General features: G+C 38.3%; 2 protein-coding genes across 2 annotated transcripts in view; one reads left to right on the top strand and one right to left on the bottom strand.

The window, feature by feature from the left end:
* LOC121511247 (CUB and zona pellucida-like domain-containing protein 1) overlaps positions 1 to 1,441 on the top strand; it is a 9,813-nt gene extending 8,372 nt beyond the window's left edge. Inside the window, exons 9-10 of the mRNA XM_041789852.1 lie at positions 1,033 to 1,213; positions 1,305 to 1,441. Coding sequence (XP_041645786.1) covers positions 1,033 to 1,213; positions 1,305 to 1,441 — 318 coding nt within the window. The remainder of the gene's footprint in view (positions 1 to 1,032; positions 1,214 to 1,304) is intronic.
* A 37,675-nt stretch (positions 1,442 to 39,116) lies between these two features.
* LOC121511237 (CUB and zona pellucida-like domain-containing protein 1) lies at positions 39,117 to 52,222 on the bottom strand. Its single transcript, XM_041789842.1, has 6 exons — positions 52,078 to 52,222; positions 49,252 to 49,442; positions 48,779 to 49,179; positions 43,958 to 44,057; positions 39,693 to 39,888; positions 39,117 to 39,590 (listed from the first exon to the last, which is right to left on the bottom strand). The coding sequence occupies exons 1-6, from the start codon at positions 52,220 to 52,222 to the stop codon at positions 39,454 to 39,456; spliced, it is 1,170 nt and encodes a 389-aa protein (XP_041645776.1). The 3' UTR covers positions 39,117 to 39,453.
* Positions 52,223 to 72,089: the final 19,867 nt, after the last annotated feature.

Genomic DNA, 72,089 nt, shown 5'->3' with positions numbered 1-72,089 from the left:
GGGCCAAAATACCTGCTGAGAGGTGCAGAAGTCTCACTGAAAGTTACAGAAATCGTTTGATTGCAGTGATTGCCTCAAAAGGTTGTGCAACAAAATATTAAGTTAAGGGTACCATCATTTTTGTCCAGGCCTGTTTCATGAGTTTGTTTTTTAAAATAATTCTGTTGAACCACAATTCAAAAGCAATGTCTGATTTTCATTGGTTAATTTTCATTGAATTTTTATTTATCACTTTTGTCAGATTCAAGTTATTTCTGTGACCATTGTGGGTTCTTTCATTAACAGAGGGGTACCAAAAATTTTGTCCACGTGTGTAAATCTTTGATAAGAAGAGGTTCCGATGACTTCAGACAGGAAATTCTGAAATGTATTAGGATGGAAAAAATACAACCTATGACTGTTCTATACAAGTATTTTAAAAACAGAATTAAACAAGTCTGAGCCCTTTACCAAAACTACTGTAGAAGGAGAAGCCTGAGGTTTAATGTTAATAAACATTTAAAATTTACTACTGCAAGTAAAAGTATTAAATGGAAATCTCTAATATTATAATCCAGTTCATTTACATGAAACAAAACTCTCCATTTTTAAGAATGAAGTGTAAATTTCTGAAGTATGAAAATCTAATTTTTGACAATATAAAGTTTTGATATAGAAGAAAACTCAGTTAAATGATCTGATGTTAAAGTAAAACGTGAGAAAAACAAACTTCTTCATAAAGAAATGAATATTCTGGGAGAACAGCACCAGATTATCATCATCAAGTTATACTTCTTATTAGGATTCAGCAGAAATGAAATACTGTTGAGTCCAGAATAATCTCATTCTCATCAGCATCCATTCCCAGTGATGATTTCAAACATTTGATAAAAAAGGAAGAAACCTAGAGGGCATTGCTGTAAAAACATTTTTCTCAGTCCTCAGAAGCAGAAACCCGATTATTGAAGTTTCTTTTCTGGATCCGTCTGTCTGGGATTTTACTAAAAACGATTTATGTGCCCACACAGTAACAACATGTTCTGTTGTCTTCAGGTGTACATCACCTGTCAGGTCATGATGTGTCAGGCTGGAAACCCCAACAGCAGGTGCTCACAGGGGTGCAGGCGAAACGTACACAGACATAAGAGAGAGGCTGCCACCCAGACTTCAATGCACCTCATTTCCCAGGGTCCACTGCGCTTGAGCAGGTCAGCTGTGAGAACAGAGAGCCCAGGTAAGAAAAACAGGCAGCGCTTTTTTAATCAGTCTTACATGAGACTTCTTCAGACAGGATCAAATTCAAATCCCTGCTCTCTCTTCTGCAGTGATGAACCTGAATCTGAACATGGCGTTCATCGCCGGATGTCTTCTTGCAGCCGTTGGCATGATCAGCGGAGTGACCTTGTACAAAGCCAGAGTATCAAGGGTCAAATACCAGCCTCTGTCTATGTCTGAAAGTTAAGACAGTAGCATGTGTAGCATAACAGCTCTGTTTGAGTTACACTGAGGTGTTTACAGGTAGTGGGGTTAGTTTTACTCTGAGATATTTGATTTTTGTGTATCTTAATGTGTGTACTTTGAAATGAAGGAATTACTCATTGAGAAATTTTCTTGTGTGTATAACACAAGGGTGAGGATCTGTACCTGTGCATATAGGAAAGAAGGTTTGATCTGAATGAACACTGAGAGGATGACCATCTAGCTCTGTAGCTGCTGGAGGCTTCTTCTGTTGTTTCCTCGGTTCAGATGGATAGTTTTTCTTGGGGTCCTATCTGGCTTAATCTGCCCAGATTATGTTTAAAATTTCATTTTAAAGAAAATCTTGACTTTTGTTGAATTCTTACATTGAAAACCATTGTAACATTATGATGCTATTATGCATTATGATGATATGAACAGAAGAACACCATGAAATGATACAATATGATCAATACAATCAAGATAGAAGGACAGCATGATGCAATATGATTCAGTTATTACATTGCAACACTAAAACTGCCCTTCATTTGCAATATGATGAAAATATCAAAAGATGTTGCAAAAAATACTTTTATCTTCCTGTGAATTCATTAGAAACAGGGATAAATGGAGAGTAACTGAACCTTTAGACCACTGAAAAGCTATTTATATGGGATTTAGTAGTACTGTTGAACAGTTAGGGTCCAACTCTTAGTTAAAAATATCTCTTATTGTGAATAGAATAAAAATGTGAATAGAAGCTGCCCCCTGCAGGTTGAAACCAGCTTCTGCAGCTGAAACATTTTTGAAAAATGTGTACTGGCTGACCTGGTGCTCCGTGTCTTATGTGGTGCCATCTAAGGCTGGGCAATTAATCTAAATTTAGATTTAATCGTAATATTTACTTCTACAAAATTTCATATCACAAAAGGTTTGCACTTAAATTGATATTAAAAGGGTAAAATTAGTAAAAATGAATCAGTGTTTGATATTTATGATCAGATATGATCAAATGAAATGAAATTTCTATTTTTAATCTCTATTAATTTTATTGCTATTTACATATGACATCCATATTTGGCCACTTACTCCCCAAGTTTCACAATTTGTTAACATCATAAGGCTAAATTTATTAAAATTAAATAATTTCATTTTTGTTTTTTACATTATAAACAGCAGGGTTTGCTCTTTCACTGGCATTTATGGAGTTAAATACTAAAAGAAAATCAGTATTTGATAGTTATGATCAAGTCTGGTCTTAATTTTGAAGAATAATGCAAAAGAAGCTGTAAAAAAAAAATAGTAATGTATACTCTCTTTATTGTTTCTTTTGTATGCTGCCATTTTTGGCCACTTACATCCAGCAGTTTCTTTTACACCATCTGAGGTTTAAACATCAGGATCCATCGTTTTGATGATTAAAGCAGCTTGTTGTTAACACATTTAGGTCTTTTATTCATGGGCAGAACATGTAAAAATAGCAGTGCTTCTTTTTTAACGTTATTGAATAGTTCAGAGATGGAAACTGAGATGTTTTTATGTGCCGCACCTTATGCTGAGGACAGACTCTTCATATGTCAGCTGAAGTAACTGTATCTCTAATAACATGTCAAACTTTCTGTTTCTACCAAATCAGCTCTCACACAGCCTGTTAGAATGGAAACATGATCACATACTACTGTTGATTTGATCAATAAAACATCTTTCTCTCACATGTTTGACTGTTTTGTCCTTCTATTTCACCTCCTGACAAACACTAGGACTCAACCTTTATTCAAATGCCATGGGAAGTTTACTGCTAACACTGAACAAGCACAATAATCACAGGTTGTTGGTATTGTTAGAGGATGCTGTGTCGGACATCCCTGCCACCAGCTGTAATCCTGGACACACATTTGATTATTTCTGCATGAAAACCACGGTGACAGCAGAAGATCCTGGTTGACTCTTCACGTTTCTGTCTTCTTCTGTTGTTGAGCTGTTGTTCTTGGCTGTGTCCACTCACCAGTGGCATACCATGAATTCGCTTGAAGGCATATTACTGGTGTAATGTAGCGAGTTATGATAGGGGTCAGAGGTCATTGTAGCCAAACATTTAGTTAGCAATGCTGACAGAGGTTTATTGTGTTGGTGAGAATATGATGAACAAACATTAACAGTTTCAGACTTTTAGAAATAGGAAGTCACTTCAGAAGAGGATCCAGGACCAACTCCAGGGCCCCCAGGTAGAACTGCTGGATCTACCACAAGCCCTGAGCCTCAAGGTTCTCTTTAAACATTGAGCAATGAGGAGACCTCAATCCTCAGAGAGGCTGCTTGGACCAACAGGGGCTGTTTTAATGGGAGCCATCAGATCTTCAAGAGTCAATCAGTGGAGAACTATTAGGGCCCTCTATATATCAGGGCCTGTATATATCCATAGTAAGAAGTTGCTTTTGCAGTTAGAGATGGTACAAAGATGCTACAGCAAGGGGGAGCCAGGACAACAGGTCAATGTTGGGGTGAGTTCATCATCACCCCCACCTATCCAGATTGTAGATGAGGACAGCTGACCTGAGAGAGAAGAGTTCCTCCAGGTGGACACGCTCAACTACCTCCTGCTTGCAATGACTAAGGAATGAAGAGTCTCTCCTTGAGGATGTGAACACTATCCTACCAAGACCATACCTTACACCAATGCAGTGCTTGTATCTGCATATATGCTTAGCTACAAGATGAACAGCAGTTCTTTTACATGGAGAAGACTAGAGGCAAAAATCCTGGCAACATGGAGAGAGGTTGGACATCAACCAGAACTACAAAAGGTATGAAGGTGAAGAAACAACTACCTAAGAAGTACAGCCATTTGTTCGCGGCTGAGGCGCTGGAGACTGCAAAGCAAAGGCTCACAGCCCTGGCTACCTGCCGAAAGAGGTACAGCAGAGAAGTAGAGGTCAAGAGAATTAACAGGACGTTCTCTGACAAGCCGGCTAAGGTCTACTCTCAATGGCATGGTAATAAGATGACAGAAGACCCATCCAGAGCTGAGACTGAGCAATACTGGAAGAACACCGAGGAGAAGGAGGCATCACATACCATCAACGTCCAATAACTGGTGGACCTATAACCTATAAGACATGATTCACACCCACTGGCTAAAGAAGCTAACTGCACTCCATGAACACCAAGCAGCACAAACTACTGGCCTATAACCTGCCTCAGCACCACATGGAAGCTCCTATAAGGCATCATAGCAGCCAAAATGAGTGGGCACATGGATCAGAGGCAGTGTTTCCCCTACCATCCTACTGGGAGGGCGCCCCGCCATGCTAACGGCACCCTCCGCCCCTCTTGAATTTCGAGTCCATTTTATTTGTTTTTTTATTTAGCACCAGATCACAACAGCAGCCATTTAAGGCCAACTTTCCTATAGAGCAGGTTTTACTTGGTCCTTTAATTAAACAAACTAAATAGCCCAAAGTTATTTATCCTGTGTAAATTAATGTATTTAATTTCTACGTCATGGTTTTCTGCTCGTTCTCTCTGACTACATGAGCAGAGCTGAGCAAACCGCTCACTGGGCAGAGAGCCCCGCCCCCTCATCTCTGTGACAGAGCTGCGGTCACGTGTGTGAGGGTATGTATGGCAAGCCATTTTAACATATAACAGTCCGGCTGACGTCGTAATTTAGTTTTCACTAGTGGAAATTACATTTCAACATGTCAAAATGTAATTTTGACATGTAGAAATGTTAATTTAAGATATCTGTGAAACCATTTTTACGCGTTATGTCAAAATGTAATTTCGACATGTAGAAACTATATATTTGTACATGTCAAAATGCAATTTCAACATGTAGAAACTCTTTGCAGATATCTGTAATTTAATTTTTACTAGTAAGAATCATTATTACAGATATCTACAATTGAATTTTCCACAAGTTGAAAAGGAATTGTTACTAGTGGAAATGTAATTTCAGATATGTGGGCGGGACAATGACGTCATTTTGGGTATGTGGGCGTGGCGGGCCATCAGCATACAGCCATTGGTTGACTTGTGAATAGTTCATGAATATTCAACAAATCCTAAAGAGGTATGAAAATGCACCGCCATTGGCATCGCCACTAAAAATTCTATCAAGAGCAGGAACTGCGGTCTCAGTGTTTCCGTTTCGCTTCATTTTTCAGTTTCTCCAAACTGTGTATGTCAGATTCAGCGCGCTGCGTATGTGAGCGATGGTAGCGGAGAAAGCGTCAAAGGCTGTAAATAGCAAGAAGTACTTCCGGTTCAGCGTTTACTGTGCCGGACCATTTCCGCCAAAATGGACCGTCTGCACGAAAAACGATTTCCAACTTCTTTGCTCAATTTGCCAAAGATAACATCCTCAGATGTGGTTCATTTTGTTGAAATGTACTCATCCACAAGCCAACCCAAGCTGGAACGTGGATTTAAGTTCTTTTTTGAGAACTTAATCCATAACTTTGAAGGTAAGTAGTTGATGTAGTTTACTAACAGCTATATTATGCTAGCTGAGCGATACATAAACATTAGGCCTACACATGTTAAACAAAATCCAAACGACACGAAAGTAATCATAACTCCTGTTGGTGTTTTGGGATGTACCCACGTTTATATTAACTACTTTACATTGAATAAGTGTGTTTATTAGCCATGCAGACTTTGATGGTGTGCTGTTAGCAATAATGACTTGTACTCTTCTGTCAGTTTCCAACATTGTGAACAGGGAGGTCATCGTAAGGTGTAGGTGTTTCAGGTCTATGCGGAAACGAGAAGAACCACACTCCTTACAGGTTATCTTATGAAACAAAGTCAGAATGTTCAAATAAGTTTAACCCCTTCCACTGACAGTCTGTTTTAGATTTACATGTTTTTGATACAGAGATTTGACAGCTAATTCCTCATCTGGATTTATGAGTGTACTATCCAGTCACTACTGACTATGAAATCTTGAGTTACTAGCTAAAAGTGTAAGGGGTTAAATGTTCTACTGCTGTTGCAGATGTTCTCGCTCACAATGAATGTGAGTTTTTGGTACACTTGTCCCATATCTACGATATTTGATAACTACAGCAAGTATTTTAGGGCTGCAACTATCTGCTGTTTCCATGGTTGATTAATTAGTCATTGATTTCTCTACTAATTGATTAGTAGTTATTTGTTTTAAAATATCAATTATGATGGAAAATGTTAAGCACTGGATCTAAAAGTCTTAGAGGACATCACTGAATTTCTTATTTTACTCCTAACTCAACGATATTTCATTTAATTCACATTTAAGACACTGATATAAATATCCTTTTAATTTTTCCAGCTAAAAAACTACTCAACTGATTAATCAACCATCATAGTTGCAAGGTTTTTCAATAATGTTCTTGTTTTGCTCTTTTTTTAAATACAGACATATTGTCTGATGTATTTTGTCTTTGCTTTAGATTGTTTTTCAGGATAGCATAGAGCCTGTTCAATTGAATGGGACATCATGCACCTGTGCAGCAGGGAAAGTTCAGTGCAACCATCTCGTTGTCCTGCTGTTTCAGACTGCAGATTACAGCATGATGAAGGTAAAGGCAGTACCACCATCAATGGCCTGTACAAGCACTCTACAAACATGGCATCAACCACGGACACAGGTAACTGTGCAACATTGTACAAAATCCTACTATAGTAACTGGTGATATATTACAAAGAGAATTTATTAAAGTCATTGGTTCTTTATATAATTTCAGTGGATCTCTGCAGAGCCTTTTCAGGACTTGGTGGTGAGGAAACCTAAGCTTTCTGCCAGGAGTGTGTGCAAGTCAAAGCTCGAGCATGCATACACAGGTCCGGGTCATTATTATTGCACTGTCACACAATTTGCTACTGTATTTATGTAACCAATTTGGAGTTTTAAGTAAAGGGTCATTAGAGCACTTTTGTTTTAAATTAGTCATTTCAGTTTATTAAAAAATTTAATCATAGAAATTGGAGTTAATATTAATAGTAACAAAATAATCAGAAAGGACATGCTTTTGAATGGCTTGAGGACTTTCTACTAGCTTTTGAAAAAAGACAGGTGGAAACTAAGGACAGATTTGTCCACTTTCTAGTCTATCTAGGATTATGCTCATTGGTAGAATATGTATTTAATCAGTAGAATTCTAAGAATTAAGACCAAAGACAATTTTTACATATGTTGAAATAAGATTTTCAAATCTACCTTTGTAGCTTTATTCATATCACAAGTGGTTGTGTGATGGAATCAGATAAATCAATCAAACATTTTGACAGCACTATTTAAAATATTTACTTATGTTTCTTGTTTTTTTTTTGTCTCTCAGGACCCCTATCTGATCCCTCTGTGCTGTCCCTGGGAGAAAAGCTTCAGAGCCTGAAACCCCAGCTGCTCATATCCTCCGTGCTGCATGGCTTGTCTGAGCTGACACTGGTTGAATCCAGGTTTGGACTTGTGCCACGAAGGTTCACCTCTTTCATACCAGAGTCCTCCTGTTGTAGCCACAAGTCATGTCAAACATTGAGGTGCCCCCGCATTTCCCAGACTTCCTATGGATGGTAGCAAACTCCCCACTGCTGTGCACTTTGTCGCCAACTACAACCACTTCTTCTTTTTGGAGAGCCTGACTGTCACTCCAGAGACTTCAGTTATGATTGAGGAGGGGACACAAGAGCAGTCCAAGTGCCAGTTGCCCAGAGTAACAGCCAGCAGGTTCTATGAGGTTTGCCACGTACGGGGGGGAATCCTCTGGTCAAGCACTGGCAGCACATATACTGAAGGGAGGTGGACAGACTGGTGCAATGAATAGGGGCCTTGAGCATGAACCCCAAGTGCTAGAACAGTACTCAAAAATGTTCCATGTAAATGTCTCACCCTGTGGCCATGTCGTTCATCCTGATGCTCCTCATCTTGGAGCTATCCTAGATGCAAAGGTGTTTGACCCAAATAAAAGTCCTATCTTTGGGATTGCTGAAATTAAATAACCAGACGTCTCTAACATCTCTGAAGCAGGGCATGTAAAATGTGTGAATGGTGTGGCAAAACTCAGAAGGAATCATAAGTACTACTGGCCGGTTCAAGGTCAGCTAGCAGTGACTGGACTGAGCTGGTGCGATTTCATCACTGACCCCGATGAGGACATTACAGTTGCGAGAGTGTGGAGAGATGATGAACTTATCAGAGATGAAAGAGAGGCTAGACATCTACTATTTTGGCACCTTCATGGATGTGTATCTCCAAAAGGCTAGATAGTAACCAGGTATGGGCAGAATGCAGACATGACATGACATGATACACAATACTTGCATGACATCATTATTGGCAGATATTAACTTCGATAAATAGTCATCGGTGTTGGCAGATATGGAAATTTCTGATTTTACAACCAATATATCAGCTTTAAATCAGTATCTATTGTTTTCAAACACTTTATGGTAAAAAAAAAAATCGTTGGTATGATAAAAAAATGTTTTTCCATTGTTGTTTGGATGTATGTGTGATTAATTTACTAGAGTTTTAGGCTGTTTGTCATTTTTTCACCTCATTTGTGTCTTTTAACGGTGAGGTTTTAGGTCTGAATAACATTGTATATATCAGTATCAAATAATAATAATAATAATAATAATATCTTGAATTTATATAGCGCCTTTCAAGAAACCCAAGGATGTTTTACAGGAACACATAGACATGGACAAACTATGAAGGGTAGGATGAGTGTAAGGGGTGGTTTAGTGAAGACTGTAGGCTGAGGTGAACAGATGGTGCTTGAGACGTTTTTTGAAAATGTCCAGAGATGGAGCACTACGGATGTCTGCAGGAAGAGTGTTCCAGAGATCAAAATCAGTATTTACTAAAATGAATTTATGAAGAGCAGCATATCTACAAAAAACTATGTCATCCTATGTGGCTGCAAAAAAACGTCATCCTTGGTTACAATGTCATTTAGCAGGTTCTATACAAAACTATCGTAGTCTTGCACCTGAGACTGATTTAAAGTCTAGGCGCCATTGATTCATTTGTTTTAGCTTCTACTGTTTTTAGGCATTTGCAGCTCCTGTGTTTTGTGCTTTTTACTTGTACATAGTAGAGTTTTATTTGGATGAAAATGTTTAGCTGTAATGGTAACTGTAAAAAAGATTTTGTCTCCGGCACCTATTCAAACCTACCTTTATCTAAGCCCCTGTATGCAAAGATACATTTGTATGATTTTGAAGTGTCATGATTTAGGTTTTTTAATGTTAATTAATATTGTTTATTGGAACCCCCTTTTTTTTAACAAAGTTCAGACAAATAAAATTAACTGAGTTTCCTGGAGTGATTTGTCTTGTAAAGGTTTATACGTATAAAAAACACATTTACACAAATTCTTTTACTATAAATATTAAGTTTATGTACTTCTTCAGAATAAAAAAAGACAGTTTACTACAAATATGAAAAATTGCAACAAATAACACAATGTGCATTAAGTTTACTTTAGGTTTATCAAACTCACTTCAATCAGCACATATAGTAAACCACATGTTTACACAATTTATGTATCTCAAGGTAGTGATAAGAGAAGTAACCTAGAACTAGAAAATATTTAAAACAGCACAGTAACATGTCAACATGTTTACATGAAGTGTTTTACACAAAGGATATTTTCCTATTTATTCAAGTCAAACTATTTATGAAGCACCTTTCATAGACATGAAACAATATTATTGAACTATTATACTTTATATTATAAAACAATTAGTTTTAACATGATTTTTAGTCTTTCTTTATATTTATTCTCACAGAAGTTGTTTTGTTGCATGTTAAATATGTTCTGTTGCTACTTTATGTGTAAGATGCAACCAGATGAAGGTACAGAAGTGAAAAGTTGCAAACATTTCATCTTTTATGGTTTCAAGTTGGACAGTGGGACAGAATTATGTCTGGGAAATATTAATGGTTCAGCATTTGAGGAAATGTCCTGTTTTGTCCTATGCTCAAAGATAATCAGTGTCCTGTATGTTACAGTGCTCTATTAAACAGGTATGTGGCCTCTCAAATCAAGTGGTCCCTGAAAGTTGGTCATCAGGCAGCAGTTGGTCCACAGCTGGTTCACTGTCCTAGACAGAGTCAGAGGAATGGTAGTGTCCCAGATGTGATACTCTTTGACTCTTCTGATTGCTCTCTCAACGAGAATTCGAAGATGAGCTATGGCTTGGGTTTTCAGAGCATCCTCTCTGCTGAACTGTGCTGTGGTTTTAAAGGGGGGAATGATCAGGACTACCCCATGGTCAGCCAGCATCTTCTCAATGGTGAATCCCTTGTCTGCCATGCAGTCATCACCTCTCAGTGAGCTCTCGATCTGAGATTTAGCTGTTGTACAGACTGGACACAAAAGTTACAGCACCACATGGGGAGAGTGAGAGATGAGGGGGCACCGGCACCGCACCTCTGTACAGTCAATGATCACCCTTACTTCTGGACAGAACTGCCTAAACTTCAGTGGCATGGTGGACATAACTTGATCCCTGCTCATCCAAATGGGAAGGGAGACGAGAATGAGGTAGAGGTAGTTGGCCCATGTTATAACAATGCAACAGACTGTGGCTATACTGACCTGAAATATCTCGCTAACACTTTCTCTTTCAGGCCTGCAGCAACACGACAACAGTACAGGAAAAATTCATCAGGATAACCTATGCTGTGGGCTGGGGGAAGTGAGACCAGATATTTGGCCTTTTTTTCTGTGCTTTTGACCAATAAACAAGCAGAGATGCTGATGGTTGAATAGCTTCCCAGAATGCTTGGAAAACCTCTCGTGAAGGAAATCTCGTGTAAAAGCGGATGTCCTCATTAGAGACACAAAACCATTGGAAAAGCAACTGGTCCAGTCTCAGTCGTTTAAGCTCCGCTTCCAGCCTGTGAACTTCAGCCTCCAGCATCTATATTAATGTTAAGAGATTTGGGTTTAAAGAAAGAGAGAAAAAAACAACCATCAGACACACAGAGAAATTTTGTGTGCCATCTATTATTGACCTATCAAACTTTTTGTTTTTTTAACATTGATGAGTGTGTAATTCACATAAAATGTATTTTTATTAAATTTTTATATTGTTATCAACATATCTTTTTACTCTAACAATACATAGACAGTTAATGCAGTGTGGTGTTGATGTTTTATTAAACTCTTGCACTCAAATCTTCCCACAAAAATTTAAAATGTAACTAATACTTTACAGCAATGCATAACCTGATACAAACCTACTGATTAGTTTAAAGCCAGTTGGAGACCTAATGACAGTACATAACCTAAAATATGATGTACACACGGTATATAGACTGCAAATAACAGTCAAAGTATTAGAAGAAAGACAGACTATTTCATTTGTGCATCAACATACCTGGAGAAGGAGCACAGGCATAGTCATGATCAGCTGACAGTTACCTCTGTCTGTGAGAGGTCAGGATGGATATCATGCCCCAAATGAGCTGTTGCTCTGACATAGATAGACTTTCTCTGTGACTCTCCCCAGTTATTCCACTGAAAACAAGAAGGCAAAGCTCCGATTTTCAGCCGCTTTCTCTCACCTCCGATGCTAGCCGCGGTGTAGTCTTCCTCAGTGAAGTGCCGGCTACATACGTAGGTACTCCCGCGAAGAATATTAAAGTCACAGCAGATAAATTGAATCCATTTTCTTCTCTCAGTTAAATCACTGGGGAAGCTGAGAAACTTAAATAAGTCAGGAGCTGTTTGTTCGTTCGCTCACTAGCCGTAGCCGACGCAATGTGGACCGTTTCCAGGTCACTAACATACTCATTTTGGATATGTGGGCGGGACAATGACTTTATTTTGGCTATGTGGGCGGGACAATGGCATCATTTCGGATATGTGGGCGGGACAATACTCAAATTACCATATTAATATTGGATATGTAGCCTCATTACCATATTATTTGAAGATATCTACAATGGCATTTTTACATGTGGAAATTCCATTTTTGATATCAACAATTCAATTTTTACATGTTAAAAAGAAAATTGTAGATATCTCTAATATCATTATTACATGTAAGAATGTAATTACAGATATCTGAAATGCAATTGTTACATGTAAGGATTACATTCTTACATGTAACAATTCCAGTTCAAGATATCAATAATGTAATTTCCACATGTAAGAATTGCATTTTAGATATCTAGAATTAATTTATGATATCTGTAATGTTAGAACAATTGTAGATATCATAAATGAACTTTGTCACTAGTAAGAATAGAATTGTTGATATCAAGAATGAACATTTTTACTAGTGCGAATTGAGTTGTAGATATCATGAATTAGAATTGCGACATGTCAAAATATCATTATGGATATGTCGACTGAATTACAACATGTAAATATTGAATTACAGATATCTGTAATTCAATTTGAATGGAAGTCAATGGCACAATTTTACATGTTGTAATTAAGTTACAGATATCTACATTGAGCATTTCCACTAGTGAAAAATGAACTGTAGATATCTTTAATTAGAATTGTTAATAGTGAAAATTACATTGTCGATATTTCGGCTTGGAATTCTAACATGTCAAAAAGCAATTATTGATATCTACAACTGCTTTTACCACTAGTACTTTAAATGTTAAAATGGCTTGCCATAGGGTATGCTTTGACTCAGTATCATGAGAGAGACTTCTCCAATGCAACTGATTTATCCTCTAAGTTGTGTATGAACCGATGTCCTGCTTGTTTTATGACTGAGATAGTTACACGAGCACTGAATTTGGGCGCGAGGTATAGGGGGAGTCCTCTGGTCAGGAACTGGCAGCACGAATAGTGAAGGGAGACAGACAGACTGGTGCAATGGTACAAGAACAGTACTCAAAACTGTTTGATATAAATGTCTCACCCTGTGGCTTTGTCATTCATCCTGATGCTCCTCATCTGGGAGCTAACCCTGATGCAAAGGTGTATGACCCAAATAAAAGTCCTACTTTTAGGCTTGCTGAAGTTAAATGCCCAGACATCTGTAACATCTCTGAGGCAGAGCATGTAAAACATGTGAGTGGTCTGGCAAAACTTAAAAAGAGCCATAAGTACTACTGGCAGGTTCAAGGTCAGCTAGCAGTGACTGGACTGAGCTGGTGTGATTTCATCACTGACACTGAAGAGGACATTACAGTTGAGAGCAGGGCTGTACGTTAACTGTCTTTGCCCATAGCGCTGGTGCTACAGAGGTTGACAGTCTTGTAGCACTGAACAAAAAACCTGTAGCACAATATATAAAATATGTGTTACATCTCTAAAACCAACATGTAACCAAAATCTATGCTTAGTAAGTGAATGTACTTGAAAAACAAAACCAAAACAGCCTAAATTACAGCTCTCATTAATGTCTAACAAAGCAAACAGCCAATCACAGTGAAGAGAGAGGCTGATGGTTCATCTCCACATCCAGACATAAAACAAGAGCAAATTGCAGGAAGCTGACTAACTTTACAGAAGTGTGGTGCTTAAAGATGATAAGAGCAGTATGATTTGGAAATCAGACTTTGAGATCAGACAGAGGGGCAAATGAGCTCAGTTTGTGCTGCTATTTGCTGCTGGAATCCTTTTGTTTGTATTCATCAAATTTTTTTTTTTTTTTTTTTTTTTTTTGGCAGGACCAACAGACTGCTGAAGTCTTTTTCTGTGTTCATCCTATTTACTTAAACTTTAGTGTGTTCTAGAGACTGAAGTATGTTTCTTCGTTGATCCTTAAACTGTGTTTCAAGGACTGAAGTGTTGGGTCTACACTAAATTTATATTAACATATATAAATGTTTATATATTGGTATTGATATCAGCTTAATTCAATTTCTAAATAGCTCCATATTGTATAAACCCCAATATTGTGCATTCCTGACAAACTAAGAAATATAGTAAAGTTTTATATTCTTATGTGGGCCTTTGTAATGGATTTCTTGCAGGCCAATTCAAAAGGACCAAGGGCCACAGTTGGCCCACAGGCTATAGTTTTGACACCCTTAATATATTATAGGGCTGAAACGATTCCTCGAAATATCTGGGTGATTCGATTCAAAACATTCCTTGAGGCAAATTATCTGCCTGAAGGCTTCGCTAAAATCAGTCATGTATCCAGATACGCCCATGCTGTAATCTTGGACATCGCGCCGTGTGTTGCGCGGCGTACTGTGTTCCGCACAGATGGCTATTTGTGTGGCACAATGCCCTTGTTTTCGCTGTTACTATAACGTAACAGGCATGATACAAGGAGTGAAAATTACAAGGGAAGAGAAGTTGATGCAGTGATGTTTACAGGTAGGCTACTCATCCTGTGTTTTTACGCAGCCTCATGGCAGATACGGCACTACGCCTGCACCGGTGAACCTTCGCAGATCTCTGAGTTTACGCGCTGCCTGCATGACTGGCAGCGCTCATTTTGTGTCTGCAGACTTCAGGGAATTTCATAAACTTCTCTGATTGACCCGACAGTTTTACAGAACACCGTCAGGCTTCATGATTCAAGTCCTGTTTTGGAGCGCCCCCTTTCTGCATGCGCACGTTATAAATTGAATTGTAAATTATCTAAAATTCAGCACACTGACGTCTTGATTGCAGTGTATTTTTCAAAATGTTTAGCATCCCGAATTATTTGATAAGACTTAAACTGATAATGAACTGACACCAATTAAATAGAAACATGCTATTGCCACAGACAGCGACAGAGACGAAGTAGGTTAAAGTTCATCATCATACAGTCAGGATTCAACAGGTCACAGAAGCAGCTTTATCCCCTAAAATGTGTTCTCCATGTCAGTGGATGGTCTTAAAAGGTCATATTTTTATCTTATGGTGGATGAACTTACAAAAAAATGTGTAAAAATTAAACGTGAACACCCTTTAAAAATGGACCATATTCCTGTAATCTAAAGGTTCACCTTTAGGACATCATCAGACCGCTGTGTGAATGATGGAGCTTTATTCTTGCTAGAACGTGAAATATTACGTTCATGCATAAAATAGAGGATTTTAAAATGATTAGGCTCAAGTGTCCCTTTACTTCAATGACAAACTGGAGAATAGAAATAAACTACAATGAAAAAAATAAAGTGTTGGCACCAAACAATTCCTGGTAAAGGATCCCTTAAACCCTGAATATGGCATAATCTTATGTCATTATTTAACTTCCTTTCCTTGTAACTTCAAGAAAAGTAAACTGTCATCAGAACCTTATTGTACTTTGTAATATATATATATTATATATATATTTTTTTTTTTTAGAGAACCTGTTAATACCATTTTTTAATGTAGAAGTAGCTCATTTATATGGAGGACTACAAGTGCAAAATTGAAATATATAAATATGTAATGAATTAAATGTGTCATTAATTATTTAATATTGGAAATAAATCGATAAATAAATAAATATATAATTATTTAATTAAATGCATGTGTTATTAAATAATTAAACAATTAATTAAATGTGTCATTATTTATTTAAAATTGGTAATAAATAAATAAAAAATTTATGAAATACATAAATAATGAAATAAATGTTTAAATAATTATTTAAAATGTTCATTCATTCTATGTAAAAGCACATCTACTTATTTCACTATTTATTTAATTATTTAACTATTTATTTATTTATTTAATTATTTCACTATTTATTTAATTATTTCACTATTCAATTATTTCATGGTTCCTGCTCCAGCAGTGCATCATGAAATAATTTTTTCCGTCTTCCTCTCCCATCAAACTCAGTGGGCGGGACTAACACTTAACAGTCACAAACCATTGGTCTGGTCTGCAGGGTTGCCAGAAGAGGGCGTTTCCCACCAAACAAACTAACACACAAACATGGCAGCAGCCACTGAGGATCTGCATGAGCTCTCCCGTCAGTTAATAACAGATATTTTAGTCCTGGCAGAGAATGTTGATGCTGAAATTTCAGACCCTGAATATGTGGCTAGCAAAGCAGAGGGATTTATTGAAGTTCTTGGAGTTATTTCCACTCTGTCTGACCAAGATATTGACCGAAGAGTGTTCACAAAACTTAGAAGAAGTTCTGCGGCCCAGTACGGGACACACACAGGACCAGGAGAAGCGCTGAAGAACTTCTTCTAAGGGCACACTCGCACAAGGCCACCCGTAATGTGCCTGTGCCCGTTTCAGCCTAAAGTCGGTAAGTTTGGCCAGTGTGAGTGCAATCGTTCCGTGCGGGAGAGCTCGTGCAGATCCTCAGTGATTGCTGCCATGTTTGTGTGTTAGTTTGTTTGGTGGGAAACGCCCTCTTCTGGCAACCCTGCAGACCAGACCAATGGTTTGTGACTGTTAAGCGTTAAGCGTCCCGCCCACTGAGTTTGATGGGAGAGGAAGACAGATAAAATTATTTCATGATGTACTGCTGGAGCAGGAACCATGAAATAATTAAATAAATAATTAAATAATTAGAGAAATATTTAAATAAATGGTGAAATAATTAAATAAATAAATAATTAAATAAATAGTGAAATAATTAAATAAATAATTAAACTTTTTTAAGCTTTTCTAACACAAATATGTGCCCCTGGCCTGTCCACAATCCCCTCAAATACCAGAAAAACCCATTCCCTCTCCCCCTCTCTTTCTCTACCTTTCAGAAAATGTGTGCTGAAACAAGCTGTTCTCTGATTTAGCTCCTAGTGACTTCACCAGGAGTGTAAGCACCCGTCCCCAGGTTTGGTTGGCCCTCCCCCACTTGGAGGAAAGCTCTGCCCTCCTCTCCTGATCCTCTCAACTACCAGCTGAGATGCTGGATAGCTCAATGGGTTATCCTGCTGACTACGGTCTGGGAGGTTGATGGTTGGAATCCCAGTCTAGTTCTAAACTTTGGATAAAAGTGTCTGTAGTACCAGGAGTACTGCATCCATTTCCTGAAAGGGGTGTGGTCAGGGGCGGAGTCAGACAGCTAATTACCATTTAAAGCCACAGACACAGAAACGGCTCGTTCTGAAAAGGGCTGAACTAGAGGGGGTTTTAAACATACAAAAATCCTATACTGGAGTGTTTTTCCAGCAAAAAACTTGACAGGCATGTTTTGGGGACCTCTGAGACCAATTTAAGCTTGTCCTAAAGGGCATAATATGTCTCCTTTAAATAAATAGTGAAATAATTAAATAAATAATTATATAAATAGTGAAATAGTTAAATAAATAGTGAAATAAGTAGATGTGCTTTTACATAGAATGAATGAACATTTTAAATAGCTATTTAAACATTTATTTCTTTTTTTTGTATTTCATAAATTATTTATTACCAATTTTAAATAAATGACACATTTAATTAATTGTTTAATTGTTTAATAACACATGCATTTAATTAATTAAATAGTTATATATTTATTTAGATATTTATTGATTTATTTCCAATATTAAATAATTAATGACACATTTTATTATTTAATTAATCACATATTTATATATTTCATTTTGGCACTTGTAGTCCTCCATACATTTAAGGGGCCCAGCTTCTTTTCTCATTTGTCTAGTACTACTTCTCTTGAAAAAGCAAAGTGACTGATTAAAAAAATGCAATGTTTCTTATTAGAGTACTCAGTTAATCGTCAGAAGATTCGATAGAGTACTGGACTACAAAAAGTCTATTACAGCAGCCCTAATGTATTTGCTGATACTCAGAGTATTAGGAAAATATTCCTAACGTTAGTAGAAATTACACTGCCTTGCCAAAAAAAAAGTCGCCACCTGGATTTTACTAAGCAAATAGGTACAAGCCTCCTATTGGATAATTACTGCATGGGCAATTATCTTTCAGCTGGCAACAAGTTATTTAACCCCAGCTGATGCAATGAGTAACTTCTCAATTTTTAAACGATGGATTTTGTTTTCCTTAGTGGCACGGGCATATTCCAAGATAACAATGCCAGGATTCATCGGGCTCAAATTGTGAAAGAGTGGTTCAGGGAGCATGAGACATCATTTTCACACATGGATTGTCCACCACAGAGTCCAGACCTTAACCCCATTGAGAATCTTTGGGATGTGCTGGAGAAGGCTTTGTGCAGTGGTCAGACTCTCCCATCATCAATATTAAAATTAATGCAACACTGGATGGAAAAAAAATCTTGTGACATTGCAGAAGCTTATCGAAACAATGCCACCGTGAATGTGTGCTGTAATCAAAGCTAAAGGCGGTCCAACAAAATGTTAGAGTGTGTGACCTTTTTTAGGTGGCGACTTTTTTTTTGGCCAGGCAGTGTAATTAAACACTGTTAGATTTTGGTTCATATTATACTATCACACTGGGTTCTGATGTTTATAGAGCTAATGTAAATGAACAGACGCTCTTTTCTCTCTACAGTGTAATCATAACATCAGTACTATTGGAGTTCAACGATAATTTTAAAAAAGCTATCTCCAAATCGCATCTTTACCCTAACAATACACACAAAGTTTATGCAGTGTTGGATGTATTGATCTTCTTTTCTGTGCTCCTGTCTCTCTCTCTCCCTCATACACTGCTGTCTGTCTGTCTGTCTGTCTGTGTCATATCGGACCTGTATGCTACATTCGCGAATTGTCTTGTTAACCAAACAGAAGCAGCTATGATTTTAGTGGAGGGAAAATGCATCGTTTTATACATTTATCTTTAATCAGAACTTAGCGCAGACTGATAGCTGTCCTCTTACTGACAGCCAACTCACTGCGTCCGTCAGTGCATAATTGGAGAGGATGAGGCTAATGGAGAAGTGAGCTAGTAGATACACGTTTTTAACATCGTCTAGCCTGCATGCCTTAAAATAAAAATTGGGATTATAGCAGCGCTCCTCTTCAACATAATGACACCTGTACTTGAGCTTGCCCCATCTGTAAGAGCTGCAGCAGGTCCCTCTCTCACCATCGCGGAGCATGGCCGCTTGCACTCCAGACGCACAGGATTGCGCATGATGAGAGGAAAAACATTCTGCTTGAGTCTAAATGTGCCAGAAATAAGAAATAAATGAATTGGGCATGAAATTCAAATCAAAGTGGAGTTAAGTTTCCAGGGCAACAAGTCAAACCTAAAGTGTTATCTGCGAGTCTGGCATGCACACACCTCTCTCACTTTCTCATAGCACCTGAGGAGTGAAAACCTCTTAGCACAGACCAATTTTCTCGTAGCATGTGCAACATATATGTCACACTGAACAGCCCTGGAGATAGTGTGGAGGGATGATGAATTTATCACAGAGATGAAAGAGAGGCTACACCTGCTATTTTGGCACCTTCATGGATGTGTATCTCCAAAAAGCTAAATAGTAAGGTCTGAGCAGAAGGCAGACATGGTCATGTGACCAGAGGGATGCATGATATTAGTTGCATGAAGGGGTGGAGAGTAACTTTTAATATTTACTCAAGTTACTGTAACTGAGTAGCTTTTTCAAAATCACTTCTTTTACTTCAGTACGGTAAGTTTTGAAGGAGGTGTTGTACTTCACTGCATTTTAAAAAGCATCAAGTAATGAATTAAGAAAATAATAAACGCCAAAACAATGAGGTTCGAGCTTTCTACCAGCAAGAAAACAACCAGAAGTTTGACTTTCATAGCACATTATGGTAAGGAGAATGACTCCATATTAACCCTGAGACAGCTGTTACATCTGACTTTGGGTTAAGTGTCATCTAATAAAAAGCAACCTGGTTTTAGATTCATATTCTCTTGTAGTTATTTCATATTAAGAAAAGATAATATTTTACTGTACAACCTCCTCAGGTATCAAAAGTATCTACTCAGTACTTAGAGAAAATTTCATAGATTTATTTTTTTAATTTTACTTGAGTAGATTTATAGATTGCTTTTATTTCTTCTCAAGTAAATTTTATTCAAAGTTACTTTTACTTGAGTACAACAGTCTAGTGTAGGGGTGTCAAACTCAATCACAGTAGGGGCCAGATTCTGGATTCAGGTCTAACCTGAGGGCCTAACAGGGTCACCTTTGTAACCAGAAACTGTAAACCTTGTTTTACCGGTAATAAAATATTAAAAAAAAAAAAAAAAAAAAAAAAAAAGCTTTGCACTGATGATAAATGATTTTGGCATTTAAAAAGTAAAAAGATAAGCTTAAAGGCTCACAATCTGAGAAAAGTTCATTTAAAAAAGGTCAAAACATGAATTTGAAAAATACTGTCTTTAAGGCAAATATTTTAAAAGGAAGTCAAAATCATGACTTTAAAAGATCAAAACATGGCGCGCCGGTAGTCGAGTGGTTAAGGCGCATGCCATATACGCAGGCGACCCGGGTTCAAATCCGGCCCGTGGCACTATTTCCTGCATGTCTCTCCCCGCTCTCTCCCCTGTTTCCAACTCTATCCACTGTCCTATCAAAAAAAGACCAAAAATAAAATCTTAAAAAAAAAAAAAAAGATCAAAACATGAAAGAAAAAATTTGTAATAATCAAATTAATAGTCAAAATATGATTCAAAATTTTAAATTGATGTCTAAAAGGTCAAACTATGGGATTATGAAGTCCAAGTTTGGAGTTGAAAATATGAGATAAAATACAAAATAAATGGTTAAAAATGTCAAAATATCACTTAAAAATTAGAATTATGGATCTTAAAGCTCAAAATATTATATGAGAAGTCAAGTGCTCAAAGTATGAAATTAAAAATCAAAATCCAAAGTTTAAGACCTGACTGTGAGATGCTAAATTGAAAATGTGAAATTAAAACACAAATTAATTTTTTTTCCACATTCCTGACTTCTTCTCTAAATATTTTTACTGCTTACTGTTACAGATTTTGTGACTTAACAAGGAAATCTTAAATCATTAAAGATAATTTCACATTTTTATACTTGAGGAAACCTGCAGACCTCAGACTGATGGGCCAGTTAGATCAGAAATCTGAGATCATCTTGCAGGCCGGATTCGGCCCCCAGGCCTTGAGTTTGACTCCTGTGGTCTGGTAATTTTCCACCTCCAGCTGCATAACAGCATTACCGGCAGATATGAACATTTCAGCTGATTTTACAATAGTATATCAGCTGTAAAGATCAGTGTGTATTGTTTGGACATTGAATGTATGTGCGATTAATTCACTGGAGGTCCAGGCTTGACCAATAGGCCTACATCAGCAAACCTGTTCTTTGCTTATCGTCATTCCTTAAACCTTTTTTTTTTTACTTTTAGCGTTGAATTTTTGTTTTTAGTGTTTTAAAGGGCTCGGGTTTTAGGTTTGAATAAAATTGTATGTATTGGTATTATAATCAAATTTGTAAATATAAAAGGCATGGGATGACACCTGCTAGCAGCTTAAAAATTGTCTGGAAAGACAAAGAAAGCAGACTGAGTTGGCTGTGCTTGTTTCCTCTTGCTTCTGCCAGACTTCAATAAAGAATTGTTTACTTTTTCACAAAACATATCAAACCTTTTACATGTTTTACACCAAAGAAAAAAACACATACTGTATATTCTTCCTTTAACCATGCCTTAACACATCAGTGCCAACCTAAACTCATCCTGGTAAAATATCCCAGTTTAACATTTGCTACCAAGCAGTATTCTAAGCAGAAAAACTCATTTAACTGAGCAACAAGTAAATTGATATTTTGCTGACACAAACATCTTAATTATTTCCATACACACACTACTAAATCAACCTTTACATTAACACTGTCATAGACTTGACTAACCTAAACTTAGCTTAAAGTTAGCAATCATGCACGTGACACTGCTCTTAACATGTTAGCACTCCTAGCATTCATTTACACTCCTTTTTACAACATAAACGACGGACAAAGTGTTTCAACACTTGTGAAAGTATTTGCAGAGTTTACCTCCAAATCACTCTAAAAGCATTTTAAGTTGGTAACCTTTCTTACTAACCTGTACAGATAAAGAAAGCAGACTGTGTCGGGTGGTCACGTTAACCTTCCTCTAGCTTCTGCCAGACTGTCTGAGGCACAGAGCGCAACGAGCGCAGCACAGACTGTACTCAGCCAGCCCAGCGGGGAGGTACTGCCCCCTAGTGGCACTTTCGGGAATCTCATCTCGCATTCGTGCATTTTACTAACATTTGTGCAAAATCCGTACAAAATAAACAAACTACAGAAAGTGACAGCAGATTCCTGTGTGTCACATAAAGACCAGCATATCATATAAATAAAAAAAAGTCATCCTATGTGGCTGCAGTCTGTACAAAACAAGCAGCGGGTTTTACCTCATATACTGTGATTTAAAGGCTAGGCTATATTGATTTATTGGTATTATTAGCTTCTACTGTTCTAGGCATTTGCAGCTCCCCTGTTTTGTGCATTTTACTTGGACATAGTAGAATTTTGTTTGGATGAGTTGGAAACTAGCAATTGCTATAAACTCTCTGTGCAGCACATCAGATTCATGCTGTGTTATGGAACTGTTAAACTACATCATCCCTATCAAATAAATAAATGAAAATGTTCAGCTGTAATGGTAACTGAACAAAATTTTATCTCCTGCACTTGTCTAAACTTACCTTCATCTAAGCGCCTGTGTGTGTACATTTGTATGTATTATTTTCCAAGTGTCATGATTTGGGTGTTTTAATGGTTAATTAATATTTTTCATCGGAACTTGTTTAACAAAGTTCAGACAAATAAACCTATCAGAGTTTAGTGGAGAGAGAAAGCTCTATATATATATATAAAAAACACATTTACACAAATTCTTTTGCTATAATTGTAGAGTTTATGCATTTCTTCAGAATTACAAAGAAGACTATTACAACAAATGTGAAAAATTTCACCATATAAATGGCACGGTGAGCATCAAGCTTACTGTAGGTGTATCAACCCATCAAATTTTCATATCAAACTCTTCATATTTACACAATTTGTGTATCTCAAGGAAGTGATATAAGAAGTACCTTAGAAGTTGACAAAATAAAAACAGCACAGAAACATCAGATGTATGTACATTAAGTATCATTAGTTAAAAATATCATCATGCACAAGCTTATTTTAAAAAAAGGTTTTGAATATTTAAACTAGAAAAGCACTTGGAGAGGGCAGACCTCCACCATTAGCCCTATCTCCATATAGTAAAGAATGCTTTAAAAAAATTCCTGGATCCAGAGGGTGATCCGAATCACTCCCAAAATCTAATCAGTTCTTTCTTATGCCATTTCTGACATTTCCTGAAAATTTCATCAAAATCCATCCATAAGTTTTGAGTTATGCTGCTAACAAACTAACAAACCCTGCCAATCACATAACCTCCTTGACGGAGGCAATGAAGCGTTTATCACTTACAAATACACAAGGACATTTTCTTATTTAAGTCTTGCTATAAATGTAGCATAGTTCACAGACATGAAACACAATATGAATGAACTATTATACTTTACATATTCAAATCTTTTTGGCAAACGGATGGAGGTCTAGAAGTGAAAAGTAACAAATATTTGATCTTTTTTGTTTTTAAGTCAGTGTGATGGAATTTTAATTCTGGGAAAATCTGATGGTTCAGCATTTGAGGAAATGTCCTGTTTTGTCCTATACTCAGATATTCAGTTTCTTGTACACTAAAGTAATCTATAAAACAGGTATGTCGCCTCCCAAATCAAGTGGTCCCTGAAAGTTGGTCATCAGGCAGCAGTTGGTCCACAGCTGGTTGACTGTTCCTGACAGAGTCAGAGGAACGGTAGTGTCCCAGATGTGATACTCTTTGACTCTTCTGATCGCTCTCTGTACGAGATTTCCAAGCCGAGCTATGGCTTGGGTTTTCAGAGAATCCTCTCCGCTGAACTGTGCTGTGGTTTTAAAGGGGGGTATGATCAGCACTACCCCACGGTCAGCCAGCATCTTCTCAATGGTGAATCCCTTGTCTGCCATGCAACCATCACCTGGCTCCAGTAAGTCAAGAATTCCACACCTTTCAGTGAGCTCTTGATCTGGGATTGAGCCGGTATAGAGACTAGACACAAAGGTCATAGCACCACATGGGGAAATCCCAATCAGGCCCTTGAAGGTCGTGGTGTTTTTGTAGCTGGAGAAAATGTCCGACTGGAGTGAGAGAGATGGGGGGCTCCGGCATCGAACCTCTGTACAGTCAATGATCACCCTCACTTCTGGACAGTACTGCTTAAATTTGAGTGGCATGGTGGACGTAACTTGATCCCTGCTCATCCAGATGGGAAGGGAGCTGAGAAGCAGGTAGAGGTAGTTGGCCCAGGTTATAACAATGCGACAGACTGTGGATATACTGACCTGAAATATCTCAGCTAACACTTTCTCTTTCAGGCCTGCAGCAACACGACAACAGTACAGGAAAAATTCATCAATTAACTGTAACCTGCGCTGTGGGCTGGGGGAAGTGGGGGCAGATAATTGGCCTTTTTTCTGTGCTTTCGACCAATAAGCAAGCAGGGATGCTGATGGTTGAATAGCTTCCCAGAATGCCTGGAAAACCTCTTTTGAATTAAATCTTGTGTAGAAGTGGATGTCCTTATCAGAGACACAAAACTGTTGAAAAAGCAACTGATCCATCCTCAGCTGAGTTAGCTCTGTTTCCAGCCTCTGAACTTCAGCTTGCAGCGTCTGTATGCGGACAGAGGTAACATCCAGTGCACCTGTTAGAGATTTGGGTTGGCAAAACAGAGAGAAAGAACAGATAAATAAAACCATCAGACATACAGACAAATTTTATCTGTGATTCATAGTTAAGCTAACAAACACTTTGTCATAGATAAGCAAGTGAGCCACGTAAAAATGTATTTTTACTAAAAGTTTATATTGTTACCCATCCATCTTATTCCTAGCCCCCATGATTCTTTGCATGAAATATGGGCGCAACTTCCATCTTAATGGGACTTGCATAGAAACGAGACACTAAACGTGAATATTAGAGCAATTCTGGTACCAAAATATGTAAACTTCGACGGCTTCACCTCAAACAAGATAACATTATTTGTCCGCCCTCTACCAAAGAGTACAAAGTGACGACATGACCTAAGATGACCTAGACAAGCATATCTAGCTAACTTTATTAGCTTCATATTAGTATAGTAATAGACAATCAAGTTTTGTAAAAGGGATTTGGACACCACCTTCAGATAAATTTTTAGTTTGTAGGGTTGCTGAAATTCTTATTTCATCAACTAATCTTTCTTAAAATGTGGGAATTGTATTCATAAAACTATCCATGGCTCACGTTGCCAGCTCTTCAGTTTGGTAAATGTCAAGTTTTGTATTAAGAATTAATGATAAATTCATTAATATTGAAAGAATCACATCCCCGATGCACTTAGACAGTGAATGGCATGTTTAAAACACTATTGTGAGAGACGTATTAACTTTGTCACAATTAGTAACATGAACGTAGGCAACAGGTACTGAGCATTACAGAAAATATTATTTAAAATTTTCAGCTCATACTGATTTAACAAAAATGAAGCAGCAGTATTTATTACAGTAAATATGTATTTATGTCAGAACAACCACTGTTGATGCTAAATCACTTTGGTAACCCCTGGAAGAATTGCGTTTTTCTATTATTGTTACTGTACCGGAAAAAGGTCCACCCACATTCACAGCTACAGTAGACCCCCCCAGGGAATAATGTGGTATTAGGCCTGTGTGCTACATGGTGGTGGTGGTGGTTGGGGGGTTAATTTGCATTTTTTGTTTGGGACGGATTAAAAAATTAAAAATTTAGATTTTCTGAAATTCCTCCACGCTCCTCTTTCTCTCCCCCTGGGGCACCCGTAGTTTACACCCTCCCCCTCCCTCACCACAGAGACGCGCACACAACAGCATGGCTACCGGCGCAAATCCTGAGTTTCGCCCCATAAGAATGGTTTATTTTCGTCAGCTGTTTGGACCTGGTTCAGGTTTGCAGCTTCGGACCATGACAAAAACACAGCACGCTGAAATATTTACAAGGTCTCTGCAGGTTTCAAAAAGTCAAATTTAAGACTTTTTAAGACATTAATAAAACAATTTAAGACCCATTTCACATCCATACGGGCAAAAAAGTAAAAAAGACATGAAGGGAAATCAGAGGCCCAGAATTACTTGCAAAGTATATGTAGGGCCCTATGAAATCTGTTTTATTTTTTGTCAAATTTCATTTTTTCCATTTTAATGTTTTTTTTTAACCTTTCCACAAATTTTACCAGAAAAAGAGTCTTGTTTATGTAAATGAATCAAATGTTCACTTATTAGATAGAAATAACCTTAAATTTATTGAATAAGGGCCACAGTTGGCTCAGGAGCTGTTGTTTGGATAACTCTGATATAAAATAACTATAACCAGTGTAAGTCAGATATTTCCAACATTTTAAGACACATTCACGTGTATATTCACATCCTTTATAATATAAATGAAGAAATCCTTCTGTTCTCTCATCAGACAGTTATAGTAACTTAATAAGAAGGTCACATTAAAGTTAAATGGTTAATAGTAAACCTGTTACCTAAACTTGTATTTACTCTCACAGTCTATAACAGTCCAGGCAGTGTGATGCTACATTGTTCTACTCCTGACTGTAACGGTTCTCTCCTCATCTCTCTCCATCCTTGCTGTCTGTCCGTCTGCCTCATATCAGAGCGCTGTGTTAATCCAGACACATGTTGGCTCGTTAAGCAACCAAAGGGAACTACAGTATCTACAGGATGAATTATTAAGCTAACTGTTACTCAGATTTAACATCATTTAGACTGCGGGACTTCATAAAATCTCGAGTCCGTCCATCTTGATTTTGAGCCTCTGAAGGGTGAGCGGTGTGCGTCACGTGAGGTGAGGCACACCACTGAGGTGGTGTGATTAGGTAAAATAACCCAAAGCATGGATGAGTTTTCTTGAAGGTGCAATATTACGTACCACGGTACTGGTCCGTATGGGGCTACGTGATGTTTGCCAGTGTTTCGTGCAGCTGCTTTGACATGCTGTTATTGTTTGGGGGGGGGGGGGGGGCAAGCTGTGCCCTGCTTTAGTGTTCCCCCGGGGACATATTCCTCAGATATACATTCCTCTTTCTAAAAAAAAACACAGCATTTCAGTCAAATTCATTCAATTTCTGCATTAAATTGTAAATTCCATTTTTATTGGCCAATTCCGTGATTCCATCCACAATTCTGTTATAATAATACATTAATAATACATTTTAAAGACCTTTAAAAATCGTATTTAAGACATCTTACTACGGGTGCACCAATTGCAATTTTCTGGCCGATCACCGATCTTCAAAAAGCCTGACCTGCTGATTCCGATTTTGGCCGATACCGATTTTTTATAATTGACAGCATACACCTTCAATGTTCCAGTCTTATTTTATTGAATAACATTGAAAAATACCCGTGAAACAATAAAAAAGTTCAGTTGTTCTCTAGCTTTTATATCTTTTGTTATAATCACTCCTAGATATTTAACGTAATTTCTTACAGGAATGTTCTACAGCTCGATCAGTGGGTGGTCATGAATTGAGAGTAACTCACACTTTTTTAAATTCAAGTATAACCCAGATGCTTTTGAAAACTTCTCCACTTTTGTGATTATTAGTGGGATCTGCTCTGATTGTTTAATGAAGATAGCTGTATCATCTGCAAGTTGAGTGACTGACAAATGATGACCTAACACATTTAATGGCTCTATGTCTGTACTATTTTTTATGTAAATAGCGAGAAGTTCTGCAACTAAAATAAATAATAAGGGAGAGCAAGGGCAACCTTGGCGTGTACCTCGTTTAACCTCAAACCTTTTAGTTGTACCTTGAGGGAGGGCAACAGAGCTATTTATCCCATTATAGATCATATAAATTATCTTAATAAACTTTGAACCAAATCCAAAATATTTTACTAGAGTTTTCATTATAAATAGGTGTTCCACTGAATCAAAGGCTTTATAAAAATATAGAAAAAATACAAAACCTTTGTCTTCAATTAAATCGTTATAGTCCAGTAGGTCTAACACCAGTCTGATATTGTTATGTATAAATCTCTCTTTAATAAAACCTGACTGACTTTCACTAATTATTTGATCAATTCTCATTTTCAACCTGTTAGCTAAAACAATAGTAAGTAATTTATAATCCACATTTAACAATGTTATAGGTCTTAAGTTATCAATATGCCTTTTGTCTTTCCCAGGTTTAAGTAAAAGTATAATTATCCCTTGTTTCATGGTTAACACTAAATCATTGTTATCAATACATTTTTTCAAAGCATTAAATATAAATCTTTTATTAATTTCCAGAAAAATGTGTAAAAATTTGAGTTCAAACCATCTTGGCCAGGTGCTTTATTTGGTGCGTGTTGTTTTATAGCTGTGTCTAACTCTTTTATATTGAACTCCGACTCACACATTTCTTTGAATTCTAAATCTGAGGAATATAATGTTTAATACTTTCTAGAAATAAGTACGTCGGGGAGTCGAAAAGATGGCGGAATGAGCAGCAGCACTCGCAGCGGGGTCCAATGTAAATACGTTTTTCCTTGTCCTAATGTGAGTTACAGAAGTTTTAATGCCAACCCAAGGAAAAAAAAAAAGACTATTAATAAGACCTTGAATAAGCTTTTGGACAATCAATCCGAGTTTAAAAAGATATACGAGCTTAACTGACCAACGCCATGCCTAAAGCTAAAAAGTTTGCTAGCATACAAGATCATGACTATGATCTAGCAGCTTTAAAAGAGGCATGCGATGAAGAGTTGTTGGAAGAAATGGAGGAGGAGGGTTCGACCATTCGCCTGGATGACCACACGCCGCTCCCAAGCCCAGACCCTAAAAGATTGAAGAGTAAAGATCAAAAATAAACGAAGTTGAGGTTAGCAACGCTAACATATACGATGCTATTCAAGTGGTCTTAAAAATTTGGACCAAGACGCGCGCCTCAAGAAATTCGAGATCCTCATTGAAGCTAACACCAAAGCAGTTAAAGAAAATAAAAAAGAAATCGGAAAACTGCAGGGGAAAATTGAGGCTTTAAAGAAAGAAAACATCGCATTAAAAGAGATGTGCTTGGAGAACGCCAGATACAAGAGAAGATGGGACCTAAGACTGCTGGGCTTACCGGAAAAAAACAATGAGGACACGAAGGAGGTAGTGGTCGGGATCCTTACCAAGGTGATCCCAGTGGCTGTGGACAAACTCAGAGAGACAGTTGACACTGTGCACCGTCTAGGAAGGAAGAATGATGCAGCTCACAATAACATGTCGAGACCTATCATCATCCAGTTTGCAACGCGGTCCATCAGGAATGAGGTGTGGAAGAAGTCAAAGGATGCGAGGGTCTGCAAGGAACTTGGCATTCAATTCAGAGAGGACTTTTCTAAGGAAGACAGAGAAGCAAGAGCTAAGCTGTGGCCAAAAGTCCAAGAAGCACGTCGAAATGGAAAGAAAGCAACCCTCAAAGAAGGATATGCCATAATAGATGGTAGACGGGTTGATCCATGAAAGACACGAGAAACCATTAAGAAAGGTAAAGAGAAAGGTTTAAGACTGAAAAGATTTTATGTGAAGTTAGGTATCAAATGCTGAGTAGCATGATTGAGTGTTTTTTTTTTTTTCTCACTTCCCTTTTCCTCTAAGAACTGAATAAGAGAGTCTTAAACTGTTATATTTAACGAGTGTAATCGTTTCCTGGGTTACAGTCTTGTTAAGGGACAAAATGTTCATTCCTGCGCAGGGTTAATTTAGTTAGCGCATTCTACAGGGCATACACTATTCATGTCTGTTTCCTTTTTATCTTTAAATGTTCGAGGGTTAAAAAATATAGTTAAACGCAAGGCACTTTTTATGTTTTGTAAAGAACAGAAGGCTAATGTTATTTTTCTACAAGAGACACATTCCATAACTTCAGAAGAAAAATTTTGGAAACAACAATGGGGTGATGAGATTTTTTTTTCTCATGGGACCTCTCACTCTGCTGGAGTGATGGTTTTATTACACCGATTTTCAGGCAAGATAATTGAAACCAAAAGGGACACAGATGGACACTGGCTTATGGTAGCAACTGAAATGGACAATCAGAAATATATCCTACTCTGTGTTTACGGTTATAACAATACAACGCTAAACAGAGAACTGATGGTTAAACTAGAACTGCTGATAAGAGAGTGTAAAATAACTCATATGATAGAGAATGTGATAATGGGAGGGGACTTCAATATAGCACCAGACTCATGGTTAGATCGTTTTCCACACAGAGGACAGCAACCTGTTTATGATGATAATTTAAATTTTTTTTGCCAATCTTTGAATGTAATCGATATATGGAGAGTGTCAAACCCTACCTCCTTAAGATACACGTGGTTTAACGCCTCAAATAGAAATCATTGCTCGAGACTAGATTACTGGCTCATATCACAGGGATTATGCAAAGATATATCAAAATGTGAAATAGCAGCATCACCTCTTACAGACCACTGTATGATATATTTTACATTGAAAATTCTCAGACAACCAATATTATCAGAGAACATATGGAAATTTAATAACAGTCTTTTACATAACAGAGAATTCTGTGAACAAACCAAAATGCTCTTACACGAAATAAACAATTTAGATATGTCTGATTTGAACAAATGGGAATGGTTCAAATTTGAAATAAAAAAGTTAGCTATTGATACAGGGAAAAGAATGACCAAAACACGCATGGAAAAACAACGTGGGATAACTGAAAAAATAAACAATCTCTGTAAGAAAACAGAATTGTCAACTGAGGAAAAAGCTGAATTAGAAGCATTTCAGACTCAACTTGATGAGATTTACATGGAGAAAGCTAAGGGAGCATTTATTAGATCAAGGGCTAGATGGCTAGAACAGGGAGAGAAAAATACAGCGTATTTCTTTGGTTTAGAAAAACATAGGCAAAGTAAAAAAAGAATAAATAAACTTGAAATAAATGATACTATTTTAGTTGACCAAAAACAGATCAATGATGAGATATGGCACTTCTATAACAAGTTATATGAATCGAACTTTAATGAAGATGGTTGTGATTCTCTATTTGTAACAATTCAAAATCAAATTAAAACACTAAATGAGGAAGATAAAGAATTTTTAGAAAATGACTTAACTTTGGCAGAACTTGAAAGTGCATTGAAACAGATGAAAGATGGGAAATCTCCAGGAATCGATGGTTTAACATCAGAATTCTACAAATACTTTTGGGAAGAAGTGAAGGATCTGTTGTATAAAGCCTTCTTGGAATGTCTAAGAAGAGGTTCTTTGTCTCCCTCTATGAAAACAGGGTTAATAACTTTGTTACCAAAACCAAATAAGAATCTAATGAAACTCGACAACTGGAGACCAATATCTCTTCTCTGTAATGATTATAAACTAATAGCCATTGTGTATGCAAACAGACTTAAACAAATACTAGGTAAACTGGTGGAAGAGTGTCAGTCAGCGTTCATCAAAGGTAGATACATACATAATAATGTGAGACTGATATTGGACATGTTAGATTACCAGTCCCTTATAGAATCAGAAAGTTTGATTTTATTTATAGACTTTTAAAGCATTTGATTCTATAGAACATACATTTCTAATTCAAACATTGGAAAAATTTGGATTTGGTCAAAAATTTTGTAAGGTTATTAAAATGTTCTATAATGAAATTGTCAGTTATGTTTTGCTAAACCCAGGAATGACCCAGAGAATCGAGATTTCTCGTGGAATTAGACAAGGTTGCCCAATTTCCCAAAACTCTTCATTTTGTGTACACAGCTGTTAGCTTACCTAGTCTTAAATCACCCAGAATTTAAAGGAATTGATATTCTTGGACGTGAATTTAAAATCAGTCAGTTTGCTGATGACACAGTTTTTTTCATAAAGGACAAATCTATCATCGAAAAGGCATTGAACATTATTTCTATTTTCTCCAAAGCTTCAGGCCTAAATTTAAATCTGAAGAAATGTGAACTTCTACCCCTGTATCCCTGTAATGATTCTCAAATAATGTACATTCCTGTCAAAAGGAGGTGAAATACCTAGGAATAAATTTAACAAATAATGCAGAAAAACTGGTAAAAGACAATATCTCGAGTAAAATAGAGACCATGAATAAGTCCTTAAATCACTGGTTAATGAGAGATTTATCCATCTTTGGTAGAATCTGCTATCCAAAGCGGAAGGAATCTCAAAGCTGGTATACCCCTGTCACTCCCTGTATGTTCCCCCATGTACAATGAAAAAAGTCAATTCTATCATTTACAATTTTATCTGGAGAAACAAAACACACTATGTTAAAAAGTCACAGCTGGTCAAAGAGAGCAGTAAAGGAGGCTTAAAAACACTTGACTTTGAAGCAATGGTTGGAGTGTTTAAGATAAACTGGGTTAAAGCTTTTTTGACAAAATCTGAATCTCTCTGGTTTCATATTCCTAAAAATATATTTAAAAAGGTAGGAGGACTTGAATTTTTGTTAAAATGTGATTTTGAAATCACAAAATTACCAATAAAGCTGTCAGAATTCCACAGACAAGTACTGTACTACTGGAAAATGATATTTTCCCATAATTTTACTCCACATGGCTCCACCTTGTGGAACAACAGAACAATCACAATTAATAGGAAAACTTTGTTTCAGAAAAAATGGTTTGAAAAAGACATTGCTTTTGTTGCTGATCTATTGGATGAAAATGGTCAACTCCTGGAGTACAACACATTCAAGGATAAATATAAGCTCCAATGTTCATATAGAGAATATGACAGAACATGTAAAGCTATTCCTCTCCCCTTGATGCAAATAATACAAAATATTCTTACACATTCAGAGGTTCAGATAGTCCTACCAGCTTTGAAAGTTGAACAAATGCCACTTGGGGACAGGAAGTGTAATAATAAAACTCTGGGAAGAACCCTGAAGGGGACTATATTTCATGACTATAAGTGTGTACCGAAGTTTAGGTTAAATAATTCCAATTTATCAGTAACTAACAAAATCCTTAATTATATGAAATGGCCAATTTCACCAAAGGCAAAAGAAGTTCAATTTAAAATTCTCAATGGGTATTACCCGGTAGCTGAATTACTTCGGAAGAGATTCAAATTTGAGGTGGACAGTTGTGTTTTTTGTGAAAACGAACCTGAAACAATAGAACATCTTTTTTTTTCATGCTCAATTACATCAGTATTTTGGCAAGACGTAAAAAACTGGCTGAACATAAAAATTGGAAATATCTGTGCTTTTGAAATACAACAAATTTTATTATACAATGATAATGTACCCACAGAGAATTCTACTATGATAAACATAATTATAATGTTGGGAAAATATCATATTCATATTTGCAAATGGAAGAATCAGAAACCATCAATTGTTCATTTTAAGAATGTAATTAAGAACTACTTTGTATCACTACAAACCCTGATAAATACCTACCAGCGGGTGGAGATACTTTATGAGAATATGAAAAGACTGTTGGTATTTGAATGAGTATCTTACTTGGTCTTAATGGAGTTGTGTCCTTGTAATAGAGTATTAATAATGATGCCATCGGAGCTAAACGTGTATGATATGTTAGTATGGAATCTAAAGTAGAAAGTGATGCCTTGCCCTTTTTGTTTCTCTTTTGTTTTTTTTAGTTGTTGTTTTTGTTATGATTTCATTGTTTATGTGTGTCTTGAAGACTGTCTTTTTTTTGTACTCCTACGAGAGATTGTATTTCTACAAGTGTTAATAAAAAAAAAAAAAAAAAAAAAAAAAAAAAAGAAATAAGTACGTCCGCTCAGTCCGCCATCTTGCCAGCCCCCCTCTTTGTTAGCATCTATCGCTAGCTGCTGTACTAGAATTCATGTTTGTAATGTACTTCCGCTTTAACACCGGAAGTTTCACCCATATTCAGATTTACAGTAGTTCGTTTACACTTTTTACTGTTCAGCTCTTACATGTCAGTTTCTTCCTCAGCTCTCTTTCTTTTTGAGAGTAATGAATAATATAATCCAGTTTATAGCCACGGTAAATGGCAGTGAAAATATAAGTATTTCATTCAGGCGTCCACATACCTGGAGCAGGAGCACAGGCGTAGTCATGATCGGCTGCAACTGATACCGCAGTTAGGAGCTGCTCCTCAGTCCGGCTCTCTGTCTGTGAGAAGTCAGGACGGGTGTCATGCCCCGAACTTGCTCTGTCATAGACAGACTTTCTCCGAGATTCTCCCCAGTTATTCCACTGAAAACGAGAAGGCACAGCTCCGATTTTCAGCCGCTTTCGCTCACCATTGATGCTAGCCGCAGTGTAGTCTTCCGCGGTGAAGTGTCGGCTACAGACGAAGGTACTCCCGCGAAGGATGTTAAAATCCGGACCTTCATCGCGGCGAATAACTTTAATCCATTTTCTTCTCTCAGCCAGATCAGCGGGGAAGCCGTGGAAACTTAAATAAGGCTGGCGTCGTTTGTTTGATGAACAGAAAGGCACACTGCAGTGACATTTCGATGTAGCTTGAGCCATTGTTCGTAAAACCATTCCCCAGCCGGATTCCGGAAGCCGTCGGACGCAATGTAGACAACTTCCGGGTCACTCTTCTTCTTCTTGTATTTTCAGCAGTTTCTACGCTACTAGGCGTATTACTGCCTGCCATTGGTCAGACTAGATGCCACACTCTCGTCTCATATCCTCCCGTTCTCGCTGTGTCCGAAACATACACTCAGAAAAATGAATCATGGCATAGTTAAGTATTTGCGTATGGAAGAGTATTAGGGCCACTGAAAAAAAAAAATTTGGAGACAAATTTTTTTTTTCAATTGTGAGAATAAAGTCAGAATTCTGAGTTTAAAGTCAGAATTCTGAGTTTAAAGTCAGAATTCTGAGTTTAATCTATTATCTATTTGATTTCATTTAAATGATTAAACTTTTAGAATTTATTTATTCAAATTCCTTCAAATCAGAATAAATTTGTTAATTGCGAAAACAATTAAATTTAATCAGTTAAAACGTATGAATATAGTTTAAATATGACGAGCTGTGGATCAACCAAGATTCATTTAGTTAAAATTTATGAGATTGGTGTACATCAGGTTTACATAAAGATTTCAGTGCATCCATGCTCATCCATTTAAAACACATTGGGTTTATTGGTATAAGTACATAAATCTCATTCTTCATTGTTTCATTTACATTTGAGTGACAAATACACAGCACATAAAGTTTATTGGCCTGTTGTTGCTGAATCCAAGCCATTCAAATGCATAGAAATGTTATATGCATTACGCCTAAATATTTCTGTGAGTGTAGACTGTATTTTTATTTATTTATTTATTTATTTTAGAACTTTATTTCAGGATTTAAATGTACGGTGTATGAATGCATAAATTTGAATACAACTTTCAAATATAAGTGTAGCAATGAAATGGCAAAAAAAAAAAAAAAGAAAAAGAAAGAAAGAAAGAAATGAAGTTGATTTGATGGTAAAGGACAAAGAAAATTGAAGAATAATAAAAAATTAATTAATTAATTAAAACAAAAACCAGGGGCACAACATATAACATACTTTTTGAGAAGAAATAAATCAGTTCGATTAATCAGTGACAAAAACATGTTTACTGTTCTTATAGCTTTCTTGTTTTTGGGTGAAGAAATGGTTCTAATATTTAACTCAGTTTCTTTCTGAAAAGCTGCAAAGCGGGCTTTTGTTTTTGAATGTTTACATTTGTGAATATGGAACTTTGCAAGTAATCTTATGAGATTTATCACAAAATATTCATTAGCATGGGATGTTTGAAAGTTCAAGTGGCCAAAAAGAACATTTTCCATAAAAAAGTTCAAAGTCACAAGTACCATTCTCTAATATGAACCTAGAAACATCTTGCCCTAGCTTATGAGTAAATGAGTATTTCCAAAATAGATGAGTAACAGTCTCTGCATGAGATTCACAGACTGGATAACAAGGATGGATGATTTTAAAGCAAACAAGCAATGTTTGTTTATGAAATATGGATAGTTACATACAAGTACAAACTTTAACCCTCCAAATCTTGAAAATAGATGATTGGGTATATGATTCCACAAATAGTTTGTTTTTTTAAATGAATTGTTTGACCCAGTTGATCTTGATGGTACTGTTAAGAGTACTAACATCTAAAAAATAACAACATCCATTCTCATACCTATTCACGGCAACAGTCTTTCTAATATAGTGGGTCTTATTTTTCCAGAGGAAATGAAATAAATGCTGATCAATGTCTCTAACTGTTTTATTATGGATGTATGAGGAGAGAGCAGTGTAGGTTAGCCTGGAGATGCCTTCTGCTTTTGTTGAGACTCTACCTTTCAAAGACAGATCTCTCAGGAGCCACTGGTTCAATCTCTTTTGAGCCTTTTTGATAGTTGGTGTAAAGTTTAATGAACATCTATCTCTCTAAAACTATTATAATCTTGCTGCTGACATGCAGCACCCCAATGTTTTCCAATAAATTCAACTATATCACGGACTTCACAACAAACACTGGTGTCAGGATTTAATTCATCAATAAACAGAGGTCCACAGACCAAGGTTTTAAGAGTTTTATATATAGTTTAAGTAGTTTTGACTGCTGGTTTGTTAGTTTAGTTTTTATTTTGCAAAAATGCTTCGTTTTAGTTTCGTTTTTATTAGTTTTATTTTTTTCTGATACATGTCAGGGCTGAGGGAACGTCATACATTTTTAAAAACATGTTCAAACAGGCTACTCTTCACTTATCATTTTATTTACTTAAAGATGATGTTTGAATATAACTCCAGACATAAAACTACCACTGTGTGAAGTCTTAACCAATCAGATCAGACAATTTTACTCTCCCCAAACTCTGGTGTAGGTGCCAGTCAGTATGATTGTGTCAAAGACTAGAACTAAGGATATTTTGTCTCTATTTTTATTTTATTTAAGTTCGTTTTGTAAGCGCATTGTACAGTTTTAGTTAGTTTTTGTTTTTTTTACAGCTTAGTTTTGATTGAGTTTCAGTTAACTAAAATGATTTTGAATTTTAGTTTTAGTTATTTAGTTAGTTTGAGTTAACTATAACAACCTTGCCACAGACTAATCCTATGTAACTAGTGCTTTAGCCATGATTTCTTCCATTGTTTCCTGGATTTCTTTATTTTTGCTGCAACTACCACCAGGACAGCAGGCCAAGGATCTCGATCATCACACGAACTCCTGAAAGAGTCTATGTGAGGCCAGGTGTGTGGTCTCACAGTCTGGATTTGTCTAGTGTGTGCTTTTAGAGGATTATAAGATGAAAAACCATCTAAAACCGTCTTCAACTCTGACCTCCTACCAAGGTTATTATAGTTAACTAAAACTAACTAAATAATTCGAACTTAAATTCAAAAATAATTTTACTTAACTGAAACTAAATCAAAACTAAGCTCTACCAAAAAAATGCAAACTAACTAAAACTGTATAGTGTGCTTTGGAAACTAACTAAAATAAAATAAAAACAGAGACAAACTAGAAAAGCACTCAGAGAACGCAGACCTCCACCATTAGCCCTATCTCCCAATAGTGAAGAATCCTTTAAAAACATTCCTGGATCCAGACAGTGATCCAGATCACTCTCAAAATTGAATTCGCCGATTACTCCCTCCCCGGTGGGATGGAGACACGGTGAGGCAAAGCATTGGCTTTGCTATGTGTGGACTGTCATGGCGGAAGCACCCATGATCTCACCAAACCACTGAAAGTCATGGCAGAGGGTGAATATTCCTCTATTCCTCCCAGCATTGTGAGTATTCTCACTACAATTCGCTGTCTTTCTCTCTGTTACGCTCCGACTCGTCTTCTCAACCGGCATGCATCTTACAAACTCTATAAACTCCAAAACTTTGAATAGAAACACACCAAAAACATGCTGCTGGGATTGAAGATACTCATGTCTGCCATCTCCTGGTGTAAAGTAGTAACAACGCAGACCTCCGCCATTAGCCCTATCTCCCAATAGTACAGAAACCTTAAAAAAAATTCCGGAATCCAGATGGTGATCCGGATCAGTCCCAGAATCTTATAAGTTCTTCCTTATGCCATTTCTGAAAATTTCATGAAAATCCGTCCATGACTTTTTGAGTTATGTTGCTAACAAACTAACAACTTACAAACTAACAAACCCACCCGATCACATAACCTCCTTGGCGGAGGTAAATATCCTTAGTTTTAGTCTTGGACACAACCATACTGACTGGCACCTACACCAGAGTCTGGGGAGAGTAAAATTGTCTGATCTGATTGGTTAAGACTTCACACAGTGGTAGTTTTATGTCTGGAGTTGTATTCAAACATCATCTTTAAACACAAAAAATGAAAAGAGATGAGCAGCTTGTCTGAACATGTTTTTAAAAATGTATGACATTCCCTCAGCTCCGACATGTATCCAAAAGAACTAAAACTAACACTAAAACTAATAAAAACGAAACTAAAACGAAGCATTTTTGCAAAATAAAAACTAAACTAACAAACCAGCAGTCAAAACTAATAAAACTAAACTGAATTTTGAAGAAGAAATTATAAACGAAATTAAAATGAAAAACTACTGGAAAATCCAAAACTATTATAGCCTTGTCTCCAGCGTTTCTAAATCATTTAGGATTTGAAAATCATCTGGTGTGTGGCCTTCAGAATTCGTACTCCAGCACAATGAGTCCTTTTTGATGAAAAGACTTTTTCAGATTCATAGAAACAATCATCTCATTAAACTTTGCTTCCCAATTCTACTGGTTTATTTCTTATCTATAGGAAAAAATCATCATAAAAAATTTAAAATGGTCTTGCATTGCAAAGAGAAACAGTAGTTGATTTGATTTTGTGGCTCTTTGAAAAAAAGAAAACTGAACCCCTGGGTCTGACAAAAAAACAATACGGTAACCAAACACCGGCAGAGCTGGGCAGTCATCCTCTCTGTGTTAAATAATGTCAAACAGATTTACTGTGCAGATCTTGTCTTATACATTTCTAAAGAAATCAATCAGTGACACCTTCATTTAAAGTTCTCACATTAAGATACACAAACACTAAATATCCCAAAGCAAACTAATCCCACCATCTGTAAATATTCCTGTGTAAGTTAAACAGAACTGTTTTTCTGAACATGTTTCCATTTTTCTATCCTAACTCTAGGACGTTGGCAGGCGCTGGTATCTGACGCCTGATATTTTAGCTTTGTACACCACCACTCCACTGATCATGCCAACGGCTGCAAGAAGACATCCAGCGATGAAGACCATGTTCAGGTTCAGGTTCAGGTTCTTCACTGCAGAGGAGAGAAAAAAGATTTGGATTTAATTTTTAAAAAGAGGACCTGGCCCTGAAAATGTCAGGTTTGCTGCAATCATAGCAGCTTCTGTTTTCTTACCTTGGCTGTCTGCGCTCTCTGCTGACCTCCTCAGGCGCAGAGGACCCTGGGAAACGAGGTGCATTGAACTCTCAGTGACAGTCTCTCTCTTACGCCTGTGCAGATTAGACGACTGGGTGGCATTGATGCATCCCTGTGAGCACCTGGTGTTGGAATTTCCAGACTCACACATTATGACAGAGCAGGTAATGTACACCTGAAAACAAGATCAGCTGTTACTGAAGTGGCATGTGGAGAGTATGCACTGACAAATCTGTCTGCTCTGTGGGGAATGGAGGAAAGTATGAGAGAAAAACAGACTAATATCTGCTTAAATTTGGGATGTCTGGACAGAGATTAATACTAATCCATACTGAACACACCATTGACTGTTGACATTGATATGTGGTCAAAAATGGAGTTTCCTGACATTTATATGGACTTGATTTCAAGAACACAAAGCAGAGCCTGAAGGCACACATCAGCCAGCCCATCAGAGATGGATGTGAAACTGAAATAATGTCAAAGTTTTGTATGTGGAGCTTTAGATTGTTTTTTGTTTTTTTTTTGTATAACTTTAGTATTAAACCAAATAGAAATCAGGTTGATTGATTTAATCTGTAAAAATGTCAGCTAGTAAATCTGTCAAATCTGGTGTAAAACCCAACCATCTATTTGTTCATTTAAAAATCTGGCTGCTAACCAGAGCAGCTTGTGTTCTACAATAAAGTCCAAAGACATGCAACATCATTACTGCAATGATTCAGCTGCCACTGTCACAGACTGCACCACACCTAAGGTGAAATCTCACCCCAGTCATTGTGTGTAGCACTCAGCCCTTCCTCTTTACTGCTCAGAATGTACTGGAATACATAACAACACATACCACAGCGACGGTTTTCTAATCTGCTCCTCACCTCATTTCATAAGTGTGCATTTAAAGAAAATGAGACGTATACCATTAAGTGGATATGTATGGAACACTGGTTTGAGTGAAAACACTCCTCAGGAAGGATGACAGGTGAAAGGTAGAAGAGAGCTGTGAGTCTGTGTCGTCACTGCAGGCTGAGAGCTCAGCGTCCTGTTAAAGCTAGTAGATACAGTCATTTCATACGGCCAAAAAAGCTGGTACTAAAGGAGCAGCTCAGCTGTACAGAAACTCTACATTGGGGACTCTGCAGAATGAAACAGAAATAATCATGCAGAAGAACCCTTTAAACCTTTTCCCCCTTTGGGAGATTTAAAAATCAGACTAGTGCGACAGGGGTAATTTATATCCAGATGTTAACCCGGTTGCCGCGAAGCCTTAAAAAGATCTTAAAAAGTCTTAAATTGGACTTTAAAGCTATAAGACAATAAAAAAGCCTTAAAAAGTCCACTACGTCATAGTTAAAAAGTCTTAATTTTACCAGTGAGAGGTCTTCAGTTTTAGAAGGCACATTGACTAAGATGTCTCTTAATCCAGTCTTGGTTTTCTAGCCTATTTTTTTCAGTTGAAGTCGGTCTGTCTGGCACAGGTTTATCCACGTGACAGTTAACATATACAGCAGCACCATAACCTGCATCTGTCTGCTTCTGCCCCTTCAGTGTGAGAGATATTATTGAAATTATAATAACTATAACTATAATAATAACTAGAAAAGCAATCAGAGAGCGCAGACCTCTGCCATTAGCCCTGTCTCCCAATAGTGAAGAATCCTTTAAGAAATTCCTGGATCCATCCCCACGTGCCCCCCACCACAGCATTCACTGAGTACTCCATCCCTGACAGAGTGAAAAAAACAGTGAGGCAAAGTATTGTCTTTGCCATGGGTGGACTGTCATGGTGGAAGTGTTGCCTGCTGTTGCCAACAGATGCACTGACAGTCTCACCCATGGTCTCACCAGACAACTGGAAGTCATGGCAGAGGGTGAATATTCCTCTATTCCTCCCAGCATTGTGAGTATTCTCGCTACAATTCGCTGTCTTTCTTCTCTGTTACGCTCCGACTCGTCTCCTCGACCAGGCGTGTGTACAAACTCTATAAACTCCAAAACTTTAAATAGAAACACACCAAAAATGCTGCTGGGATTGAAGTTACTCATGTCCGCCATCTCCTGGTGTAAAGTGGTAACAGCGCAGACCTCCGGCATTAGCCCTATCTCCCAATAGTACAGAAACCTTAAAAAAATTCCTGGATCCAGATGGTGATCCGGAGCACTCCCAACATCTAATCAATTCTTCCTTATGCCATTTCTGACATTATCTGAAAATTTCAAATTTCAAAATCAGTCCACGGCTTTTTGAGTTATGTTGCTAACAAACTAACAACTAACAAACCCACCCAATCACATAACCTCCTTGGCGGAGGTAATAATAGTAATAACAACAACAACAGCAATAATAATAATAATAATATTTTATTATTACTATTATTATTATAATGAGAATAATAACAAGGATAAAAATGATAATTAGGATAATAATAATAATAATAATAATAATAATAATAATAAAAATAATAATAATAATAACAACAACAACAACAGCAACAACAACAATAATATAATAATAATAATAATGATGATGATGATAAAATACTTTCCCTGCATAATTGTCCATCAGCCATGAACGCAGACATCGTATCTCACTTTGATGAGTGACTCAGTCCGGTCTCCCCTCCCATTATAATAAATCCGTGATGCCAAAGTAATATCAACTAAATTTATTTACATATGGTTTAAGTTTATGTCTACAAGAAGCGAAATTGTGGTCTTGATCACTTAAGTTTGAACGGGGCATCGTTTATACATCCTGTGGCGTATTTAACTTCAGGTCTCATCAAATCCTCTCATAACGGTAGAAACAATTCTTTATAACTGAAAATTTAATCCTAATCTGGACACAGGCTGTCCTATTTGATGATTCATGTTTAGTCTGGTGCAGTGCTAAAATCCATCCAAAATTCATCATCAGTGGGTCCTCAAAACGTTAGAATATGTAAAAACTGCCTTATGTTACAAGGACATCATATTTTTGCCTGACCTGTTTAGATTACCTGTAGGTAAATTCTCTTTCTAAAGTAGCTAATTAACCCTTTAGTGTGCAAACATGCAGCACTCACTGGTCGGATCCCAAGTTGCTTATAGATCGGTCTCAGATCCTACGGATTCGCTCGAACCGGAAGTAGTTTCCGATCCGCCATCTTGACGGCTGTGCCAAAGCCCTTACAGGGTTTTAAGCATAGATACCTATAGAACACTCTATCTACTCTTCTATATATATATATATATATCTATATATATATATCTATATATATATAGATATATATATATACCTGATATCCTGCTGCTAACAGCTCGCTAGCAATAAAGTTACGTACAACACCACTACTCAAAATAATTTCTGTACTCACAGTATGTAATTTGTAGTGTGTTTTTCGTGAATTTTAATAACTGTAACGTCTGTACAGTTTGATATGTATGTAAACAACTATCTAAATCAAATTGATCGGGTCCATCCATTCGTCTGGCGGCTTGCGTCATGCACATCGGACCCCAAACGTAGCTGTCTGCCGGTTAAAATTACTTCTAAAACTTATCGATTACAAAATAAAATGTGCAAGAAGTGGAGCTGACGAATGATCAGTGCTTACTTACTTAAATTACTCGATCCAAGCGTGTCTTCAGTAAGTTTGAGTTGTGGTACGTAACTTTATTGCTAACAGAGCCGTTAGCAAGCTATCAGGTCCGTCCCTAATAATGGCCCCACTTCCGTTGAGTTGTGACCTTTTATTTGCATCTGCTGCACCAAGTTGTTGTATTTTTGTACTGTTGTGGAATCTGTTTGCCTCCACGCTGTGCTGAGTTTATGTAACCATGCGCGGCTCTCAGTGTTTGTATTCGTGCGCTGCAACAAGTTTTTGTATTTGTGCTGTAAACTTTTGTTTATGTGTTTATAAAGGAAATATCTATATTCTATAACTGAATTTCCACCACAAATAAAGTGTTGGGTTCTTTAGATTTACTTGGGAACATCAAATCAGAAAATTCAGTCCTGATCTGGTGTACCGGTGTGAGAAATCTTAAACGTTTTAATGTTTTTAAGTTTCTCAGTTCACATCTTAAAACTGTCTTAAAAAGTCTTAAATTGGATGTGTAAAAGTGTGAAGCAACCCTGGTTGCAGATAAAGAGGATGGGGAGACTGGATCATATCTCTGAGTTTGTGTTTTTTTCTTGTGAAACCAGGTCTTCAAAACTTAACCAGACTAAAATGACATTTCCTGTCATTTTCTCTGTCCCTCACCTGGTCGTGTAATCCAATGAACTTGAAGGCCTCAATGCTGAACCTGAACTGTCTCTCATGGTCAGGGGGATGAATAACAACAGTCGGATCCACAGTGCACCTTCAGAGATGGAAAAAAAAACACACACACACAGTGTTAATGTAATTCTGCTTATTACAAAGAGATCCATGGTGGGGCAGAGAAAATCCTGGGACAAATGTGGCTCAGCAGGTAGAGTCAGTCATCTCTCATCCACAGGCCGGATCACAGTCTGTGCTGGATTAACTCTTAGAGGATCTGGGCAATTCCCCAGGGCCCATGATCTGTAAAGGGCCCACGGCTGCAAGTAAGGCGGCACACCACTAGACCAGCTGAGGACCAGACTGGGCTGATTAGGGACTGCTTGGCCATGACCAGTCCCTTTCCAGCCCTCTCCTACATCCCTGTTTTATTTCCATTAGTGCTTTGCATTAGTTGGAGTCAGTACATTTCTTGCAGTAAGAGCATAATTACAACTCTGGTTCATTTTAACCCAAGCATGTTTAACCCTAACCCTTATGAGCTCATGAAACAGAGCCAATAGTCCTCAGGTCCTGGTTGAAAAGAAAGCAATCATAAAAAAATGTAGAATGGGACTGTTATAATACAGAATCAATAAAACAGAATGAAAATGATCTATGCAATAATACCGTATAGTATATAGACTGTGTCAAAATTACAATAAATAAATGAATAAGAACATATTCATATGTATATGAGTGAGGGGAAGAACAGTGCGCAGGTGGTCTAAAGCACTGGTTCTCAACCTTTTCAGCCTGAGCCCCCCAAAACAAAGGTGCCAGAGACCAGGGACCCCACTGTACCTGGTTGAACACAGCCATGCACATTCTGGAATAGTCATAGGCAGTCAAGGCCGACCATTAGAGGGGAACAATGGGAGAGCTTTCCGAGGCCCAGCCAAACTGGGGGCCAGCAAAATCATGGTCTGCTGTAAAGTTAAACTGTGGCATTTTATATTTAATCTGAATAGTAACCACTCGTATCAATTCATTTGTGTAGATAGCCCTCTTAAATATGTTAATCCTTCTGTTAAAAACAGAATTAAAATATGTTAAAAATGGCTAAAATGGGTTAAAATGGTGGAAAAGGTTGTTAGATTGGATTTTAAAAGTAGCAGAAATGGGTTAGAAGTGCCAAATATTAGATAAAAGTGTAATGAAAGTGTAATAACCCAAAAATTGGTTAAAGTGGCAAAAGAGGGTATATTGAGTAGTAAAAGGGGATTAAAAAGTGGCTGAAATGGCATTAAAAGTTGCAAAGCTAGGTGATAATTTGGTGAAATGGGATGAAAAGTCTATATAAACTGGCAAGAAAGGGTTAGCTGGAGCAGAAATAGGCAGAATTTTGGTAAAGAGGGGTTAATTGTAGTCATAATAAGGTAACAGAGCCAACAATAGGCAGAGAGTGGCAAGATTTGGTTTAGACGTGGCAAAAACAGGCAGAAGAAAAGTGGTGGAAAGGGTTTAAGATTGACAGAAATGGGTTTTAAATGGCAAAAATGTGTTAAAACTGTAAAAATGGTTTAAAATTTGGTTAAATTGGTGTAAAGTGGCAACAGTGTCATTTAAAAATATTCTTTGTTTTTTTGAAGGCATCTAGAGACCCCCTCTCAGTGTGTAACCCCCCCCCCCATGGGGTCCCAACCCCAAAGGTTAAGAACCCCTGGTCTAAAGGAGACATCCTGGGAGGGGCACTAAAGCCTCCTGCTTCTGTATAAACGCCAGTTCCAATGTTCTTTCCCAGTTACCCTTTCCATTTCTTCATAGCGGTTGTACAACATTAATGTTGTGTCCAATTCTGTCCTTATTTTAGTTGCAGTTTCTCCGGCCACCCTTCCAATCAAGGACAGATCCTGGACTTTGAGAAGTGCCTCCTATTTCCCTCACACTGAAATGTCCCTATAACCACTGTTAACGTAGCCAGTTTGTGTGGATATCAGCCACAGATGATCAGAGATGAAGTCCTGGGTTTGTCCTCACAGACACGTAACAAACAGACTGATAGATACGCTCTCTGTCTCCAACCTATAATGGCGCCATGATGCTCAAGCTTGTGAAAGTGGCTGAAATACATGAAAGGCGCATGGACTCAGCATTTGTTTTTTATTCAACACCATTTTGCCTCATATTTTCACAATAAATACAAAAATAAATGCATGTTTGCTGGGTTTGACTGTGTGAAAAGGTATACACATGTAATCTTGCAAAGTGTTTCCTTTTTTCTGACTGGCGAATCCATCATGCAAATCTCCCATCTGAACCGTTTGGGCCTGGTTAGAAAGTGACAGGACCAATCAGCGGCGAGGGGCAGTACTTTCAGGTGCAGCAGAGTCATGATGTAAACAACCAGCAGCAGGAGCTGGTGCAGTTATGGAGGAAGAGATTAGCATGGATACTGCTAAAGCGCCAGTTTTATCAGAACATGACATTTCTCCGTTAAAAGAAGAACAAAGAACAGCAGTGAGTTGTTTTCTTTTCAAAATTGACAAAAGTTGAGTACTTACATGTCTATAGTCTATTGTTTCGCATTATTCTTCAGTAGCTGCGCACGCGCAGCTCGATAGCAGCTATATCACGTGTTCTGTTGCTCTTATAGTAGAGATGTGACAGACAGAATGTTCATCCAATCACACTCCGAGTCAAATCCACTGCCTTTTCTCAACTTTTTCTTTGAAGCTTTCCCAGATGGATGTGTGAAACACATCCATCTGATGTGTCAGGTTAATATACATGTAAACCCTCACCAAAAATAACAGAGCCTATGTGTAAAGACCTTTAGTATCCACAATGATTAACACAACATGAGAACATATTTGTGACCGAAGCCAGATAAAGTTCCTGCAAGTCGGCATTCCAGTGGTTGAGAAAAATGAATACAAAGTTGTTTTCTTCAAAATGATCATTTTTCGTTTTTTTTTATTTTATGCAAGTCCGACAATTAAACTACTCATTCGATGAAAAAAGTAACGCAAATGTGATATTTAAAAGCGTTAATTTTGTGTTTAAAAATGCCCTCTTTTTGTAGTTTCTGCGGGGAGATTGAGGAGAGTGGAAAGCGAAACTGCTGGGTGATAATTGGCCCCTCAGCCTGGCATTATTCCCAGTTTTACCCATTGACATCGACAATTACAAACACTGCATGGCTCAAACGCCAGCCCCCTCGGCATGTAACTACAGCTGTTTCTAGTTATCACCTTTAACAACAAACCTCAAGATGCACCCTGCAGTGAAGAAAAGTAGAAGATACGATGAAGAAGCAGCAAGAATTATCAACAGACTTGGGACAACTTCAGGATCACTTGACAGTGAAAGTTTGATGAAGGCGGATTTTCCTATGGGAATATTTTGATGAGCGTCACCAGTCCGATACAGAAGCTTGGTTTGGGTGGACTTTATGTAAATGGGGCCCTATTGTTCATGCCCATTACCTGGCCTGCGTGAAGGTTAGAAAAGTCCTGAAACTTTGAACCTGGTTTTCTCAGAAAAAACAGGAACTAGAAATTGACATTCAAATGAGCATATCTTTGTAAAATATGCTCAGATTAGGGTGTGTGATACACCACTTAAAAGCTTGGAATCTACGCTTTCATAATGTGTAAAAAACTCAAAAATGACCTCGGACGACTTCCAGGAGTTTTTTACCAGCTTTGGTCACATTTTATTTTCAAGATGCATTAACTCTGGACCAAAGAGACTGGGTGTGCAAAAGTCTGAGGAGCTGTCTTATCTCTCTGGTGAGTAATGTTGCTTGATAATATGTTAAAATGTCAATAAGTACAAATGGTGTTTATAGAATCCCCTGACAATCATAACCAACCTCTTTTAACCTCTGTTACCCTTCTCCTTCAACATCCTTCCTATCCATGCCATCCCTGATGTGTGACAGAGTAAAAGTTTTCATCCAGACCTGAGGACTTATTGGCACTACACTCTAAAACTACTGCTTTTAGTTTAAGTACCTGATGCCAAACTGGACACTGGGTGCAGAGATGCAGGGCTGCAGAGGTACACTGTGACAAAAGCACTTCGTTCTCTACACTTCAAGTGCTGATATAGTCATGTTGCCGGGCTGAGCCCCATCTAAACCTGAGGTTTGAAAAGTCAAACATCAAATCATACTCAGAATTTGCTTAATTGATAGTTTGACCTGCACAATATTAATGCTGCTGTCATAGGATGTCCCTTTTGAGTCAATAGACTAGATATTGATGTTTTTTGTGGTGACTACTCTCAGTAGTTTAATTGTACTTTTTAATGGTATGATGATGTCTTTAAGACTGAGATGTTTGCTGTTTGAGTTTTATTAATCTGTTTTTTCAGAGCTGTTGTGACCTTTGTCAGGTGACGTCCCACATGACACCTTACTTGTATTTAAACACCTGTTCTTTATCTGTCTTTTATGTCCTGATGAAGACTTGTAGTGAGCTGAAATGCGTAGACATCCCTGTTTAATAAAAGATTTTTATTACATCAGAGTGCCTCAGATTTTCAGTTTTGACAGCCATTTCTATTATGGACTATATTTGCTAATAATCAGGCATGTCACTCTTCAGTTTTTTTGGTGTTAAAATGTGTCTATTTGTCCTAAAGAGCCCCTGATCCTGGTTACTTTTCACCAACATGTTTGACCCCTTGCTGCACTCTCCCTCCTCTCTACATTTAAACATCAAATTTTAATCTTTCTGTATTTTATCTAAAAAAGTTGGAGAGTTAGTCACAGGCCTGTCTTAAAATATACTCTGAATACTTCACCTGATCATTGGAGGACATACTCATCCTTACCCGTTCTCGATGATGGAATAGACTGGTTTGGAGTTGGGGTTGTCATACGGTGCAGCTCTGCATGACTCCACAAACAGCTGGGTGTTGTTGACCGTAGTCTTTGTCTCGATCTGCATGAAGATCCGGCTCCCCAACTCGTACTCCAAAGGGTAGGAGTTTGGATCAATCATGGTGGGGTAATGAGCATTGGGATAGAACTCAAACTGGTACGTGAACCTGCCGAAGCCTTTCTCCCACACTGTGACGCTCCTCCTGTGTGTCCAGAAGGTCTGTGTCACGTTACCATGTTTGGGGTACTGACAGTAGAACTGAACCTCCAGCAGGTGCTTCCTGGTGATCAGGTCTTTGGGGTTATCAATCGTGGTGATTTCATTCTTGAACCTCAGAAAGTCGTCATCTTCCTGCAGAGTGAGAGAGAGATTATGTTTAATAACAAAAACACCGTCAATAACTGACAAGTTTCCTCATGTTACCTCGATCTGTGTGCCACAGGCGTTGAGGGGGATGACGCCGATGACATGGGTGCTGTTGGAGTGAGACTTCAGGCTGCAGACAATGTTGGAGGGGTCACTGAGGCGCAAATGATCCTCCATGAGCCGAGGAAATGAAGATTTCTCAATCTCTACTCTCATTGTTGACTCTGTGCAGATCACATTGGCTTCAACTAAGGAAGAGAAAATGCATTATCTTAATCACAAAGGAAAAACACATTTATTAGACACACGATGCGTAAACGCTGCAACCAGGGGACATCAAATCACAACAAGAACAAAAGATGATGGTGAGTGACTGCTCAGCTCTGCAGCAAAACACCTTTACATCTGTATGTCATAGCAGATGTCTCATGTGCTGAAAGTGACGGTGATGTGAAGTGATGGTCTACGACCACACTGTGAACTTTGTGTTTCTCATCATAATCACAGAAGACTAAGAAAATATTTATCTGTAACCATTGAATGTTTTTATCTGCAGTTTATAGAGCTTTCACATAATGACCTAAAATAAAGAGAACCAGATTAGACTAAAATTATTAACAGAAACGAGAGAGAATCAAAGAGAGAATGGTTAGGTAGAGAATGAAACAAAACAAATACCAAAATATTAAATAGAATTAAAATAAAAGGACTAAAATATCAATCATCCTCTCATAGCCTTCTAACTATGAAGGGAGTTCAAATCAGAAGATGTTTTACCTTTTAACTGTTCTATATGCTCAAAGCTACCCCATCACCAGGAAATGTTATAAAAATCTAGCCTAAATGAACTCACATTTAAGGTTTTCATGTTTTATTTGCTGCAATAAACACAGAAAATGCAGCGAGTTTCAGAGGTGTTAGTAAAACATGTTCCACAAAGATCCTGAGAGAACAATAAAGTCCTTCAGTTTTGACACAGTAGATTATGAGTCATACAGGAGTCCTAATCTAAATGATGGATTATTGAAGGAATACAAATTAGCTGTAGCTGCTAGCACTAGCACCAAGCCAAAGGCTAAGTCAAAGTCAGCAGATATTTAAAAACCTTTGATAAGACTTACCAAAGGTTTCAGAACACACTTTGACTACACTGTGAGTCTGTGCATATTCTGAACTCTTATGAGAACATCAGCGCTCTTTCAGTTCAGACTTGTGCTTTAAATATCCCACAGCTGTCTACCAAACCTTTGTATTTATCAAGCATGCAGTGTGTGATCATTGGTGTGTTTTAAAGACCCTGTAAAGTAAAAATAAATCTGTATTTAGGTTTGTTGTATGACAGGTCACTGTGTTATTAAACCTCAGGTCAAGTTTCAATCAAATTAAACATCTCTAGGTTTCTAAAATTAAGCTTCAAAATCATGAAAAAATGAGGCAGAAAATTCGCTCCAGGATGGTGTGGGCGTGTCTGTTGAATGAGCTGAAGCCACGCCCACTCAGTAGAAATACGATCCTCTAAAATTAAAAAATGCTACAATCTGAATTGGGGGAAGCACTCATGCCATTATCATGCCACTTGACCTTTGGTTGACCTTGGAAGGAGAGACAAAGTCTGTTTTCTGGCTCAAATCCCTGTTCTGATGCTTTAAATGATCCATAGACCACTGTGGCTGATAGATTTGGTAAATTTACCTGACAATGAACAAAAAAACAGCATTTAACTGACTGTTAACGTTCAATAAAGGCAGTGGCATCAGCTAACAGACTGTTCTGAGATGAACTGCTGTGGGATTTTAGATTGTAGTGTTGGGGTGGGGGGGTCTTTCCCTACTGCTGGCTGGTGACATCACATGCCCACATGTTGGCTCCACCCACATTAAACCCAGCCAGGAAAGAGGTGAAAAAATTTCTAGATCTCAGTGTTTTCACATACTTACAGCAGCCATATTCCTGTCACGATCCCTGTCTGTTAAGTTTATTTTTTTCCACCTTTTTCGCACATTCATGTCTGTTTTATTTTGCATGTTCTAATTTCTCTTTTCTGTTTTAGAAAAGCTCCACTCACTGCGCCCCGCCTTTTCCTCACTGACTCTCCTTACCTCTTGTGTCACTCACCTCGTCTCCTCCCTCTCCTGCTCTCCGTCCTACACGCTGTTCCTCACACCGGTCCTGCATCACTAATTAGTCATAGTATAATACTCACCTGCTCACTCCCCTCCTTTGTTAGTCCGTTGATCTTCACAGTGACGTACCAGCTCTCTAGTTTACTCACGTCACAGTTCTTTTGATATCGACCTCGCCTGACTTATCGACTCTGCTCCAGCCTGCTACCTATTTGTACCTTTGCCTGTGAGTTTTGGAACTTCTGGTTTTTGACTTCGGACTGAATTAAAGAATCTGATTTTTGCCTCTCGTCAACCTGTCTCCGAGTCTGCATTTTGGGTCCTGTTTATTCTGTGTTCTGGTCCATGGTTCATGACAATTCCAACATTTCTAGAGTGTTCAGAAACAAAGTTTGGATTTCACCTTACAGGGTCTTAAACTACAGACTAGAGTCACAGGTCTGTGGTTCCTTCATGATGAATAGAGGAATGCTACTTTTGAAAATGACCTGTCTTAAAGGGAAACCTGTCTGATTGTACATACAGTGCATCTGGAAAGTATTCACAATGCTTCACTTTTTCCACATTTTGTTATCTTACAGCCTCATTCCAAAATGGAATGAATTCATTTTTTTCCTCACAATTCTACACACAACACTCCATAATGACAACGTGAAAAAAGTTTTTTTTGAAATTTTTGCAAATTTATTGAAAATAAAAAACTAAAACACCACATGTACATAACTATTCACAGCCTTTGCTCAATACTGTGTTGATGTACCTTTTGCAGCAATTACAGCCTCAAGTCTTTTTGAGTGTGATGCCACAAGCTTGGCACACCTATCTTTGGGCAGTTTTGCCCTCTCCTCTTTGCAGCACCTCTCAAGCTCCATCAGGTTGGATGGGGAGCGTTGGTGCACAGCCATTTTAAGACCTCTCCAGAAATGTTCAATGGGATTCAAGTCTGGGCTCTGGCTTGGCCACTCAAGGACATTCAGAGTTGTCCTGAAGCCACTCCTTTGATATCTTGGCTGTGTGTTTAGGGTCGTTGTCCTGCTGAAAGATGAACCGTCGCCCCAGTCTGAGGTCAAAAGTGCTCTGGAGCAGGTTTTTATCCAGGAAGTCTCTGTACATTGCTGCATTCATCTTTCCCTCAATCCTGACAAGCGTCTTAGTTCCTGCCGCTGAAAAACATCCCCACAGCATGATGCTGCCACCATCATGCTTCACTGTAGGGATGATATTGGCCAGGTGATGAGCGGTGCATGGTTTCCTCCAAACATGACATCAGACCAGAGAATTTTGTTTCTCATGGTCTGAGAGTCCTTCAGGTGCCTTTTGGCAAACTCCAGGAGGGCTGCCATGTGCCTTTTGCAAAGGAGTGGCTTCTGTCTGGCCACTCCACCATACATTAGGACCTTCAAAGCAGATGAAATTTTTCTGTACCCTTCCCCAGATTTGTGCCTCCAGACAATCCTGTTTCAGAGGTCTACAGACAATTCCTCTTACTTCATGCTTGGTTTGTGCTCTGACATGCACTGTCACCTGTGGGACCTTATATAGACAGCTGTGTGCCTTTCCAAATCATGTCCAATCAACTGAATTTACCACAGGTGGACTCCAATGAAGCTGCAGGAACATCTCAAGGATGGTCAGAGGAAACAGAAGGACCTGAGCTCACTTTAGAGCTTCGTGGCAAAGGGTGTGAATACTTATGTACGTGTGATGTCTTAGGTTTTTATTTTTAATAAATTTGCAAAAATTTCAAAAAAACTTTTTTCATGTTGTCATAATTGGGTGTTGTGTGTAGAATTTTGAGGAAAAAAATGAAAATATTCCATTTTGGAATGAGGCAGTAAGATAACAAAATGTGGAAAAAGTGAAGCACTGTGAAGACTGTCCAGATGCTCTGTATGTAAGATCTGACAGTTTGTCAAGACATTGAACTTCAATTCATGGTAAAAGTGAAAAACACTTTAAAAGCAGAGTGTGTGTAGTTAACACAGTTTTGTAGTCGAGTCACCAAACCATGAGTCAGAGTCGAGTCCGAGTCCCTAGTGTTCAAGTTTGAGTCGAGTCTGAATCACCAAAGAAAAATCAGAGTCTGAGTCCGAGTCAAGTCCTCTTTAACTGAGTCCGAGTCTGAGTCGAGACCCCATTACCCGTGTTCGAGTCCTAGACGAGTCCCCAGTACCTAAAACCTAGAGCCAAATTAAATTGAATTGTGTATTATTTTTAAGCCATTCCAGTTTTCCTGGTGGGCTACACAGATGGATTTCATTAATGTATGAATTTCTTTCACTTTTATTCTAAAGGGCTAAAGGAGCTGTTACACTCTCATCTGTAATATTAGTTATATTAACAGAGTTTTAATCACTCTGTCTCAGACTGAGGAGGATTACTGTACAGCAGGAACAGCAGATAATATGACCAGTCTGAGCAGCTGATGGAGATTTTCAGCCATTCAAAGGTAGGCTGGCTGCATTTGAGTTTAATTTCTTGTAAAGATTACCATGTGAATACAGAGAAGAGCCACAGGTTTAAGATACCTATCAACCTATCAGCTCACGTGAAGGCGTTTGCAGGTGAATGTACACCGGGCGCTGCGTGAACACTGATCAGTTATGAGGGGTTTTCTCACACAAAAACAATAAATATTACAGAATAAAATAGTTTTCAGCAAAAAAGGCTCGAGTCCTCCTCTTCATCCTCGAGTCCAGGTGCAGTTAAAGCTCGAGTCCGAGTCAAAGTCCAAGTCATCAGTGCTCGAGTCCAAGTCCAGTCACAAGTCCTCCAAATCAGGACTCAAGTCGGACTCGAGTCCAATTCCTGGACTTGAGTACTACAACACTGAGTTAACATAATACATGAAATAAACTTCTTTTAAAATCAACTGTTAAAAAAAAAACATTGTTGAAGTAATTGGTATCAGTCATGATCAGTTTGGTTAAAAAACACACACATACAGTGCTTAACAAATTTACTAGACCACCACACAAAGTAAGGTTTATGCCACAGCTGCCCTAAATTAACAGCACTGGTAATTACCAGAATCATTTTTGATGTTTCTGCAATGGTTAATACACCAATACGTAGAAGCTCTTTAACCCAAATGATATTTTTAATGATAAAATAGAATTGTTATTGTTATCCATGAATTTTCAAATTTACTGATTTACAAACAAACTGAAAAAATAGTAAAGCACATTAATATTTCTTGATTAATATGTCAAATTATAGTTATTTACTTGCATTCCTGGACAGAAAAATGAGTTTTAGTGGTTGAATGTTATGCTTGATTCATTTCTGACTTCTCAGAGAAGCCCAGTGAGCCGGCTCAAATTTGGGTGAATTCAGTTTGAAATCCCTCCTTCCTGTTCAAAATGGTAAAACGTGGAGAGCTCACTGAAAATGAAAGAGTCCGAATTAAAGCACTTCATGATGCTGGATGGTCTTTGAGACAAATATGACAGGAGGTCTAATAAATTTGTTAAGCACTGTATGTGCAGCACTATTTTGTACTAGTGCAGCTGAAGTCTCTACAAACTGTTTAAGGCAGCAGTAGACTCACCTCGCTTCGCTCCAACATCCACTATAACACACCTCATGTCCCCCTGATAGACTCTGGACCTGAGAAGCAACAGAAAACATTCAACTTTGTTGTATATCACTTGTATATCATCTTAAAGTGTTTATTATAATCTTTATTCAAACCCTTTTTCCTGACTTGCATGGCTATTTTAGCTAAATCTTATAGTCTAAGTCAGTGTTTCCCAACCATTTTTCCTTGGAGCCCCCCCTACACGCTCCTCAGAAAAGCGGAGCCCCCCTAGGACCCAAGAGAGAAGAAAAAAATCAACATAGATTTTAACTGTTCCACTGATAAAACCCTAAAAAAGGTCCATGCATACTTCTCTTAACAAAAGAACTTTGTATGAACTACTTTATAACTGCTTTATCATGGTTTTAGTCAATATTTGCAAACCTATTTTTGGCAACCTCAGAGCAGACAAAGCCTCGTGCCCCCCCTAAGATCTCTGGCGACCCCCCTGGGGGGTCCCGGACCCCAGGTTGGGAACCAGGGGTCTAAGTGGAACCGCACCGTGGTGAAACACACCATTCTGAGCTCCACCTTGTAGTCAGCATGCAATTGTTGGCAGATGGAGAGAGTGGTGAACAAGGTTATTAGAGTTAACTAAAACTAATTAAATAACTCAAACTAAAATTCAAAAATAATTTTAGATAACTGAAACTAAATCAAAAGTAAGCTTTACTGAAAAAAACTAAAACTAACAAAAACTGTATAATGCGCTTACAAAACTAACTAAAATAAATTAAAAACAGAGACAAAATGTCCTTAGTTTAGTCTTTGACCCAACCATACTGACTGGCACCTACACCAGAGTCTGGGGAGAGTAAAATAGCCTGATCTGATTGGTTAAGACTTCACACAGTGGTAGTTTTATGTCTGGAGTTATATTCAAACATCATCAATAAGTAAATAAAATGATAAGTGAAGAGTAGCCTGTTTGAATATGTTTTTAAGGATGTATGACATTCCCTCAGCCCTGACATGTATCAGAAAAAATGAATACTAATTAAAACGAAACTGAAACAAAGCATTTTTGCAAAATAAAAACTAAACTATACTAACAAACCAGCAGTCAAAACTAATGCAAACTAAACTGAAAATGAAAAAAGAAATTGAAAACGAAATAAAAATAAAAACTACTGAAAAATCCTAAGCTATTATAACCTCGGTGGTGAAGACAGGAAAGATGTAGTGAGGAGCAAAAGAGATATGCTGACTCACAGTGACAGTAAAATTACTTGGTTTTGTGGACGTTTAAGGCTGATTGTGGAGCTAGTAAGGGTGGGAGAAAAGATCGATACAGCATAGTATCACAATATTTTGTCTGGTGATATATCGTAACGTCTCGTCCACCAAGTATCGATTTTTTCAAATTAATTACTAATATGAATTGAAGTCTATTATAATGGAAAAATAAAATAAATTGTTTGTCCAGTGATGTCGGTAGAGGTGACGGTCATAGAGCAGGAGAAAGTTAGTACAACAAACATGGCAGCACCAGGGGAAGGACATCAGGAATGCAAGCAGGGCATGAATGAGATAGACATGAGACATGAAATTTGCAAGAAGTGCCACATGAAAATAAAATACTGCGGAGATATGACAACACGAGGGCAAGAATAATGCTAAATCAGCTAAACAGTTGGGAAAATGGTATAGATTGCAACATATGGTATCGCAATACTCACTGTATTGCAAAATGTTGAAAATCACAATATTATGGAATCGTGACCCAAGAATCGTGATATCGTATCGTGGGGCCACTAGTGATTCCCACCCCTAGGAGCTAGTGTTACGTAGTTTACTTCTCAGTAGTTGCTGTGCCACCAAATCAGAAACAACCACTGTAAATGAATAGTTCAGTGGACTGATATTTGTGTCTAAGAGTAAAATAAAGAAAGCATGGACTGAGATCAAAATGAGGATGACGGAGGAGAAGAAAGCAGGGACGCATAAGTGGTGAAGAAATACAGTAGCCTATTTGCAGAATTGTAAGCTTTTCTCCTAATGTGGGGCTTAGAAAGCTAAAATTGTATCTATTGTCTCATACTTTGGGAACAGACTGACAAAAACATTTACTAATGTGAAGGAAATGGTACAAGTAAAGTTAATTTAACTATGGTAAGAGTATTGCTCATTAATATAAGAAGATTTAGGATCAAAAATACATTAAAATGCATAGATATTGATAAAAGAAAGAGATTTTGTTGCTTGTGTGGCTGGCTAAGGGGGCCCCAGTGTGTTTTTGTTTCAAGGGGCCCAAAATCCTTAGCTACGTCCCTGGTGGCACATGTACACTATATTGCCAAAAGTATTCGCTCACATCCTTTGACTGACATATGAGCCTAAGTGACATCCCATTCTTAATCCATAGGACATCGGTCCACCCTTTGCAGCTTTAACAGCTTCAACTCTTCTGGTAAGGCTTTCCACAAGGCAGAACAAGCTCTGATCTTTGAGATAGGAAGGGAGAAGCTACTTGGTAAGAGGAATCTGCTTTTGGTTGTTTCAGTTGGAAGCAGGTTGTTGGCAGTTTTGCTTAGGCTGAACGTGTTAGTTTCACTCTCTCTGCAACAATAGGTGAGGCAGTTGACGCGTGTGGCTCCCTCTATTGATTGCTAAAGTGTAAACTGCCGGGGCGGAGTTTCACTGTAGTCCAAGCTTTAAGAGAGTTTGAATCTAAATTTGCCAGCTGGGGCGGTTAGCGGCTGTGCACAATCAACTCAATTGTGCACATCTGTCTATATAAGTAAACAGACTGTGCTGGAGCGTCAGCCCTTGTGGAAGCCCAATTGTGTGAAGACCACATTGGGTAAAGACCAGCGAGTCTACCTGTGCGAGTCCACCGAGCAAGGCCACTGACAGGCAGCACTGCCTCATAACAGTCTAACACACCTCAGCAGTCTAACGCAACACGTGCAACCAAAAAATACAAGTCATATATGAGAACAGAGAGAAGTACAATAGTTACAGAAAACGAAACCTGCATAATCTATCCACTTTGCAGAATGCCTCTTTTCCACGACCTTTTATCACAGTTGGCCTCTGGAACTGCCAGTCTGCAGTTAACAAAGCAGAATTCATCAATTCCCTCACTAAACTGTCTAACATTCAGGTCCTAGCCCTGACAGAAACTTGGGTCCATCCTGAGAACACTGTAACACCAACTGCTCTATCAGCTGATGCAGTGTTCTCTCATACACCTCGCTCTTCTGGCCGAGGAGGTGGCACAGGCATTATTCTTTCTCATAGCTGGAACTTCAGCCAGTTCAAACCCTTGGACAATAACACCTCATTTGAATATCATGCAGTACAGGTCACTGCACCAATAAAGGCTTACATGGTTGTGGTATACCGCCCACCTGGGGGTCACCTGGACAACTTTATTGTGGAACTGGACATGTTACTCTCAGACATCCCTGATGATGGCACACCATTGGTTGTCATGGGTGACATGAACATCCACTTGGATAGAGCCCAGGCTACTGATTTTATTTCACTACTGTCCTCCTTTGACTTGAAACTGGTTCAAACGCCTCCTACACACAAGGCTGGTAATACACTGGATTTGATTCTAACTCGCAATTGCTCCACGGCTAATTTGAGTGTAACACCACTTCACCTCTCTGACCACTACTTCATTCAGTTCTCACTTGGCTTACCTGAACTTCAACAATCTACTACTCAATTAAGATCATACCGCAGAAACCTTCAGTCACTTGACCCAACACAGCTGTCTGACGAGGTCTCAGCTGCACTAGCCTCATGTAACGAGTCCTTCACACTCACTGTTAACGAGGCCACAGACACATTCTGCTCCTCACTGACCTCCTCTCTGGACAAACTCTGCCCTCTGGTGTCTAAGCCTATTCGAAATACTCCACCTTGTCCCTGGCTCACTGAGGTCATCAGAACCCAAAGGGCAGGGCTCAGAGCGGCAGAGAGAAAATGGCGTAAATCCAAACAAACCACTGACTTGAGTGCCTATCAGCAAAAACTGTCCTGTTTTACCTCTGCTCTAAAATCTGCTAAGAAGGCGTTCTATCAATCAAAGATCTGTGCTGCCACTGATGCACGCAAACTCTTCTCTGCTTTTAACTCGCTCCTCTCTCCTTCAAACCCACAACCCTCCAGTATGTTGACTCCAGACATGTTCGCCTCCTACTTCACTGACAAGGTTTCTACCATCAGCAACCAATTCTCTGAGCCTGTCCAACTCAGTTTTCTGCCACCAGCTAGTGATGCATCACTTAGCTCATTCTCTCCACTAAGTGAGAGCGAGGTCACCAGGCTTCTGCTTGACTCTAAGCCCACAACCTGTCCCCTCGATCCGATACCATCACATCTCTTGCAGGCGATTGAGCCCACAATCAGCCCTGCTGTGAGTTGTATCATTAACTCCTCTCTGTCCACAGGTGTTTTCCCAGCTGCTTTCAAGCAAGCGCGGGTTACACCACTGCTCAAAAAACCCACTCTCAACCCAGCCCTGGTTGAAAATTACAGGCCGGTCTCACTTCTCCCATTCCTATCAAAAATACTGGAGCGCACAGTCTTCAACCAGCTCTCAGAACACTTGCAGAACAATGATCTACTTGATCAGAATCAGTCTGGCTTTAGGCGGGGCCACTCTACTGAAACTGCACTTTTGTCGGTAACGGAATCACTTCGCTTGGCCAGAGCAGCTGGTCAGTCCTCAGTTCTCTTACTGCTGGATCTGTCTGCTGCCTTTGACACAGTAAACCACCAAATCCTCCTCTCCACACTCTCTTCACTTGGTATCTCAGGATCTGCCCTACAGTGGTTTAAGTCCTACCTCACAGGAAGATCTTTTAGAGTATCATGGAAGGGAGGAGTGTCTAAACTGCATGGCTTATCAACAGGGGTGCCTCAAGGGTCTGTGCTTGGTCCCCTACTTTTCTCAATATACACCACCTCACTTGGTGCAATCATCCACTCCCATGGCTTTTCTTATCACTGCTATGCAGACGACACACAGCTATTCCTGTCCTTTCCACCAGATGACACAACTGTCTCAGCTCGGATCTCATCCTGCCTTGCTGATATTTCTAAATGGATGAGGGAACGTCACCTTCAGCTCAACCTGCCCAAAACGGAGCTCATTATCATCCCAGCCAGTCCCACTATGGAACCGCAGATCAGTATCCAGCTTGGATCAAATAATCTCTTGCCCACTAAGTCAGCCCGGAATCTGGGTGTCATGATTGATGACCAGCTAACCTTCAAGCTCCATGTGGCCTCGATTGCTCGGTCCTGCCGTTTCGCCCTCTACAACATCAAGAGGATCAGACCCTACTTGACAGAGCATGCTACACAACTCCTGGCACAGGCTCTTATAATATCACGCATTGACTACTGTAACTCATTACTGGCAGGCCTACCTGCATGCACAGTTATACCTCTGCAGTTGATCCAGAACGCAGCAGCACATCCGGTCTTCAACCAACCCAAGAGAGCTCATGTCACGCCTCTTTTAATCTCTCTACACTGGCTTCCAGTTGCAGCTCGCATTAAATTCAAAACTCTAATCATTGCTTACAAAGCAGTAACTAAAACTGCTCCTGTTTACCTGGAGTCCGTCATCCAGGTCTACACTCCTTCTCGCCCACTACGCTCAGCCAGCAAAAGGTGCCTGGTACTTCCAGCACATCATGCTCCTAAGTCACTAGCTCGACTCTTCTCCTCTGTCGTCCCTAAATGTCGGAATGAATTACCCAACTCCATTCGATCTACAGACTCCCTGTCTACTTTTAAGAGAAGGCTAAAGACCCAGCTCTTCAGAGAACACTTTGCACTTAGCTAGGCAATTCTCTACTGTTGTCCCCAGTAGTAGATTGAGTCTCAGCCAGACTATTCCCCACTGCTGTCCCCAGTGGTTGAATGAGTTTCCCAACTATAGTTAGCTCGCACTGTCCTGCTCTACTTCTGGGATTTCTTTGCCCAGCTCTTTGGGAATGATCCAGCACTTGGTACTTGGTAAATAGTTGTTGTGACATCTAATGAATGGCGATTAGTGATCCCACATTTTCCTTGATTCATTGTTGCTGTCTAATAACAAAAAAAAAAAAAAAACAAAAAAAAAACATAAACAACGTATATTTTAGGTACTCTGCCTTAAACTCTACACGGCAGCACTTGCGTCCAATTGGACCTGAAGCACTTGATGGCACTTACTGATGTTGTTTCTTCTTGTCTAGATCATTGCTTGTGTTGTTCTTGCTCTCAAATGTACGTCGCTTTGGAGAAAAGCGTCTGCTAAATGACATTGTAACATTGTAACATTGTAACAAGGTTTAGGAGTGTGTTTAAGGGAATTTTTGACCATTCTTCCAGAAGCACATTTGTGAGGTCACACACTGGTGTTGGACAAGAAGGCCTGGCTCTCAGTCTCCACTCCAATTCATCCCATAGGTGTTCTATGGGGTTGAGGTCAGGACTCTGTGCAGGCCAGTCAAGTTGATCCACACCAAACTCTCTCATCCATGTCTTTATGGACCTTGCTTTGTGCACTGGTGCACAGTCATGGTGGAACAGGAAGGGGCCATCCCCAAACTGTTCCCACAAAGTTGGGAGCATGGAATTGTCCAAAATCTCTTGGTATGCTGAAGCATTCAGAGTTCCTTTCACTGGAACTAAGGGGCCAAGTCCAGCTCCTGAAAACAAGCCCACACCATAATCCCCCCTCCACCAAACTTTAAACTTGGCACAATGCAGTCAGACAAGTACCGTTCTCCTGGCAACCGCCAAACCCAGACTCATCCATCAGATTGCCAGATGGAGAAGTGCGATTGATCACTCCAGAGAACGCGCCTCCACTGCTCTAGAGTCCAGTGGCGGTGTGCTTTACACCACTGCATCCGAGGCTTTGCATTGCACTTGGTGTTGTATGGCTTGGATGCAGCTGCTCGGCCATGGAAACCCATTCCATGAAGCTCTCTACCACTGTTCTTGAGCTAATCTGAAGGCCACATGAAGTTTGGAGGTCTGTAGCCATTGACTCTGCAGAAAGTTAGAGACCTCTGGGCACTATGCAAATCTAAACTAGGCATCCATGACTGTGACCGTAGCTCTACCGCCATCCAGTGGCTGGAAAAGTCTTGTTTTTTATTTTATTATTATACAGATATAAATGTCAGACATAAATGCCACGTTAAATACTGTAGGAAAGAAAACAAAAAAAACTGATTTGTCAGCACAAAAATCTGTCATGTATCCCACCCGTGTGCCAGGACCCAGACTCTGAGAAGCAGTGGTTTAGACCAACTCCTCTGTAAGGTTTCTTCAGAGAGCACTTGTTAGAATTGGCAGTAGACAAATAAATATTAAAAAGATTTTGTGTAAAGCACGAATAAGATGTATTTTTAAAAAAATAGCTAATATTGTCATTACATAAACAACACATCAGCCAAACACTCACCCTAGCACTGACTCGACAGCAAAGCAGATGACGTAATGATTTCCCCAGTTCTCCGGAGACGGTGTCCATGAAATGACAAAAAAGTTGTGAGAGGTCTTGTACTTTGTGGTATTTAGCGGCCCACTGAAGATGACATTCTGTATTCTGAGAATAAACAGAGCATTCAAACCATGTTAATACTGCACAGAATGATGGGAACATTTTGTTGCCACACTGATCAGATTGAATCTCACTTACGATGACACTGATGAAAATGCTTTGACTCTGATCTGCACTTCATTGCCAACCTCTGCGTGAATGTGAGCTCCATGTTCAGGTGTTGGGCTCAGATACTTTGGCAGGTACTGTCCCGGGTCGCATGAGGGAACAGGGTGGTCCACTGAGGTAAGAGGAAAAAGTTCTCAATCCATTTCTACTGAAATCCCTTGGGTAAAATGTAATAACTGACTGTAAGAAATGTATGATTATACCTACTGCATCCCTGTCATAAAACAGGAGAGAAATTATTATTAAAACATTAATTTCACAAAAAATAAACAAAGAGTGATGTCTGTGAAGTTAAACTTTATACCAAGGCACTTTAATTCATTTCTTAGAGTTACCTAGAGTGTAATTCATCAGGATTCCACCTCAGAGATGGCACTTCATCATTCATCATCCTTCAAAAGGGCAACCTGTACGCCACTTAATCACATTTTCCCCACTCAGGGAGCACTGAGGATGAAGATTACATTCTGTCCACTTAGACGGCACTAACAGGAGCACTTTGTCAAATTTTGTGCACTTGGAGGGCCCAAAGAGGGGCCAAACATTTTCACTTAGAGCAAAGAAGAGCACGTTATCACATTTCACCCACTGTCTGAACCTTTTGAGCCTGGTTAGAAAGTGACAGGACCAATCAGCAACGAGGGGCAGTACTTTTGGGCGCGGCAGAGTCATAATGTAAGCAAGCAGCAACAAGAGGCCGATGCTATTATGGCAGAAGAGATTAGTGTGGATGCTGCTAAAGCACCAGTTTTATCAGAACTTGATGACATTTCTTCATTAAAAGAAGAACAAAGAACAGCAGTGAGCTGTTTTCTTTTCAAAAACCACAAGTCAAGCACTGACATGTCTACAGTCACCAGGGTTTGTGTTATGTAGTTCCCTATGGAGTTTACTCCTCGGTAGGGATGCAGCTCGATAGTGGCTACAACATCACGTTTTGTTGCTCTGATTGGCCTGTAAAGATGTGACAGACAGAACGTTCATCCAATCGCACCTCGAGTTTTTTGCAAAGGCTCTGCCCTTTCCTAAATGCTGTGTAGTTAGTTATTTTCCAGATGGATGTGTGAAACAAATCCATCTAGAGTGTCAGGTTATCTCTACTTACCACCATGAACAAAAATGGTCATGGAGAACGGAACAGGCCTCGTGCTCTTAGATCCGGGGCAGAGTGCATCCAGAAAGACAGCCAGGAGAAAGATTTGGGTCAGAGAAGAAGATTGGGTGTGCTTGCTTCACGATCTTCTTCTTCTCTGTTTCTGGTGCATTTCTGTGGCAGCGTTACGCCGCCACTTACATGCCTGGCTTATAAACTATGGTGTTTGAATGGTTTCTTGCTTACATGGACATTTCTTGAAATGATCCCATGTTTATGGAAAACTTTTTCAAAACATTACAGAAATATATCGGTCTTGTCTACATGTGGATGAGACCATAGTTATCCACTTGGAGAAACAGCTTTTCCTGAGTTGGTGAGGTCACTGGCAGTTACAGTAATCATAACTACAGAAAAGCTTCCAGAAATTGAGTGAACAAGGCATGCAACCTGTCTTTTTTCAAAGAAGAGCAAAGAACACTGAAAGCTCTTCATGGTGGAAAAGTGTTTTTCAGCTTCAGCAAGAGTGTGATTTACAAACTGGCTCCAGTGAGAGTGAAGACTCGAGATTGACATGAGAACAGCTGCCTTACAGTCTTGGACGAAAGTATTGTTTCCCCTGGAAAATACATAATTTCTCCAAGAAATTGTTGCAATTACAAATGTTTTTGTTATACGAATGTTTATTTCCTTTATGTGCATTGGAACAACACACAAAAAAAACCCAGAAGAAAAAATAAGAAATTGACATAATTTTATACAACACTCAAAATTAGGACGGACAAAATGATTGTCCCCCTTTTAAAACTGTGGGTAAATTATTTCATTTCAAGTATGTGATGCTCATTTAAACTCAACTGTGGCAGTAACAGGTGCTGGCAAACTAGAAATCACACCTGAAGCCAGTTAGAATGTCTAAAAGTTGACTCAACCTTTGTGTTGTGTGCCTGTGTGTCACACCAAGCATGGAGAAGAGAAAGAAGAGCCCAGAATTGTCTGAGGACTTAAGAAGCAAAATTGTGGAAAAATATGAACAATCTCAAGGTTAAAGACCATCTCCAGAGATCTTGAAATTACTTTGTCCACTGTGTGTAATATAATCAAGAAGTTTAAAACCCATGGAGCTGTGGCTAATCTCCCTGGAAGTGGACGGGAGAGAAAAACTGACAAAAGAATGCAACGCATGATAGTTGGAATGGTGGATAAACATCCTCAGTCAACTTCCACACAAATTCAGGCTGTCCTGCAGACTCAGGGTGCAAAAGTGTCAGCTGGGACCATACGTGGTCATCTGAATGAGATGAAGCGCTATGGCAGGAGGCCGAGGAGAACCCCACTGCTGACAAAGAGACATAAAAAAGCCAGACTGGAGTTTGCAAAAATGTCCCAGAGTAAGCCTCAATCCTTCTGGGAGAACATTTTGTGGACAGATGAGACTAAGGTAGAGCTTTATGGAAAAGCACGTCATTCTACTGTTTACAGAAAACAGAATGAGGCCTACAAAGAAAAGAACACAGTACCTACAGTCTAACATGGTGGAGGTTCAAAGATGTTTTGGGTTGTTTTGCTGCCTCTGGCACTGGGTGCCTTGACTGTGTGCAAGGAATCATGAAATCCGGAGACGATCAAAAGATTTTGGGCCACAGTGTAGGGCCTAGTGTCAGAAAGCTGGGTCTGGGTCAGAGGTCATGGGTGTTCCAGCAGCACAATGACCCCAAACATACCTCAAAAAGCACCAAGAAATGGTTGGAGACAAAGCTGGAGAGTTCTGAAGTGGCCAGCAATGAGTCTGGATCTAAATCCCATTGAACACCTATGGAGAGATCTCAAAACTGCTGTTGAAGAAGGCACACTTCAAATTGTAAAACATAGAGCTAAAGAGGATTCATCTGATGAAAAGGGAACTTGGTCTATGGCTAAGTCCCGCCATCAAATGCAATGAGCCAGTCACAGTACATATAGCCGTTCCATACACTCGGACAACTGCTGCCTTGACGTCCATTGAAATGAATAGGAGAAAGTCAGTTTTAGTCCAGTTTTATGAGGTTTATTTGAGATTTTAAGTTTAAAAATGGTCAAACGGTGTTCATGGGGTACATGCAACTCCAACACAAGGTATCCTTAGAGGCTGAGTGACGGAGTGTATTTTTTACCCTTTCCTAAACCACATCTAAACCGAAAAGAAGAAAAGTGTCTTCTTTGGATGTAATTGTGTGGTAGACCACAACATCAACTCAACATGAATAAAATTAACACAGATGTCTACATCTGTTCTAATGTAAGTAAACATCGTATTTGAAGCAGCATATTGTCACTTTGCTGGAAAGAAATATAAAGTTATCTTTAACATCTCTAACGTTAGCTAAAGTTAGCCTAACGTTAGCTTCTAGCTGTGTTGTTCGTTGTGTCACGTTGTTTGCTGGGAGTTCATTGGTATTTTTTTGTTCTAGTTTTCATTCTTTGGTGATTGTACATCATTGTTAGCTGTTGTCCAAAGGGCTCTAGTTAAATTAATGTTAACTTCTGGAGCTTAGCTTCATGAACATATCTGTAGTAGCAGAGATAACAAAGGTTAGCAAACGTTATGCTGAATGATTCAATGTAAACACTGTAGCACCAAACTAACAGAGAGACACTCTTGGTAAAGATGGTAAAAAGGCCGTTATATTTTCTCATATTCTGAGCCAAAAACCTTAACTTCAGTGGCCCTTTGATGCTGATCCTCTATCTTGTGGTCTGAGATTGTGATGGCAACGAGATGCAGTTTATCACATTTGCACTGGGACCTGGAAATTTTGGCTTGTAACTGAAGCTTTTTATCGACCTTCTCGACAATAAAATGATTAAAATATCCCTCCAGTGCATAGTTTAGACTCTTTTGGTGACTTCTAGATGATATGTGATCTTTCTGTCTCCAGAAATCATCAATGGCCTCCTGTGAAATGTCTCCTACTGTGACACCTGGCATAGTGCCTGTTCATTGTCTGAGTGAGTGGAGGGGGCGTGGCTTAGCCAAAGGTCAATTATGCAGCAGGATTTGATGACAGTCATGTGATAAAGAAGCCACTCACTCATGAAAAATGTAGTCAGAACTGAAGACAAGTTAAATCTGACTTACCAAGAAAGGAGAAATGCAGGGGCAGTTTACTGAGAGGCGTAGTTGGTAATGTTTTAACAGATGGAGTGGTTGGTGTGGCTGTTGTTGTGGTTGTCCACCACCACCATGGTGCTGTTGCTGTGGCTGGTGCAGCTGTTGTCATGGTTGTCATGGTTGGTGAAGCTGTTGTTGTGGTTGTCCACCACCACCATGGTGCTGTTGCTGTGGCTGGTGCAGCTGTTGTCATGGTTGTCATGGTTGGTGAAGCTGTTGTTGTGGTTGTCCACCACCACCATGGTGCTGTTGCCGTGGTTGGTGCAGTTGTTGATGTGGTTGTCCACCACCAGTGTGCTTGTCTTTTTCTCCTCTTTAATGGTGGAGCTCTGATGGATTTTGATCCATCTGAGTAGGTCAGAGTGATTTGCTTTGTTGGAAACTCCTCCACCACCATCTCAAAGGCATAGCTCCTGTAGTCAGGAGTGGCGTTGTGGTAGCTTAACTGGCAGGCGTCCTACACATTTGAACATTCAGGATTTTAGTGAATCACAGCATTGGCACAGCATTTTAGGATGGATTTAGAGAATTGAAATTTGAATTTACCTGATTTATGTTGAAGCCTGCAGGTAGAACACACCAACTGCACTCTAAATTAGAGATTTTTGCATATCGGCATCGAACTCTGTCACCGTCAGGGTCATATGCAGTCAGCTTGTAGGTCCGTGGGCAGTTCTGAGGAACTCTGGAACAAACACATTAATACCAGTGAGATAAGAGACTGCTCTTAGGCCGACCTCACACGGATGATTTTTAAATCTGAAACGATTTTAAAAATGTGGGGGAACCACACAGATAAGGACAATTTCAAATGATTTTTTCATCTTTAATCCTCTGAACACACAAACACTAGACATCTCAGCCTGACTGTCAGACCACTGGAGACCACACACACTTCCTGACCTACCGGGGACCTCAGTGATCATGTGACTTCAGAAAAAAACAACACAAATGTCTGCTGATACTCTGTTTCTGTCCCTCTACGACAGGTTGTCCTGGCATGGGTTGTAGGTAAGGCAAAAATCATAAAACAAGGGAAAGACTCAGAATGAAATCTGGCTGGAATGAAGGTACAGTTGTGTTTACGGTTGTGAGTGGTGAAAGTACATATGATCCGGCAGGTCTGCTCACTCTCATTGGTTGCTGTGGGTTCTACGAATCAGGGTCTGGGAGGCAGATTTGTTTTTCAAAATTGCAATACAAGGATTGTGTTGCATCTAGTTATGCTGGAGCAAGGCCACTCATAAGAGGAGGAAAAGATGAAAACTTTGGCACACCATAGCTGCTGTTTCAGGGCCCACAAAGATAAGCAAAGATAAATGGCACTACTGGTTTCATAACTTTGCAAATCCTTGTATCCCCTCTCCTTGACACAATTCAAATTCCTAAAATTCCTCCACTTGGAGGAGATGAGGACGGAGGAAGGAGGCTTCTGGAGGAGCCAGACTGTTTCCTCCAAATCTTTTGACCAAAACCACAACATGATTAGTTTGGAGGTGAGGCATCAACTGCACCTCACGTTACATCATTCTTTTATTTTATTAGCCTAAATGTTTAATGATAGCAGATATACATCTACTGTGCACAGATGTAATGTACAGAGCTTAACAAATTTATTAGACCTGTCATATTTGTCTCAAAGACCATCCAGCATCATGAAGTGCTTTAATTCGGACTTTTTCATTTCAGTGAGCTCTCTACGTTTTACCATTTGAACAGGAATGAGGAATTTCAAACTGAATTCACCCAAATTTGAGCCGGCTCACTGGGCTTCTCTGAGAAGTCAGAAATGAATCAAGCACAACATTCAACCACTAAAACTCATTTTTCTGTTCAGGAATGCAAGTAAATAACTATAATTTGACATATTAATAAAGAAATATTAATGTGCTTTACTACTTCTTTATATGTTTTTGTAAATCAGTAAATTTGAAAATTCATGGATAACAATAAGAATTATATTTTAGCATTAAAAATATCATTTGGGTTAAAGAGCTTCTACATATTGGTGTATTAATCATTGCAGAAACATCAAAAATGATTTCGGTAATTACCAATGCTTTTAATTTAGGTCAGTTTTGGCATAAACCTTACTTTGGTCAGGGTTAGGTCTAATAAATTTGTTAAGCACTGTATTTGGATGTAATAAAAGACCTACTGAGGATGAAAAAGCATCAAAAATAGAATATGTTCATCAATAAACTGAATACTTAAAAATGCTCATCATGTCTCCTAACCCCAACACGTTGTAGTGAACTACATTTATATTTAAATATTAAAATAAATTATTTTGATATTCGAAATTCTCTATGCAGTGAATGAAAAAATAATATTTCTGTAAAACTGATGCAATAAAATTAGTTTTAAAATGAATATGACTTGCAATTACACTAGAGATGTTCTGAATAAATAGAGACTATTCTGAATAAATAAATTATTTATCGGCCACAGAATGAAGGACAAAGAAAACAGTGGTTTATCGAGACAGAAATGAAAAGCATACAGTTGTAGGAAATAGACAAAAACAATGCAGCATAACACTCAGTGTACTGTGACTGAAAATGACTATTGTCCACATGTGTGCAAAACAACAAAAATGTATTATTATTATTTTTATTATAATTGTTATTATTATTATTGTCATTATTATATCATACTTATCATTATAACTATAATTATAATAACAATAATAATTATTATTATTTTCATTATTATTATTATTATTATCATCATCATCATCAACAAAATTATCATCATCATTATCATCATCATCATCATCATCATTATTATTATCATCATCATCATTATCATTACTATTATTATTATTATTATTATTAATAATATCATCATCATCATCATCTTTATTATTATATTATCATCACTATCATCATCATTATATAATAATAATAATAATAATAATAATAATAATTATTATTATTATAATCATCATCATCATCATTATTATTATTATTATATAATTATTATAATAATAATCATTATTTTATAATCATCATCATCATTATTATTATTATTATTATTATTATTATTATTATCATCATTATTATTATTATAATTATTATTATTATTATTATTATTAATATTATAATTATTATTATTATTAATAATATTATAATCATTATTATTATTATTGCTAATTTTGGTCATATTGTGTTTAAGTATTGTTTTCACAGGTTTGTTAATTGCTAATTTCTGTCTCTCTCTTGTTGAGCTGTTGTATTAACCAAATTCCCCCTGATGCAGGATCAATAAAAGTTTTTTTTAAATTTTATTTTAAACTTTATTAATTTTCTTTGAGGTGATGACAAAGTCCTGGAAATGAGAGGGCACCACACTGTAATCTAACTTAGGACGCTAAAATGGTTTTAACCGGCTCTGGTGGTTCACACTATTAGCGAGAGGCAGACGTGGCCTTACTCCATCACAAAGTGATGAAAATGACCTTACCCTTTACAACGGGAGCAGTGGACTCACCTAAGCAGAGGCAGAATGGCGATGTCTGGGGAATGGTTTGGTTTTTTGGTGTCAGATCTTTTTCCCAGATCCACAAAAGTCAGTTGTCTCCAGTTGTAGACCGGGTTACGAGTGTTGATCCAACAACAGCCAGCTGTCCTGGATGGTGTGAGACAAAGACACTCTGATAATAATGTCAAATACACCTGGTATTTTATGCACATACAGTCCTAATCAAAAGTTTGATGAAAAAAATAACCACAACATTTCACAAACTTGAACTGACATGTTTTATGAGCATCAGGTACTTTTATATTTAGTTCATTTCCAAGCAGAAGCTTCCTGTGTTGAAAAACATGAGAGTCACATCCACCTCCAGAAATAAACGTTTACAGCCTGATGCTGGTTTGAAGAAGGATACCAGTGATGTATAAGGAGGGCCATAGCTAGTGTGTTGTAGCTGTTCGCAGGGGCTAAAGATCCACCTCAGCTCATCCTCTTTGTTAAAAGCAATCAAAGAGCAGCTCAACTTCAAGAGCAATAATAACCTGAATCAGTCCTCTCTTTATTATCATCATCGGAGCTGCAAATGTCAGAATGGTGATATGTTCATGCATTTTCATTTCTGTCTCCTAATAACTGTCCAGTGTTTATCTTTATAGTTACATTACATACGTTATATTGGTGGAGTAGGAATGTAGAGTAAACATTTTCAATAGGTACAATTTAAAAATGTGCATATATTTATGTTTTTTATCCTCAAGTGTGTCTAAGATCTACAAAGTTATAAAAGTGTTCTGATTTTGTTGGCTTTGCTGAAAGAAAAAAAATCCCATGTTAGAGCAGAAAGATCCATTTGTTTAGTCCCAATTTATAATTCCAGGTTTCCCCCTTGAAAAAGAAGATGCCTGATGTCAGTGGGACTACCCTGGTTAAAAAATCTACATAAACAAAAATAAAGAACTGGCAGAGGTGCAACAGTTCTTTGATCATTTTAAGAAAGTGGAAAAGAGGAAAAACAGGAAAAAAGATGCAAACTAAAAAGTAGCACAGAAATGAAAAACCTAATAACTCTTTTTGATTTGATTTGATCTTTATTTATCTCAAACATAAAAAGTCAACAGAAATACAACAATTCATAGCTCAATGAAAATCATATCACTTGACATACCAAACAAAAGGACAAAAAACAGAGCTCTGGCAATGTTTGAGAAGGGACAAGTGGTGGCATAAATGCTTATCTGAACCTGCCCCTACCTACCATATTACTTCATTATTAAAGATTTTTGCAATCTGAGTGGGTACAAAAGTATCTAAACACAACATATACATATAAGCATATGCATAAATACCTACCATATTACTACATTTTAAAAGATTTTAATAATACCTGAGTAAATGCATTTATACATCCACACAACAGTGTAGGCCTATACATACCCATACATCTCATTTTAAGAGATTTTGATACCTGAGTACATACATGTGTACATATGCCATGCCTACATATACACACAAGTATATATGTCACATTATCTCATTCTAAGAGATTCTAATCCTTTAGTAGCTATATGTGTATACACATAAATATTTCTACACACATAAACAAACATACCTACACTCCTATGAACAAACATTTTCATAAACATTTTCATCCACACATTTCTACCTACCTATGCGATTCTTGAACTCTGTACTGATCTATTAATATCTGCTTATTACAGGAGCTGAATTTTTTTGTGTTATTGCACATTTTAAGTTTAATATCAAGACTGTTCCAAAGC

This window comes from Cheilinus undulatus, linkage group 1 (assembly GCF_018320785.1).
Source record: "Cheilinus undulatus linkage group 1, ASM1832078v1, whole genome shotgun sequence".
NCBI lineage: Eukaryota > Metazoa > Chordata > Actinopteri > Labriformes > Labridae > Cheilinus > Cheilinus undulatus.
Note: the sequence above shows the minus strand (reverse complement) of the source record. Positions and strands in the feature narration are given on the sequence as shown.

Coding starts and splice junctions, on each gene's coding strand:
- LOC121511237 (XM_041789842.1), bottom strand. CDS start 52,222: ATGGCTGTGCACCAACGCTCCCCATCCAACCTGATGGAGCTTGAGAGG. Junction 44,058..48,778: donor TATTCCATCATCGAGAACGG/GTAAGGATGAGT, acceptor CCATCTCTGAAG/GTGCACTGTGGATCCGACTG. Junction 39,889..43,957: donor TCATTGGATTACACGACCAG/GTGAGGGACAGA, acceptor TCTTGTTTTCAG/GTGTACATTACCTGCTCTGT.